The sequence below is a fragment of the Melozone crissalis genome, unplaced genomic scaffold (genome assembly GCF_028551555.1).
Source record: "Melozone crissalis strain CALT ecotype California unplaced genomic scaffold, PUWL_Pcris_2 ptg000123l_1, whole genome shotgun sequence".
Taxonomy (NCBI): Eukaryota; Metazoa; Chordata; class Aves; order Passeriformes; family Passerellidae; genus Melozone; species Melozone crissalis.
The window spans coordinates 1,007,086-1,079,174 of NW_026535899.1; the positions used below are offsets into that span (position 1 = coordinate 1,007,086).

The 72,089-nt window shown below is 41.2% G+C and overlaps 1 protein-coding gene and 1 long non-coding RNA gene across 2 annotated transcripts; one reads left to right on the top strand and one right to left on the bottom strand.

Annotated features, from left to right (window-relative positions):
- The first annotated feature begins 11,159 nt into the window (after window positions 1–11,159).
- Window positions 11,160–24,452, top strand: LOC128948357 (kinetochore protein NDC80 homolog). The gene is made up of 16 exons (XM_054293038.1): window positions 11,160–11,260; window positions 11,749–11,835; window positions 12,592–12,715; window positions 12,843–13,015; window positions 14,209–14,311; window positions 15,131–15,220; window positions 16,490–16,583; window positions 17,704–17,810; window positions 18,625–18,769; window positions 19,067–19,272; window positions 20,459–20,611; window positions 20,884–20,973; window positions 21,766–21,858; window positions 23,352–23,482; window positions 23,858–23,960; window positions 24,315–24,452. Exons 1-16 carry the CDS (start codon window positions 11,160–11,162, stop codon window positions 24,450–24,452), a joined length of 1,938 nt encoding a protein of 645 aa, XP_054149013.1.
- Window positions 24,453–38,865: 14,413 nt separating this feature from the next.
- On the bottom strand, window positions 38,866–40,719 carry LOC128948349 (uncharacterized). The gene is made up of 3 exons (XR_008484116.1): window positions 40,650–40,719; window positions 39,105–39,219; window positions 38,866–38,952 (listed from the first exon to the last, which is right to left on the bottom strand). It is a non-coding gene; the product is annotated as an uncharacterized LOC128948349 (long non-coding RNA).
- Between the last annotated feature and the right edge of the window lie 31,370 nt (window positions 40,720–72,089).

A 72,089-nucleotide genomic window follows, 5' to 3' on the forward strand; every position in this document is an offset into this window, starting at 1 on the left:
CCGTGCTGCCAGCTCAGCAGTGCAGCACAGCACAGGCTGACGCTCCCCATTGCTCCCACAGGTGCAGCTGGAACCACAGCACGTGTTCCTGATGCCCAGAAGGGCCTTGGAAGGGGTTTCTGTCAGGGAACAGGCTGCTGGCTGGGGTTCCTGGCAGGCCTGCTTGTTTTGGAGCTCATCTTCATCTTATGCTGTGTCCGAATTTGGACTTGCTGGAAGAGAAAAGGGTGAGTGTTTAGTTCACCTTTCCCTCAAACAGCTTCTTTTGAAAGTCTACTGTACATAGGAAACATTCCCAGTGAGGCTGCAGGGTAGGTGTGGCCAGTCCTTGATTGTCCAAAGAACTCTGCTGAGGGTTCTGCTGCTGCCCAGAGCTTTCACTGGCCTCCTAATTGCTGGGCCTTGTCCTGGGGGGCCCGCTGGGGCTGCAGCCAGTGCTGGCTCCCACTGAGGCTGCCTGGCCAGGAGCAGCCCCAGGGGCACAGGGCGGAGGCAAAGCACGGTGGGGAGGAGAAAGAGCAGGGATGAGATTGCCCTTGAAGGGGAAGGGAGAATGTCGCTTATCCGAGAGAGCCCCAAAGAGCGGCCGGAAGGGGTGCCGGCTGATCAAGGACCCCCGAGGAGCGGAGGGAGGGCGTATCGGCTGATGGAGTGTCCCGAGGAGCGGCTGAGGAGAGTGTGGGTGTCCGTTGGTGGGGAGGAGCGCCGGAGCGCTTGCGCGATGCGGTGGTGGGGAGGCCGGCGGGGCCTGTCGGAGTAGGCTCAGCCCGGCCGGCGGGTACGGCTAATGCCGCCCGCCCGCAGGACCATGGCGCAGTTCCTGTTCGAGGCGGACCTGCGCGGGCTGCTGAAGCTGGACACGCTGATCCCAAACGCGCCGCATGTGTGATGGCAGCGCAAGGCCAAGGAGAGCGGCCCCAGGCCCAGCCCCGTCGGCGTGTCCCCCGTGAAGCCGGCCAGTCGCTCTCACAGCTCCAGCAAGATGCCGTCCAAGACACCCGGTGAGCGCCGGCCACCAGCGGCAGGGGTTGAGTGCGGGAGCCTCGCCCAGGCTGCTTGTCTGTAGCCATGGGGCTCTGGGCTCCCTGCCACGCTGCCCTACCGGCTGCTGCTCAGGCAGGAGGAGCTGGGCTGTGCTCCTGGCAGCCACCCACCTCCTTGCCAGCATGAGGGGCAGAGCTCTGATCACTGGGGCTGGTGAGCTGCTGTTTGCCCAGCTGAGCCTTGCTGGCACAGCTGTATGCTAGGACGAGTGTGGGCAGGACTGTTAGCTGACAGCTTTACATCCTGTGAGCGTTTTTGTATCTTCCCCTTATCTCTGGACTCTGGAATTGTTGCACTAGACCCAAGTGCACACAGTCCCTAACCAACTTGGTTGCAGGGAGGAAAATATAAGTTAGTTGTGACTGGGTGGCATGAGACCTCAGAGTCCTACTTGTCTGGTGGGTGTGATGTGGAGGAGTGTTGGGTTTGCTCCCATGAAAGCTCTAATACAGGCTGTTAAATAGCTGTAAGACAATATTTTCATATGTGAATGCAGGTAAATCTGGATCCAAAATTCAAAGCACCCCGACAAAGGCTGGGGGGGATCGCTACATTCCCAACCGCAGCACTATGCAGATGGAGATGGCAAATTTCCTCCTAAGCAAAGAGAGGATGACCCTGCTGAGGATTCCCCTACCAAGAAGGTGAGCATGTTGCTAAGTTACAATTACTTCAACAACCGCTACTCCTTCCTGCCCCTTTACAGAGCAGTAAACCATAGGTTCTGTCAAGGGGGCACACGGGACTGACAAGTCCCAGCCATCACTACTTGCAGCTCTGGGCTTCAGGAGCCTAGGATGAGATTGAAGCTGTAGAGACTGCCATGCACTCCAAGCCTATGCTGCTTCTGGTAGCAAAATGTAGATTTTGACTAATGAGGCTTTAAAATGTAGCAGGCAACAAAAATGCAAAGCTGTAAGCCTATGCGAAGTGAAACTGCTGGTGGTAGCTATTCTAGGACAATGTCTCCACAGGCACACTTCTGGCAAGTAGCAGCAATTGACATGTTTGGGCCCCCTTTCAAAGCAAACTAACAAAAACTCAAACAAAACACAGACACACACACACTTGTCTCTGCCGAATTCTAATCACTGGCAGGAATAACAACAAAAACAAAATCCCAAAGTCATAAAAATAACATCATACTGCTGTGTAAGAGCCATGCATACTACAGAAATAATACACATCTACCAGTGGGGCAAGCAAATTTTTTTCCTTCTAATGGCCTGTATTTGCTGTTCAAATATCAAATAATAAAAGGTGAGGCAGTTCTCCATTTCACAGCTGTAATATTCTAAGTAGATATCTTCAATAAAGCAGCACCCAGAGCTCAAATAACAACCTGAAATGGCACCCTTTAACAAAATACTTCTGTAAAACAATGGCGCTGCTGCTTTTTTAATCAAATTTCATTTCCCAGCAATAATTTTAATAGCTACTTTAAACCCACCCCACTCCCTCAAGGCAATGTTGGGGTCTGATAAAACCAAAGCCATGGACTTGTTTTCTTCTATGAGAGAAAAAGCTTTAGTAGTAGCTATTTCTTTTATGAACACCCTGCTGGTTAGTTTATTAAGTATATGAGATAAGTGAAACCATTATCCCTCACAGATCAGGTCCACAAGCAGGGTTAACCCTCACCTCCCTGAAAGTGCTCAGCAGAGTCTTTTTATCAGCCTCCGGGCCTGACAAAGATATATGTATGTACACACATACAGCATGTATATACACAGGTACTTTAAAAATAGTATACACATATATAAAACCACAAGCACAAAGAAAGGTATTACCTCACACCTCACCCAGTGACACAGCCAAAAGCAAAGGAGCCGCAAGGGGAGGCAGCACGGATGGGCCGTAAAGAACCCCTCACAGTTCTACTCCTCTTAAAACACAAAATTTAACTTTCCTGAGGAAGAGGAGGGAGGAAGCACCCCCCAGCCACACCGCACTCCCAGCCTGCAAAGACCCACCAAGCTACGGAAGCCCCGCCGCACCCTCACAGCCCTGAGCAAAGGGGCTAAAAAGCCTCTAAAAGGGCAGGAACGCCGCCCCCTCACAGCTGCCCGCCCTCAGAAGTCCTCAAAAGAACGAGGAACAGCTGCGCCCCACAACTTCCCACCTTGTTGAGGATTTCTGAGGGAGAGAAGCCGTGAGGGGCGGGCTCGGCTCTTCCTGCTCTCAGAAGCCTGAAAAACGGCGGGAAGCCGTGAGGGGGCAGCGTTCCCGCCCTCAGCTTTGCCTCAGGATCGCCGAACAGGTGGACACGGACCGGCGGAGCTCTCCAGTTGTCTTGTCTGCGCTTGGTAAGTTCATTTTTTGCCGTCTTTTTTGCGCGTTTTCTTTCTGCGTGTTTGGAGTTTTGTTTTGTTTTTAAGTTTGGCCCCCAAAGCCCCCTCAGAACCCTGTGAGGGAAGCCAGGTCCATCTCCTGACTGGGCTGTCAGGGTGAATCAGCCCTTCCATGGGGTGCTTCCCTCAGACCCCAAAGCAAAATAAAACACCCTCAGAAAGCCCCATTTAACACACAAAACAGAATAGACTTTTCAGTGTTCCTAGAATATTTAAGGAGAATCTTTTCCAATGTTCCTCAAATAACAGAACTGTTCCTCAAACGGTAGAAGGCCAATCAGCACAAAAAGTGTTTTAAAACCAGGTTGGCATCATTAGATTCTCAGTCTAAATAAGTTCTGAGGAAATATAAGGAGAGTGATAACAATGATTTTCGTTGCTTGAGGAAAGTCCACTAGAACAATTGTGAATGGATTTCTTTGTTATAAATAATTGCTGAAATGGAAAAGAGAAATACCGTGCAGCATTGGCATGAAACTTAGGAAAGAAATGGATTGATTTATAGAATGTGTGCAGGTGTTTATTCTGAGGGTTTTTTTATAAAGCAAGTTATATTTTTAAAGCATGAATTTTATTTTCAAAACTTGAAGAAATGGGGAAAAGTAGAAACTGACAATCTGCTTTAAATCTAACATAGCATCTCCAACACCAAGTGCTATCTTATGCAATGTTTGCTTTCTTAAGTAATTTAACCAATACATTTTTAAATGTGCCATCTATTATCTATCTCCTGCACGTTTAACGACTGCTACATAGTTAGAAGTTTGGAGGATTCTAGGAAATTTCTTCTACATGGCTTAGAAATCATCTTACTCAAACCACAATTGTTCCCATTTTCAAATCTGAACCACCAGCAGTCTGTGGAAGTCTCATGGCAGAGCTGCTTTGCTGCAGTCTCACAGTATCTCATCTCTAGTAAAAGAAAAGGAATTGTTATGTGTGTCCCGTTTTTCTCTGATAGTGTTGCAAGCAACTCCTTTTTACTTCAGTCTGGCTGCTTTTCACGTATTTAAAAATCTGCTCTTGCTTTTGATTGCTCCTCAAATATCTCTGTTAGTGTTTCACCCATTATATTCTGCATTTGTGATATTTCCCAATTCAGACCCAACTAACTTAACTTTTTAAAGGGGTATTTTTATTCATTATTATTGCCAGCCAGATGTAATTTCCTGACCTAAGCATTCCCCAGCACTTTTTAGATTTCCCAGATATTAATAAAAGTGATATCTCGGTATATAAAATTCACACTAATTTCTAGCAGCTGAGGTATTAATGATAGATGGAGTAGATTCTTTTACCCCAAGGTGTTGCTCTAATTCCAGATAAATGTACACTGGGGGTTTTTTTGTGCTGTCTCTTCACTTTTGCACTGAGCTCCTGGTCTAGGTCAGGAGAATGAGCTGCAGTGCTACCCTGACAGATCGTTGTGTCTGACAGCAGATACAAAGAAGCTTTTATTAAGTCTAAAGCTTCCCTGTCGTTCAGGGCATCGTTTTTCCTTGTATGTGTCACAAACATGGGAAACACAGCTGGAAATACCATTGTAGGAACATGGGAAGCTTCTACCCAGCCATTTAACCAGTTTAGTTTGGCTCTGTGCTGATGGAACTGTGAGATGTGTTCTTTTTGCATTCCTAATGAGCACAGAACAGATGGGAAGGCTGCTAGTTTAAAGCAAAAAGCCCATAATATGATATGAGGATATGGCTCATCTTCTGTCTTTTCCAGCCCTTCCCTAAGGAGTATAATGGCTACATATGGTTTTGTGAGACTTACTCCTCAGTCCATATGGAGAAACTTCTGAGCATGTGTTTACAAACAAAACCACACTTTCCTCAGGGCTGTGAGGGAGACTTCAGGATAACTGCCTGTCCAGGTCTTACTTCTTTGCCAAAACAGATGTTATCATGGGCATTTCCTGCAGCAGGTTTTCCTTTAAACAGCGTTTCACTCCCTCTCCTAGTGAATGCCTCTGCATTCATTAAATAGAGTTTCAATATCTCAATATCATGTAAAGGTAAAGCAAACAAACAACAAACCTCATGCGTTTTCTCATGGTAGTCTTTGGTTCAGAAAGCAGAGTGGCCCAGGGATTCTGCCAACACCTCCATAGTTCACTGTGCATCCCAGTGATCAAAGGATGCAGCTCTTGTTCTGTCAGTATTACAGGTAAGGGTGGTTTGATTACAATGGATTTGCTTCCAGAAAAAGTGAAAACCCAGTGAAGTACCTCACACAGACTAGATTCATCAGCCTGGGAAGATCTCATTCTGCTTCTTTGCACTGCATAACATTTACCTTACTTTTTACAGTTGAGTGCTATCTAATAGACTCTGTTTAAATGAAAAAAGTGTCAATTATTCAGTATATGAATAGTATTACAATAGTCCATGAGAAATAACCCAAGAATAATTTGTACTGGACAGAACTTGGCAGAAGTTGGCGAAGCCAGTATTTTCCTTGAAAAGCATGAAAGATAAAGCCAATGATAATTTTTACATTATTAACAACTTACTCATGTTTTCTATGAGCACAGTGTAGGTGTATGACGTTAAGACTATTTCTCCTGCATGAAAACCTGGCACTCATATATATTTGCTTTATTATGACTGGAAAAGTGAAAATGAAATGAGGCAAGTAAATGTCCTGCTTGTTTCTCACATCTCCCTGTGCAAACAAGACAAGCCGCAGTTTGCAGCACTTGGTCTCTCTTTCACAGAGCCTTGTCTTTAATTGTGTCTCGTTGAATACAACACTGAACTGGCACCATGCTGCTCCTCTGTAGCTGAACCATCTGGATTTATGGAGGGAGATGAAAAGTTCTGAATGACAAACCTTGCAGAAGATTTGAGTCTGTTACAGTACAAATGTTGCAGCTGTAAAAATGACATATTTTGCCTCTTTTGAAGCAGGCCTGTAAAAGATTTTGGGGTGAATCTAAAGAGTTACAGGAGGATTACTACCTAAGTTATCCAGGCACCATTACAGGTTGCCTAGAAAACTTGTGGCTGCCCCATTCCTGGGAGTGTCCAAGGCCAAGCTGGAGGGGGCTTGGAGCAACCTGGTCCAATGGAAGGTGTCCTGGTCCATGGCAAGGGAGTGCAACAAGATGGTGTTTAAGGTCTCTTCCAACCCTACCCTTTGTTCTGCAATTCAAAGTTATTAGTAAGCAGGTGATTTCTCTCCTTTTGGAAATACATACTTCGCTTTTATTGAGATATGGGAAGAGATGCAGCTTAAAAAGAAGCAAACACATGCATACAAAACCCACCTCTCCTCAATATATGTATCATAGAGAGAAAAGCAGCAGGAGTTCATTTCCCTTTAGAAAAATAGCAGTCTCAAATGAAAGGCATTGAAAGCACAGAACAGCTCTGGAGGTACTTGACCTCTCACTAGATGATGATGGTCCTGTCTTTAACTTACTGGCAGTATTCCAGGGACGTTTTGAAGGTTCTAAGGGCAATACCACAGGAGTATAAAGGTTAACTGTGTGAAACCTAGACAGAATAACCTGGGTTTGAACAGGAGAATCTCAGACCTGTCAGCCACCTGAGGGCAAAACTGGGTCAGAGCTCTAACTCACGGTCCACGAGTGTTAAGGGCATAACAAATCTGTTACGTGCTGAAGGTGTTTATTGCAAATAGCAAGTAAAGCAAGGAATTTTGTATTAGGACTGGTAACTGGGGTACCCTGCATTTCCACCTGGGTCACTGCTGCGGTGTTCTCAGGATTCCTCTTTGCTTATTTTCAATAGACCTATTTGTGTTGATGTAAAACTGCTGTAAGGGTTCTTGTGCTGTGACTGGGAAATCTGGCCCTTAAATCACAGAAGTAAAAGAAATAAGCTAACTTATATTGGTAGAATAGAAATTTGTGTTGCGTATGAGGTTTGTATGGTTCTTTCTTCCTCTCACTGCTTTGGAGACACAAGGAAAGGATGCATCTGTGCTCATATTTCCTTAAAACCAGAGGTATCAAGTCTAATTCTTGCAGCAGTGCACCATCATCTCCTTTGTGGTGCACACATAGTGCATTGCCTTTTATGGTGACATCCTTCACAACATTAGCCAAGAATATAGTGAACTATTTTCAAGTGTTCATTCTGGGATTTTTGGAAGGGTAGGTTTGAACAGAGGTACTTTTGATGAGTAAAATGTCTGCTCATCATTATCATGACTAAATTCCTGGAAGATGAGGCAGACAGGTGTCCATCCATTGCTGCCAGCTATGAAGAAATGCAGTGAGATGCCGTTGAAAGTACGTACCCGCATGTAGCAGGCATCCATTAAATTCTGCATAGTTATATTTAAACGAGTGCCTCAAGAGCAAGTTGAGAAGGAAGAAGTGTAGTTAGGAAGCAGAAGGAAACAGCCTCACCTATTATGGATCCTCTGGATGCCCTTGCTTACCCCTGCATTCTAACAGAACTTTGTTTACCAAGAGAAAAAGGCAGCACAAAGGGGATTCAGCAATGCCCATGAAGCATCCTGGTGAAATAGCCGTGTGTTTGCACAGGCTTTATTGGGTCCATGAGATTGTAAACTCTTTGCCCAAGTAATTTCAGCTCTGGGTTAATGTTGGGCAGATTCTGGGAAGGGGGATGGAACTGAAGGTTGATCTGTGCCTTGGCAGTCTTGAGCAAGGCTTAGGTTGTTTTTCTCCTCTATTCCCAGTTGGCTCTGTGTGCATTCCCACTTGAGTAGCCTGCTTGATTATAGACTTTATGATGAAATGGCTGAGCCTTACTGTGAAGGTTATTTGGCATTTTTGTGGCTGTTTGAACTCGGCAATAGCAAACAGTCTGTCCCCTGCAGGGCGCTGAAGGCTGTAGTGTCATTTGAAATGCCTGAGGACAATTCCTGCAGTGCAATTCCACTGCAGAGAGAGCAGCAAAGCCGTGGAAGCCCCGGGGCACCGCGGCACGGGGGCAGCTCTCCCTCCCTCTGAGCAGAGGGAAATGTCAGCGTGCTGATGCACAGTGCTTTGCCAGGATACGCTTCTGGACTCCTGGGAGTTGTTCCGTGGGCAGTGCTGGAAGTGCTCAAACATCAAATGCCTGCTTTTGTGGGATGTAGCCAAGCCCTGCTCATTGATGGCTCAGTAAGCCTTGGTGTGTAACCAAGTGGCAAATCCATTTCAGCTGGGATCTTTGGGAGGATGGAAACTGGGAGGAATGTAGGGTGGACAAAGAGGGAGGTGAAAAATTGATGTGTTATGTTAGCAAGGAGGCAAGTTGCTGAAATCTGCTGAGATTCCCTTGTGTGTAACTTAAGTATTAGTGAAGTGTTCTGGGTGAAAACCCAAGAGGGATTAAATGGGACAGGAGGACCGGCTGGAATTCTTTCAACAGGGACTGAAAGAAATTGAGGCACCTGAAGTGTTACAGCTGACTCCTCTCTATGGGTGTCCTTAATTGCTCTTCATGGCTGCTCTGTGGAGCTTTAGGTGAGCAGAGACACACATGAAAAAAAGATTCATAATCCAGTTGATTTATTGGATCTTTGAAAGCATTCATTTTAATAATTTCACACTAACAGAAGCACTCTAGCCCACATCTTAAATTGGTTTGATCCTTTCATTTCAGCTCTCTGCTTCCACGTGAACAGCTTACATATCCTTTTTAACCAAACTGTACTGCTGTGCTCTAGCAAAACCCACAGACCAACTCTGTAGATGCTGCTGATTAAGGGTTGTGTTCAGTTCCTGCTCCTGACCAGAGATAACACAAAAATCCCTTTTGAAAGGTGCTCATAACAGGAATCTAGTCACTTGTATCTGTGTGCGTTTTCCTCATTTTGATTCCATCCTTGAGCAGTAATTGGATAGCTTAGGTCCTCTGTGGAGTATCCCTCCCAAAACTATCAGATGAAGTAACAGGAAAGGGATTTTTAAGGTAAGAGTTCTTAAGGTGGAGTTTCAAGTGGGTTCCTATGGATTGAACAGCTGTCAGAACCAGCAAAGGGTGATATGGAAATGGGAAAAACCCTCTGAGAGGAGTGGGGGGACAGGGCAAACTGCAGGGGAGCGTGTAAAACTTATTTCCACTGAGATAATAACAGGAATGTCACAGAAATAATAAGAATAAGATTGTGGCTGATATAAGGGTCAGGCTTCTTTTCATCAGTCCAGAGGTCAGTGTTCTTCCTTGTATGAACCCAGACAAGGATTGAGGACATGGGGGATATACATTGTCACACTGGTGTTATGGCTTTATCTAAATATTGTGTCTTTTGTCTTGCTTCTTTTTAATTACAACATTTTTTTTAAACAAGTGTGTGAATGAAAAATAAAATTCACCAAGAACAAAGTATTTCAACACTTTAACAACAATATTTTTTAAATAGCCCCCCCAAAAAATATAAAAGATGTTTTCAAGTATATTTTGTAAATGGCACACAGGTAACATTTGGAGAAAACACATTGGAGGAACTTAAGTCTGAGCTGTAAGTGATTTTTGGATACTGATAACATCTACCCTTTCACTGTACCATTAAATGTGAAGTATAATTTTTTATTTTAGATATTGCTTATTTTTTCCACCGCTATCTACTGTCTTTTCTCATAGTTTTGACAACACAGATGACATTAAGCATTCCAGCTATCTTTGGTCGGTTACCTGGCTGGCCAAAGCTCAAGTTGAACCTCAAATCCCTGTTCTGGAAATATGGGACCAGTAGCATTGGATTTGTCTCTTTTGATCCAACTATATACAAGCATAGTTTTCTTAATTAAAACTGTAAATATTTAATATAATGGGAGGGTTAACAGGGTAAACAGGTCTTTTCCAACCTAATTGATTCTGTTATTCTAGAAGCTAATTGCTTGCTATGATTGTGAAAATTCATTCTCTCTGTGGTTGGTCCCAGTTAAAGTAATGGAATAATGCAGATTCTTCCCCAGACACAGTGAGAAATGCTGCCCTATGAATTGAGCTTGAGCTAAACTTTTGTGGTTTGTGAGTAATGGAACTGGAAGCAAAATGAAGCAACGGTTTATATTAATAATGTGTTTTGGTAGCATCTGTAATAGAGGGACTTTTTATTAGTTATAATTCAGTCATTTAAGCCCATCCCACAAATAAAGTAGAACCTCTGTAGAGGGCAGAAGCAGGCAATTTTTGTGACAATGTTTTGTGAGATCTGTTTACTTCAAATTCCCCCTTAATGCCACAGTGGGGATAATGGGCTTAATATTCCAGTTTTATTTATATTCTGCATGCAAATTCTGAAGAGAGCCATAATATTATCTCAGAATAGGTTTTCCAGTTATTGTGCTGTAATACTGGGAGATCAGTTGCAGAGGAATGGGCGGGCTCAGAACAAGAAGCTCAGGAGCTGATGTACAGCAGACGTGCTGTAAGCAGTACTTGTGTACTCGTGGTAGTGTGGCCTTTTTCCCAGTGGACTGAAATGAAAAATTTCTCAAGCTCTTTTGCTTTTGGGACCCGTAGGTCTGAAATGACCAAATATAAAGAAAGGCAAAACAGTAGGTTTGGAAGGAACAATAACACTTTTTATCAATAAAATGGTTGATTTAAAGGGCTGTGGCTGCTCTTATGTATTTGTGGAGTCTAACATAATTTTTTTTCTTTCTTCTTTTTTTTGGGTTTTTTTTTTTTTTTTTGGTCCAATGTACAGGTCTACTTGTTTATTCTGAGCCTTTGGAAAATCATTGTGGCATTTAGAAAAGAAAATACCCTTAGGTCCTGGATTTTCTGATACTGCTGGAATACTGAGGGATTGTGGTTTACAGCAGTCACAATGAGTGGAAGCTCGAGTATTGCTGGAAGCAGCAGTCGACAATCTAAGATGGCACTGAGAGTGCAGGACACCAACAAGACGGATCTTCAGACACCTCAGCTGTAAGTCTGGCTGGTCATGTTGCTAAAAATAAGTATATAAAACTAATTCTGAAGAGATTTATCATAGTGTGTTTGAGTGTGAGTAGCAACTGAGGGGAAAAAAACAAGACAGTGAGAAGAAGGCTCCCTACAGCCAAGGGTGTTTGCACATGTGCTCCAGTTTTGCAAAAATACTTCCTTTCTGTGTACTTGTGTCATGTTTCAAATTGTAACACTTTGTTACATGTTTCTGAGGAGATAGCTGGATGCATCAGTTAACCTTTCTAAGATGTTGGGGGATGAAGGCGCTTAGGAATATATGACTGTTTGTATCACTCTTGTATGAGCTATGTATGGTCTATGCTGGGGTCTATTCCTATGTCTATTCCTTTTAAATATTCCTTAAATATTTTAGATTCTATTTACAGTCCTGTACTATAAGAGCTACTTACTATAGCTCTTGTATGAATTGGTAGTAGTAGTCACTTGAATCTTTTTCTGCTCCTCAGGAAGGACAGAAGCACCTTTGAGAAGCTGAGCATGAGCAAACCTACATCTGTAGCTTCAGAAGGAAAAGCCAGCTGTTTGGGGAACAGGTATGGATAGCTTTTGTTGTCTGCACTGTACATTAAAACAAAAATGGTCCTCTAATTTTGGTATTTTTCTTTCTTGACAGATTTTCACTATAGGGAATGATGGATCTGAGGCAAGCAGACCTTCAGGTCTGCCTTCCTCCAGTCCTTGGTCGCTAAACAATAATGCTGTGGAGCAGGAATTGCTTTGGGAGTTGCTTTTTTTTTTTTCTTTTGGGAATGATGTGCACTGCAGACCTTAAGAGTATCTCAATACATTTTCTTGTTTAAGGAAGAAAGACATCTGAAGTATACTCTGCATTAGTTTCCTCTCTCTAAGATACAAACTTTCCAAAACTCTATAATCTTTCTACTTAGCTCATGACTTTCTGTGTTATGGGTATCTTCTTGATAGTACCCCATTGTTGCAGGGGTTATTCCTTTTAAATATTCCTTAAATATTTTTAGAGTTTATTTACAGTCACCAACATTATTTTTTTTCATCTTTGGGGTATTTTTCTGCTCTCTAAAAGTTTATTTATTTCAATAAAATGAAGAAAGTATTCATCTAGGATGCAGTAATCTTTGTTGTACTTATGGCATTGTGACTTCCAGGGTGATGATGTTTTTCCAATGACCTTAAACAAAGAGAAAACTTCAAGTATCACTTTGTATAACAAATGGAAAGAAAACATAAAGCTAGCAGTTGTGCCTTAAACATGAAGAGAGTTCTTCTTTCTATGTATTGTCACAAGACCTGTATTCATTGTCTGTCCCTAGCGCGAGCGGGGCTGGAGGGTCAAGCAGCAGCCTGTACGGTGTGTTTGGGACAAAAAAGATAAAGGATCCCAGGCCCCTTCATGACAAGACATTCATCCAACAATGTATCCAAAAGCTTTATGAGGTAACATATGAACTTGTTCTGCATGTATGTTATGAGGTGTAAAATGTGCTAGGCAAAGTGGTTATTTCCCTTGGTTTCAACTATAAATTTTATTTAGTGACTGGTATTCCGTGTTTCTTTTGCACAGTTCCTTGTTGAGAATGCTTATGCCCACGATGTTTCCGTGAAATCACTACAATCTCCATCAGTTAAGGACTTTTTAAAAATCTTCACCTTTATCTACAAATTCCTCTGCCCTTCTTATGAACTGCCTGACTCAAAATTTGAAGAGGAAATTCCCAAAATTTTCAAAGCCCTTGGGTAAGATGATTATTGTTAGTCTCCTGGGCTGAATAGATATGCTATGGCTAGAAATTTAAAAGCTAAGAATTCTGCATTGATAGTTGGGCGGAATGGATAGGTTTATTTATTCAGATGAGACTCTAAAAGTACAATGTTGTGATTGTTTTGTTTCACTTTTGTTTAACTCTAGGTTTACTCTCTGATTTTCAGCATCTGCTATACATTTTATATTTGAATTTACAGAACTATAAGCTCTGGGAATCTTGCTTTGTCATGTAAAATTTAATTGATTATTTGTATAGAACTTTGGAGGACAAGGCACAATTTTCTTTTACAGGCCTTTCTGTTCATTTTGTTAGAATCTAAGAACTAAAATTTCCAGAATTTTGGATCAAGACAATTTAATTTTAGTTTAAACAAATTTAATTTAGTTTAAAATATGTTTTCCTGCAATTTTTCTCATTCTGCCTTCAAAGCAGAATGTGGAAATAACAAAATTACTGTTGAGGGGAGAAAAACACTAAGTAGCTGAGTGGTTTACTGCTGAATTTGTTCAGTGTTTGAAATCATTAATGCCCCAACATTGTCTTGGAAAGAAAATCCTCTGCCTCTTGATAACAGTGAATTTTCAGTCTCATTTAAAAAAAAAAAACAGGGACTGTATACCCATGATGGTGTCAGAGTGCCAGGGCTCCTTAAATGTAGGTGCAAATCTTTTTTGCACACTTCTCAGCATTTTAATAAAGTTTTGTTTTAATCTATAACATTTGAAACTGCTGATATAGCTTAAAATGTTGAAAAGGATTCCACTCTGCTGCACCAGGGGTGTAATTCTGGATAAAATGACTAATTCTGACAAGTCACTTGAAGTTTTGGGAGCTCAAGGAGCATCTGGATGACACTCTGGATCATATGGTTTAGTTGTAGGCAGTCCTATGAGGAGCAGGGAGTTGGATTTGTAGATCCTTACAGGTCCCTTTCAGGCCATGTTATTCCATGAGTTGCAAAATGAGAAACCCATGATAATTGAATAGAATTGTACTGTCAGAACTCAACTAATTTCCTTTGAAGTACAGTAGAATTGAGTTTGCTCTTCCTTCTGTGCTTTCATCTACATAGAAAAACATGCTGCTTTGTTTTCAAAATGTGCTGGTTTGTTTTCATCACTGTCTGCCACAGCTATTAAAAGTGTATCTTCTTTGGCCGTACAGGTACCCCTTTGCTCTGTCAAAAAACTCCATGTACGCTGTGGGAGCACCACGAACCTGGCCTCAGATTGTGGCAGCTTTGATTTGGTTAATTGATTGTGTCAAGGTAATGTTTGTCTTAAGATAAATATTTTCACTTTCCAGGCTGGAATGTTAGTTTCAATACAGATTCAGTACATATTTTCTACAAATCTTTGTTTAACATATATGTAAACATATATGTTCTTAGCTGTCATCTGGGAGCTGACCCTTGGCCTAATGTTTTGGTAACTTTTAAAGTGAGCTTTTCATGTTATATTATGATAGGGTTTTTTCTTTACATGTATGCACTGGATAAATTAATGTATAAAAGGAGGTGGCAAAATGCTGATCTGTACATACAATAAACGTGAGAAGTTAATGAGTATAATCACCGAATGGAACGTGTATCTCCAGCGCAAATGTTGTGACATCTGCCATTCTCCCCTAAATTTGAAATCTAAGGATGGGATTTTCAATTGAAATGATTCAAATGTTCTGTGATTCTGATACAGAGTGGCAAGTTTTTGGTTTGAGTGGGGTGTTTTTTATTTAATCTTGGTTTTGTTTGGTTTGTTTGGGTTTTTTAGTAGTCCTAACAGTTGTTGCTGCCAACTCAGGACTGAGCAAAATTTGGCATCTGTGACAGAAGTTGACCACTGCTGAATTGAGTGCCCAGGAAAACCCTGTCCTTTTCTGCTCAAAAGACACGAGAGAATTTGGCAGTGTTGACTGTCTAGCTCATGCCTCTTTACCTGTGTGTTTAGTCAGCTCAACACAGGTTCATTCCAACCTGCCTGCTGAAATCCTAATCCAGTGTTACTCTGCTTCTTTTCACGAAAACCAGCATGGAAACTAATGGATGTCTTCATGTTTGCTCTTTGTTGTGTGCACCTCTGCTTTTCAGCTGTACAATGCGATCAGGGAAAATGCACCATCGTTCGATGACACACAGAGCTGGGGAGGAGAGACAGATGATGGAATTGTACATAAAAAGGTACCATAAAAAGGAAATTAGTATCAGAATTGCTTAACTGGATTTTGCCATGTGCTGTAACAACACAATTTAATTACAGTTTAGATTGCTGGGTCATGTATTTATAGATTCTGTTCCCTTTTATATTCACAATGCTTTCTAGGAGGTAGAGTAGCATTGTGTAAAAAACCTGATCAACTATTTCCTGAGCAGGTATGATGATCAGTCTATTGGTGTAGACTGGGTATTAAACAAAATATTCTCTTTATTTTATATTCACCTTATTCTGCAAGTATATACTGTTGTCCTTTGTAGAGAAAGGGCATCATTATGCTGTTTATTTTTTTAGAGTTTCCGAAATATTTTCCTTTAGCTCTCAAGACCTCTGAGGTTAACTGCAGTGCAGTATAAAGACAGTGACTTAATTCTAAATATAGTGACTTGTGCCAATATCTACTCAGTTTACTATGTAAAAATTGGTTGTAAAGTTTTATTTCTGAGCCACAAAATAGGGTGGCAGTATAATTTGAGCTCTTAATCCAACAGCTTGCTTTCTTTTTAATTTATCATGGATTATTAGAACTACTCAGATTTAACTCAGTGTTAAATCACAGCAGGTGTTTGGAGAGGGTTGCATTATAAGCTAAAACATTTAATTAGAAATTGCAAAAATAAAGTAAAATCATAATTTTGGACTAAGGTTACAACATGATGGTTGGCAACTAACAATGCTTTTAAACGAAATACGTTCTTCTACATTGGCACTTCTGCATATATATATAGATACAAAATTCACAATACTGGTGTAATTGCTTCTGAAGCATCTGTGACTTAGTGTCCAGCAAATTCTTTTTGGGTAACCTTTCTTTAATTCTAGATAAGAGTACTTTGAGACCTGCAGATCTGAATTTTAATGGTCATATTTATAGAAAAGGCCTGTTAAACAGAGCTGCAGTTTCCATAAACTAGCCTGAGAGAATCATATGCATCAAGATGAAAAATTCTTAAATATTCTATCTACAATATTTGTTAAATATCTTTTTAAGAAATACAGGATTTCCAGACCTTTCTTAGTGTGAATTATAGTTGTCTCCTTCTGCCTGAATATATAATCTGTTGACATTCTATGTTCAAAGGGAGGAAAAAAAATTAATTTTACAAAAGTACAATCGAAGCATTAAGGATATTTTTGATGTCTGTTTAATTCCACTGATTGAGTAGCTTTAGACTATCCAGATATTTTACAGGTCTTGGAATTGTTGAAATGAAAGATTTTTAAATTGCTTTCAGCTTTTCATGGACTACTGTGTGAAGTGCTATGATCTTTCCATGAAAGGGAGAGATACCTTTGAAGAGTTGGATGCTGAAGTGCAGTCAAAATTAAGTAAGTTTTTAAATTCTAAGTATTCAATTGTGTTACTGGTTTCCTTTCTCCTAGCATCAGTTTGTTCAGTTTATGAGTGAAAGTGATCTAAGGGAGTCTGAAACACCTAAGTATGTTTCGTTACTTCAACTTAATGCTCTCTTTTTTAAGTGTATTTTGAGCAGTACAGATGGGTAGGTCATGATCTGCTATCAGCTGTAGCTGTGTCACCTGATTTTTTAATGTCTTTGTCACAGAAAACCAGTATACAATTCTTCAGATGTGAACTCCATCTATGCAGATGGCTCTTGTTTCTGTCTGGAAAAGCTAACAATTAAAAAAAAGAAAAATATTTTCAGAGGATGCACAGCTGACAAGAAAGTTCAGCTTTTGAAGATCTGAAAGCAGTCTGCAAGAGTTCCAAACTCTGTTGTGAGGGTTCTGTATGTGATTCAGCATGCACCTGTGTTTGTCTTCAGGGAGGTAGAAAATTATTGGGTTTTTTTGACTCGCTCATTTCACCACCTGCAGAAATACAAACACAATGTGAGAAAAGGAAGAAAAACATGTCTTACTTTCTTTGCTCTCCTATGAAAAGCCAGACTAAGGGCCCTTTGTTTGCAAACTGGGGCCATCAATTGGAGAGGAAACAAGATACCACACTGTTACTGGATATTGGGAAAAAATAATCATCCCATTTTTTGGCAAAGCCAAATTAAGTTGGGGAAAAGATGCCTCAAGAAGCAAGGAAGTATATGGATAAGAAAGAGGTTGTTAAGTAAGTTTGATTTGTTCTAGCTTCACAAGGTAGTCCTGACTTGTACACTCTCCTGTGGTGTGGGCTGCATGAGAGTTTGGAAACCCTTACCTCTTGGGAGTGACTTTGGCATGAGAACTCTTTCTGACATGAGGACCGAGAAACCCATTTCTCTTCTTGTTTCTTCTGGGGTTTTTGCCTGGTTACATTTTAATGAAAGGTTTTTCTGGTAAGTTTCTTGGTTGTTTTTAGTTATTTTTTAGTGAAAAATAATTATCTAGATAATGGGTATTTACTGTGCTGAAGCTCAAGTTCAGGTACTCAAAATAGGTGGTGATATTGAGATAAATTTGTAACTCGAGTCTCTCTTCTGCTCTCCCACAGAGGATTTATTTAATGTAGATCCATTCCAGATGGAAAGTTTAGAAGCTGAGAACAAAAGACTTCAAGAAGAGATTGCAAGACTAGAAAAAGAAAAGGAAAGTGAGCAGGTTAGTAAATTGTGTCTGTTTTTATGGAGGAGTTGAATTTTATAATATCGACCATTTCTGAATGAAGATACTTATGATACATAACAAATGGAAAAATTTCAGTGCTTTGAGATTTTAATTAGGCCAGATTTTTACAGACTCTATACTATTAGAGAACAAGGCTTTTTTCTGTGGAATCTTCAGTACCTATTTGTTTGATAATGTGCAGGTATTTACAGGTAATAAGGTCTTATATTGACTGAAATATCAATAAAATACTTGAACCAAATTTTTTAATATAAATGTCAACATTATTTTTTTCAAGTGTGTTGGTATTCAAATATGAGGCATGGGATTCAGTGGTAACAAATATATTTTATGGAAAATACTTTGCTTGAAACTCTGGATTCTGCTTTTAATACATCCTGAGTTTAAAAATGGGTTAGTGGCTGTGCAGGTGGCAAATTGAAATTCCTGCCAACTGTGCAAAATGTGCTGAGTTTATTCCTGGTTTTCCATGCCCCTGTTTCATCTGCCCTCCATGTATTATTAGAGTTAAGTTGTGGACTACCTGTAGTAAGAATTGTCTAAAGCACTGTCTGATGCAAATGAGAGACATAATGCTGAAATGCAAGAATCTTTTCAGCCTTCTTTGCTTTTATTTTAAAGGTGTCCTGACTGGACTTAGCTGTCACAGAGATAAAAAATTATTAAAGTTCTTTATTCTATATTTGTGCTGTTGATGTTGATCAATTACTCTACTGTCTTATCTGGAAAGTGAAGTCATTATTTTATATTTATCTAAGAGTGGTTGTTCTTTTCACCCATTTCCTAGGATCGTATAGCAACGCTACGAAATGTGAAATCGTCCCTTGAAGCAGACGTCCAGAACTACCAGGCTTATTTCGCTAAAATGAAATCTCATATATCCATCCTTGATCAAAAACTGGAAAGTGTTAATGATGAAGTTGAGGCAGCAGGTAAGGAGGACTTGATCACAGTCAGGACAGTGAAGCTAGAAATAGTCTTCAAATAATTGTAGTTCTTAGCTTGAGAGCAGAGCAAGGTACTTGGAGTAGCACGATGCTACAAATAAACTTTCCAGAATGGATTGCTAATAAAAATTTGTTTTTTGTCTGATAGCTCTCTGTACACTGGAGTAATGAAATGGTAATGTTATGTAATAACTGTGTCATTTACTCATACAATACAGAGGTGAGGTTTATGTATATAGGCTGGTATTTTATGTCCATTTCACAAATGTTTTATGTACTTAGAGGCAGAAGTAGAAGCCACGAAGCGGGAGAATGCCCGGCTCCGGCACATCTTAGATAACCAGAAGTACTCAGCTGCAGACATTGAGAGAATAAATCACGAGAGAAATGAGCTGCAGCAAACCATTAACAAGCTGAATAAGGAGCTGCAAGAAGAACGAGAACTGATGTGGAATGAAGAGATGAAATATGCTAGGAAGAGAGACGCGGTATGTGAAAACCCCACAACACTCAGAGGTGGCTGCCAGTTTTCATCATGCAAGCTTAAAATTGGATTCTTGATAATTTCTTTCCTAAATAATCGAACACCACCATACGTGTATCTAACCAGGCAAAACTGACAAGAATGGCCTCTGTTTACAGTATCTCTGAAAAATGTTGCGCTTTTTCCCCTTTTTCTGTTTTGCACTGAGTGGAAATGTACTTTTTTCCTGCATCGTAAGAGATGTGTCTAGAATATGAAGCATGGTAAGCTGTCACTGCTGTAGCATTTAGAGCTTTGATAACATTAGCATGCCATTGCTTTGATAACACAAGAAATTACAGGCTAATGTTAATATTTCAGAGCAAGGAAGTAAGGCAAAACTAGTGAATTTGAATCAATAGTTTTGCATGCATTTAGGGCCTGATTAGTTCTTTGTGTAGCAGTTGTAACATATTTCAAGGGCCAAGTTCAATCCCTTCAAACAGAGTGAAAAGATATAGTCCTGGAAGTGATGGGATTTAAAAGCTTCTGCTTTGCCAATTGGAGAACTAAAGAAAAAATTTCAAATATGTTTGGTAGGGTCACCCTTTATCAAGCACTTTTATCAACTTAAATCCTCAGGTGCAAGTATGAAGCATATAAAACTGGAAAAAAAACCCCTGGGGTCTTTAATGTTTGCACTTAATAGCACTCATTAATTAGAAATTAAAGCATTTAATAAGCTTTGTTTAAAGGCATGCTCAAGTTAGTTTGTTGTTAGCATGTGTGGCTGTGTAGCATTTCCTGTCAAAACTAATGAGAGAAGGCATATTGACCTTATAACTGATCATTTGTTTAGTATTATTTTCCAGCACATTTTTAGTTCCCAATCAGCTAATTCTCAAAAACTTGAGGCAGGAAAAATTATGGCAGATGAATACGGAAAACCACAGGTGAAAGCATTCAGTGTTCTCAGCCATAGACACTAAGAAACCTCAGTGTGCAAACTCTGAACGAACCATAAAACAGTACCTAATGCAGCAAACTGCTGTGCTGGCATTGCATGCAGCTCTTGAATACTGTGGGGTAGCAAGGAATTATGGCTACAGAGAGCAACTCAGGAACTTGTTTAAAGTACTATATGAATACTTCTTGCACATCTTTTCACTTGTATCTCTTCTATGATTTGTGCCCTTTTCTCCTCTGAGCAGATTGGAAAGCAACTGGCAGAGTATCATAAACTGGCTCGAAAGCTGAAATTAATTCCAGTAAGTGCTGAGAATTCCAAAGGCCACGACTTTACCATGCACGTTAATCCTGATTTAGGACCAAATTTCCTAGTCAAATACAGAACTCAGATCATGGTAAGTAGAATCAACACTGAAGGCTTTAGATAGCACTCACAAAAAAAAGGTGTTTCTTTGGGAATGCTGGGAAGGTCTCTCAATCTCACAATGAAATGTCATTGAAAAGCTTGTGTGATGAGTCACCATAATGACATTGCAGTATATGAAAGAGATTTGGTATGGGAGAATACAGTAGCCTAAAAAAAATAAAAGGGAAAGATGTACTGGGGTGCATCTTGGTTCAGATTAGCAAATTGCATTTGTTCAATCTTCTTGTATACGTATTACAGGCTCCCCTCATGGAGATCATCAACGAGACTGAGGAAGAAATTAGTAAAGCCACTCAACGGAAATTTACTCTGGAAGACACTTTGGAACAGGTGAGTTAGTTAAAGAAGATTAACGCTAAGATACCAACCCCAAAACCTTATCTGCCTCTTTCATTCAACTTTTTGCATAGTTAAAGTGTGATGTGTTGGGTTGGTTTCTTGAATTACTTGGGGTTTTTCTGAGGACAAGTAGAGGGGGAGAAACTGTGAGAAAACTGCTTTTATTGTAATGGAACCTAAAAGTTTTTCTAAGAACTGAGGTCTTTGTTGGTTGAAATATCGTGTATTCCCTGAATTAAAGTTTATGTAGCTTACATATACTTGACCATAACCATTGGAAGTATTTGTTTCTAATAAGTTGCCCGTTCCAGTTGATTGTGTGGCTTACCATCACCGACAAATTGTCATCGGGAGGATTTTTAGTACTATTGGATTTGGGACAGATTGAAAGAAGGAGAATTTTATTTCCTCGTTCGTCTACCTGAGCATGGTGTTCTGCGGTATGGAATGTCCTCTTGGCCAGCTGGCCTCGCTATGCACCTTCCCAGTCTCTTGCCTGTCCCTGCCCTGCTCAGTGAGGGGCCCTGGGAAGCACAGAAAGCCTTGGACTGCTGTGCTAGCGCTATTCAGCAGTAGCCAAAACTTGGTGTGTTACCAACACTGTTTTAGCCCCTCATCCAAAACAAAGCATAACATAGGCTGCTATGAAGAAAGATAATGCCATCCCAGCCTAGCCTAGTTTAATGGTTTAACCTGTTTAACCAGGTGTGGTTTGTGATGGCATGGATTTATATGTTGGAATTCTTTTTGAACCATACTTCCTTGGTTATGTTTTCGTCCTAGGTGAATGTAATGCTAAAGGACAAGAAACGCAGTGTGAAAATGCTGACAGAAGAAGCTGAAGAGCTGGATGATCTTTACCAGCAGAAGCTTAAGGTACAACTTCTTACACCTTGATGACAACTTATCCTTAATGATAGCCTTATCCTTAATTTTTGTATTTATCGATAAATTTTTGGGTTGCATTTTTGTTTGGGCTTCTGCCTTTACCTTCTTCCTTCCCTCTTAGAGGATTTTTTCATTCTTTTCAGAAAAGTGATTTGACTGCCACCTTAACTGAATCAATTTTCACTTTCTTGTAAGAGAATCTGGCATCCTACTGTAGCAGATCCTGTAAATCATAAATTCCTGCATCCAGTAATAAAAGCAGCAACAATCATCTGCCCTCACGATGTCTCCGGGCATGTGCTTGAAGGAAATTTTAGGATCAACAGAACCTGTCTTGTCTAATCGATTTGTATATAATAAATACATTTTTACAGTTTTTAGTAAACATGTTTAATCAGCTTCTGTAAAAACGAAGGAAAACATTGACCAAAAGCATGTTAAATTGTTTTAATGATCTCAAACTGTTACTTCCTTTAGCTTCCTTTGCCAGCACAGGAGCAGTCCCTATTCTTTTCCCCACTTGCAGTTCAGCAACAAAACATAACCCTCTCTGTTAACAACTGAGTGGCTATTTTGGTAGCTCCCAACTTCTCTGACAACACTGCTTTAGCGGGGCCGTGGTGCCCTGCAGAAAAATGTTCTTTGAACTACACCAATATTTACCATATGTGCTCCTGTAAATCCAAACTCCTGTGCTATAGCCATGAAACAGGGCTATTTCGCTGCTAATACCTGCTGAGGCAGGTGTATATATAGGTTTATAAAGGCAATTAATTTAGTTTCTATTTTTCAAAACCACATGACATTTACCTTTTGATCTGTGCTCTTGCATATACTTTTCTCTAAAGTTAAGCTCATAAAATACACACTTGCCACCAGACGCTTAGTCATTTAATTCCTCTTCTAATATTTAAAATGCTTTTTGTAAGTCTTAAGTATTAAAATTATTTTTGAAGGATTTTTTCAGTAATCTACCAAAATTGCACGTTGAGTTGACGTCAGAATTTTGTTTGGTTTTGTGGACTGTATAGCATCAACAGTGTCATTCTCCTAGAAGAGATGATTATTTGGAATTATACTCTCTTTCAGACAAAAAAGAAAAGCTATTTTCTTACTCAGATGTGGTTGTATTTTTTAACCTAGAAACAGTTGTTCATAATGTGCCATTTCTAAGCTATTTAGACTATGTAAACAACACTTTGTGAGCTTTAACTCGGAAGGGAAAGTAGCTGCAACACAGGCCTTTAAATGTGGTTAAAGGAATAAAGAGATGGTTAGGCTTATTCTGGGATGGGGATGATACAGAAACTTTAGGTTTGGGAGGGATATCCTTGGGGCTTTTTTCAGTTCTGAACTTGGAACTATTTGCGTGAATTTTGAATTCAAGTATTAGGATATAATCAGGTAACAGAAAGAAAAAAAGATCCGAATTATACTTGAGAGAGGCCATTTTTTTTTCTTCTCCTTCCTTATGACAACAGGAGATAGAAGAAGAAGACAAGAAATATGCAAATGAATGGGAATTGTTTAAGAAGCATAAACAATTACTTGAGAGTGGTGTCTATGATGGGCTCAGTGAAGCTGCAACTGAATTGCATGATATCGAAAGAGAGTAAGGCTCCTAACTTCCATGTCTGCCTTGTTTATTTTGGTTTTTAAGGATAAAGATATTTTCTGGAATGTAACATACAGTTGTTTCATCAGGTATCCATCTCAGTGTGTTAATTTCACAAGTTAACAACTGAAAGATGTTTCTCCTCAACAGTATTTTGCTAAAATATTTGTCTGCTGTATCAGAACTCCTGTTTTCCGCGTAAGGGTTTTTCTTTAAGTTGAGCATTAATATATTGTAACTTGGTTCAAATTAATACTAATGGAAAAAAAAGTATGGCTAAACGTGATGATAAATCAGACTTGAAGTGATTGTTTTAAATGTCAGGAATTCTCCAATTATGGACATGACCTTCTGAGTATCTTTACCTTTTAGATATCAAGTTGTTTTGCAAAGAACAACAGAAGAGAACAAAAAAATTGATGCTAACTTGAGTCGTCTTGTAGAAACAGTTGCTACTCATATAGAATCTATAGTGGTAAGCTAAAATTTGATATTCAGAATTAAATCTCTCTAGAGACATTTTGCAGTTAAACACTTGGAAATTAGAGCTTACTCTTTCTAAGGAAGTATCAGTTATTTAGCTGCTACTAAGCCTGCGGATTCTAGTTAAATTTTCTGACAAAACCTTTGGTGTAAATAATCAGAATTGGTTGTTAAGTGTCAGCAGTAACATCCTGTCAGGTTAAACCTGCTTCTGAGAGGCGTCTTTCAGGAAGGTGTTTAACTGAAATCAGTTAACCTGTGCAATGACTGCTTAAAATGCTTTAGCAGAATCAGTAAAATACAGGCCATGACAGAGCTAATAAAGCTCTCTGTACCTCTTTTCTAGAAATACCTTGAAGAACAGAATGCAAGAATAGAAAGAGACGATGAAGAATTCATGCCTGAAGGTCTATTGTCAAACCTGACCAGCATCCTAGACACTTATAAAAAGAAGGCTGAAAGTGTCTTATCACTAGAAAAATGAAGATAAGATTTTGGTCCCATTCAGTGCCATTTTTTGCCATTTTAGCCCCATTGTAGTGCGTTTTTTTGCTATTTTAGGGTATTTTGGTACCATTTTGTGCCACTGATCGTGCCTTAGGCTGCTGTGGACGCTCTGGGTGTCGGCGCAGTCAGGCTGGCCCAGCCTCAGTGCCCGGCGCAGCGCCCGCCTGGCGCCCTCGAAATCACCCAGGGACAGCAGCACCTTCAGGGAAAACACAGAGAATGAGCAAAAATCCCAGGGAATTCCCCCCAAAAAATGAGAAATGTTCAAAAAATTCCCAGAATTCCCAAAAAAATCCCGTGAAATTCAGAAAAAAATTATAAAAAAAATTCCCAAAATCCCCAAAATCGCTCAATGAACAGTGAGCAAAAATTCCTGGGAATTCCCAAAAAATTTAATGGAGTTCCCAAAAAAATTGGGAAATTCTCAAAAAATTCCCAGAATTCCCCCCAAAAAATCCCGTGAAATTCCCCCCAAAAATTCGATGGAATGATCAAAAAATCCCAAAAACCCCACGGAATTACAAAAAAAAATTTTAAAAAATTGCAAAAATTTCTAGAAAATTTCCTGAAATTCCCGAATTTCCCTGGGTGCCCTCGGCCTCCTGGGGCTCCTCAGGGATTTTGGGGAATTCGGGAATCTCGGGGATTTCGGGAATTTCGGGGCCTTCGGCCATGAAGAGGAAAGTGCGGCCCATGGTGGCCCAGGCGCGCTGCTGCTCCACGGGGTCACTGAGGGAGTATGCCATGGACAGGTGCTGCAGCTGGGGATGAGGGAAAAAACAGGGAAATTGGTTAAAAATGGGGAAAACATTGAATTTCTGGGAGAAATTTGGGGAAAAAACAAAAAAAAATTGGGTGAAATTTGGAGAAAATTTGGGGAAATTGGGAGGAATTTGCTGCTCCACGGGGTCACTGAGGGAGCGGGCCAGGGACAGGTGCTGCAGCTGGTGCTGGGGGAAAAAACAGAAAAATTGGTTAAAAATGGGGAAAATTGGAAAAAAACCAAAAAAAATTGGGGGAAATTTGGAGAAAATTTGGAGAAATTGGGAGGAATTTGCTGCTCTGAGGGGTCCGAGAGGCGCCAGGAGTGCTGGAACTGGGGTGGGAAATATGGGGGGAAAATTGGGAAAAAATGGTGGAAATTGGTTAAAAATGGGAAAAAAGGGAAAAATTGGGAGGAAATGGGAAAAAAATTGGGAAAAATTAGGGGAAAAATTGGTTGAAATTGGGGGAAATTGGGAACAATTTGCAGCTCTGAGGGGGCCGAGAGAGGCCAGGGCAGGAAGAGGGGCTGGAGAGGGGGCTGGGGGGGAAAATGGGGAAAACAAGGGGGAAATTGGTTAAAAATGGGCAAGATTGGTAGGAATTGGGAAAAAATTGAGTAAAAAGTGTGAGAAATTGGGAAAAAATGGAAGAAATTTGGAGAAATTGGGAGAAATTGGGAGCAATTTCCTGCTCCACAGGGTAACTGAGGGAGCGGGCCAGGGACAGGTACTGCAGCTGGTGCTGGGGGAAAAAACAGGGAAATTGGTTAAAAATGGGGAAAATTGGGAATTTTGGGAGAAAATTGGGGGAAAAACCAAAAAAAAATGGGAGAAATTTGGTTAAAATTGTGAGAAATTGTGAGCAATTTGCTGCTCTGAGGGGTCCGAGAGACGCCAGAGCAGCGAGAGGGGCTGGAGATGGAGCTGGGAAAATAGGGAGAAAATGGTGAAAAAAGGGGGAAATTGGTTAAAAATGGGGAAAAGTGGGGAAAAATTGGGAAAAAAAATTGGGGAAAATTGGGAGAAATTGGGGAAAAAAGAGAAGAAATTGGGGGAAATTTGCTGCTCTGAGGGGTCCCCCTGGGAGCGGCCCAGGGAGAGGTGCTGCAGCTGGGGCTGGGAAAATGGGGAAAAAATTGGGAGAAATTGGGGGGAAAAGGGAAAAATTGGTAAAAATAGGAAAAAGTGAGAAAAAAATGGAAAAAATTGTTAAAATTGGGAGAAATTGAGAGGAATTTGCTGCTCTGAGGGGTCCGAGAGACACCAGGGCAGGGAGAGGGGCTGGGGATGGGGCTGGGAATTTGGGATTGGAATTTTGGGATCTGGGAATGGAATTTTGGGAATTCTGGGATCGGAATTTTGGATTCCCAAATTCCCACCCAAACTCCTCTCCAAAACTCCCCAAATCCATCCCTAGAATCCCCAAATCCCCCAAATCCACTTCCAAATTCCCAAAATTCCAATCCCAGTCTCCTCAAATCCCTTCCCAATCCCCTTCAAACCCCTTCCCAACATTCCCAAAATTCCCATAGCCCTGATCCTACAAACCCCATAGCCCTGATATCCCACAACCCCGAGCCCTGCGGGAGCTGCAGCTCCTCACGGTGCTGGGCCAGGGCCTCGTGGAACAGACCTGGGATGGGAATGATCCCATAAACCCTGACTGTATAAATCCCATAATCCTGATCCCAGCAAAAATCCAATTTCCCATTTCCATTCCCATTCCCAGCTTCCCATTCCCAGTTTCCCCAGCTCCATTCCCAATTTCCCAGTTTGAATTCCCACTTTTCCCAGTCCCAGTCCCAGTTTCCCAGTTGGGAATTCCCATTTTTCCCTGGAATTCTCTCTCACCATGAGCAGCCAGGATCTCTCCAGCCCCATTCCCAGTTCCACTCCCAGTGTCTCAGCCCCATTCCCAATTTCCCATTCCCAGTTTCCCATTCCCAGTTCATTTCTCAGTTTCCTTTTCCGAGTTTCCCAGTTTGAATTCCCATTCCCCATTTCCCATTCCCAATTCCATTCCCAGTTTCCCATTCTCAGTTCCAGTTCCCCCAGTTCCACTCCCAGTCCCATTCCCAGTTTCCCATTTCCATTTCCAGGTCCATTCCCTCTTTTCCCAATTTCCCACTCCAGTTTCCCAGTTCCATTCCCACTTTTCTCAGCTCACAGTTCCCAGTTTCCCAGTTCAGAATTTCCACTTTTCCCAGTTCTCCCAGCTCACAATTCCTATTTTTCCCTGGAATTCTCTCTCCCCATTTGCAGCCAGGATCTCTCCAGCCCCAATCCCAGTTCCATTTCCAGTTTCAATTCCCAATTTCCCATCCCACAATTCCCATTTTTCCCTGGAATTCCCTCTCACCATTTGCAGCCAGGATCTCTCCAGCCCCAATCCCAGTTCCGTTTCCAGTTTGAATTCCCAATTTCCCATCCCACAATTCCCATTTTTCCCTGGAATTCCCTCTCACCATTTGCAGCCAGGATCTCTCCAGCCCCATTCCCAGTTTGAATTCTCACAATTCCCATTTATCCCAGTTCAGAATTCCCATTTTTCCCTGGAATTTTCACCATTTGCAGCCAGGATCTCTCCAGCCCCATTCCCAGTTTGAATTCTCACAATTCCCAGTTCTCCCAGTTTGTAATTCCCATTTTTCCCAGGAATTCTCCCTCACCATTTGCAGCCAGGTGGACTAAAACAGCTGGACTAAACTAACGTGTTGGAGGGAGGAAAAAAGCTTTGCAATTTATTAATGTATTCAAAAGACTGTTACAAAGTTTACAATTTAATTATTGGAAGATTATAGAACTGCTTCACTGCTTCTGTACTGTGTTAAATAAACTGTATGTGCAAGGAGTAATAAATGAAATTGTTAATTTCAGTGCATCCTTAGGGAATAGTAAGAGGGAGAGTTTACATTATTTAGAGCTCCAAATGGATTTGAGTTTATATACAGTAATAAATCTTAACTACATTGTTAATTAACCCTGCCTCAAGCCCCTTTTTGCCTTAGGAGTTGAAAGACACGGTGTCTGTTAGCATAACTCACCATTCATGCGCTTAAAGATGTTTAGGACTGGGAGAATTTGCCGATAATAGGGCACCAAGGCCTCCCCCACCACTTCAGCTGACACCACCAACCAGGTGCTGGATGACTTTCAGCGTGGTGCAGAGGACCTGTCGGTTACGAAGGTTCAGTGCATCTGCGATGCAAAAAGAACAACAGGCAGAAAGCAGAATTAATTTCTAAAATGTAAAGGGAGGGGGAGGAGTCCTCTAATGGACAAATTTAATTAAACTATACTCTGTTGGGAATTGTAAGTGGGCCTTCATTAGCCCAGCTTAGAAAGATCCCAAAGATGGATCTGTCAAATGTACTCCTGAACAGGCCAAAGTCTGCCCTCTGTAAGTCTAAGGCTGCAGGTCTGCTGACCTATCTCCTTCCTTCTCTGATAATTGAAAAGTCTATCATTACATGAACACTGTGCCCAAAAGGTCTGCAGCCACCACATCACCACATAGCAGCCAACCAGCTCCTGGCTTGATTATATTAGGCACTTTATAAACATTCAATTAGAGGCAGTCCCTGCCCCAAAGATACACCACTTTCAAATACCTGTTTATATTCTTAAAATCTGGTAATGATTTTACGTGTACTACCATCACTACAATCCATTCTCCCACAAGAATAAAAGGAAGGAAGGAAATATTAATGCAGTATATGAAAAAAGTATATTCCAATACATGGGAAAATATCAGTGGCATCTAGAGGTTAACATAAATTGAAGAAAGTATCCTTACACAGGATTAAAGCAGACCATTTAGGAATCTTGGTACACTACAGCTACATAGCCCAAATGAAGGGAAGACGCATAATATTCAAAGTATTCAATTTTAGAAAGCATTCTAGGCTGTTGCCTCTTGGCCTAGAAGTCTGCTGGATCTGTTATTGTGAAGACATGGATCTTCACAATAACTGCAAAGTGCACAACTGGTTTGCTTCTCAGTTAAAGATACCTTTCTGCTCCCTGAAGGATTTTGAGAGGACTTTCCTCCCTCATCGGTACATCTTTTTCTTTGGTCCTTTAACTACTGTAACATTCTCTTAAGCAGCAAAAAACTCCAACCCAATAAATTCACTCTGTTGCTTGGTAGTTTTGATGTTTTCTACTTTAATGGTATGAACTAAAGATTTTGCTTCTGATTTAGGATATACTTTTCCAAGAAATCCTCCAGCTTAAATAATAGCTCAATTGAAGTATATAATGAAGTATTTTTCATTCAAACATACGTTATTTCGTACTGCCATAGCTTTTCCAAACAAATATTTTCTGAAGTTCATAATAACTTTCTTAATTAAAGAAAATTTTACAATGATATCAGCTTAATATCTGATTTAAAAGCTGAGTTTGTGCTATTTCTACCATTCAAAGCCAAAGTAAGAGATAGTTATGAAATTTGAAAGCATATTCAAAACACCATGGTGCTGTTTATTAAAGCTTGTTGCCAATGAGACAACATAAGATACCAATTCATTGACTTCAGCGAAGACTTTAATGTTGTCTAGCCTCTCTTCTAGGTCAGCCTTCACAAGGCATCAATGTTAATTCACTATATTTTTAATTTCAGACAAATTTTATTGATAATTCATGTAAACTGATGTAAATTTAGTGTTTCTTTTGTTAATTTCCATTAAGAGCAAAAGCTTTCCTTAAGATACATGCCACTTGTTTGCTTATCCATTTAGCTAGATGTTTACATATAAAGCAATAGAAATAATTATTTTAAAACATTCAAATCTTTTTCTTGAGTAACTCCTTACCTCTCAAAGACCTAGGAATTATATAAGTTGATATCTTTTATTTTTATGTGGCAGTTTGGAAAATCCTATCTCAGTCCCAGACATTGTCTATAATAGAAGCCACAGTTCTCGTCTGACAGATAAAATGGATAGATTCTATAGGTCAGGAAACATGACAGCATTTCTCCCAATGCACAGTGGATCTTTATCATGACACAATGTAGTTCCACTGAAGAGAACAGAGCAAATCACAACATTTTCTCCCAGATAGCACATTGATATCCTGAGCTTTACAGAATCGAATCAGTTTGCCTAAACTTCTGTCTCTTCTCAACTACTAACTCTAGATTTTGGTCGTTATGTTAAAAGTTATGTTGATAATGTAATTCTTCTCTTCAACTTCTTTTTCAAATACCATGTGAATCTATGCTTAGAAGTGCACCAACATTTCCGTTTTCCATTTAGGTCTTGCAAGCAAACATTAAAACCAATTTATTTTGCATTCATATCTCTCACTCAATTGGTAAATGAGGCAACAGTTTAGGACAACTCTTTGCCTGAAGCAGAACAAGATACCGTCCTGTGAGGTAAAAAGCACTCAGGATGAAAATGCTTGACTGTTGTGATCTACTTAATCCTGTTAACTAAGGTGCTATTTTAAATTCACAGAGTTAGGTTCAAAGAAGTCCTAACATCAGATGTTCTCAAAATGCAATTGACTAAAGTGATACATACGTTTAGAAAATTTTGTTCAAAATCTTCAAAGTGCATAATACTTAACTAACTGTACTTACAGAATAGTATTATGCTAAACTTAGAGAACAGTAATGAAGACTGTTACAAAACACAGCATTTCAATCAAGAGTGAATAAAAACCAGAATAAGAACCTTGTGGTCTGTACCTTTTAGAAGTCCAGAAAGAGCCTGATCCAAATAATGCAGATGTACAAAAATTTCTTTCTGTACAACTGAAAGAATGATGTGTTACAGTGAAACCATGGGAAGGATAAATAGGGGGTAAGACATGAAAACTTTATGCCAGTTTTGTCATCAAAGACCTTTTTTTGTAAAGCCAATCTAAGGCACAGAAAATGCTAAGATACATAGCGAAACACTGATGCTTTCAAAAAACATGATATAGCAAAATATGGAAGGAAAAGTAATACACGGAAAATCAGAACACAACACGGAAAATCAGAACACAACACGGAAAATCAGAACACAACACAGAAAATCAGAATTCAACACGGAAAATCAGAACACAACACGGAAAATCAGAATTCAACACGGAAAATCAGAACACAACACGGAAAATCAGAACACAACACGGAAAATCAGAATTCAACACAGAAAATCAGAATACAACACCGAAAATCAGAACACAACACAGAAAATCAGAATTCAACACGAGCTGCGGGGTGGTGAAATGAGGAGGGGATTAACCCCAGGATGGAGCAAATAATGAGGGAATTAACCCCAAAATGTTCTTCACGCACAGCACCCTGTGAAAAATGTGTATTTTATGATTGGCTTTTCGCAAATATTCAAATGAATATTAGATGCGTTGTGTTAGAAAGTGATGCTGGATTCATTCTCTTAAGTAGTGTGGTAAATAGAGTGTGGTTAATATTGTGTGTTGTGTTCATTCAAATCATTCAAATTAATATTGTGTGTGTTAATATTGTGTGTGTTGTGTTAATTCAAATTAATTTTATGTGTGTTAATATTAGATGCGTTGTGTTAGAAAGTGATGCTGGATTCATTCTCTTAAGTAGGGTGGTAAATAGAGTTTGAGGTTATAAAAAATGTTAAAATAGAAACTATACTATATAGGAATTTTTTTTTTTTAAAGAAAGGACTCTGAGATAGCAGCCCCAGGACATCTGAATCTTTCAGAGCAAAATGAATTTATTCTGATTAATTTATCAGAAGAAATGAACTTCTTCCCACCTCTGTTAAGATTCAGAGGAAGAAGCTGAGGATGACCAGACAGAATCCTGTGTTTGAATGGAATTTGTGCATCATGGATGAGGTGTATGAATATGCAATAGGTTATTGTTTTATTTTAATTTACTTTTTTTTTAATAACTATTAAAATACTGGCACCTTTTTCTACTAAAAACAGTCATTGTCATCATCATCATTTAATCCTTGTTTAAAAAAAAAAAAAAAGATAGTCTCCTGAATATATTTCCTTAAAAAATTAGTGTAATATCAAAACCCATAGCAATCTTAATGAAGTACTATTGTTATTATATTCAGCACAGTAGCAATGCACATTATATCAAGCTCATTACATACAATATAAATTTTTTTTCGTGTTTTAGAAATAGCAAGCAGAAAAAATAAGGAAGGTAAAGAAAAATTCTAAATGGAAGTTAAATATTACCAAATTAGAAATTTTAAAATTTTGAGTGTTACTTTTTCCTTTGTTTCAACTGATGTTCTTCTAGTATCATGAAATCTTGTCCCAATTAACTCAATATTTGTTTTGTCAAAAAAAAAAGGCACAAGGAATTTTAAAACCCCCAGCATTTAAAAACTCACAACTGAGTAAAACAAATTTTAAACTAAAGACTTCAGACTATATGTTGTCCTTCGCAGTATTTCGATACTATAATCTCTTGAATCTGTATCTCTTGAAATCTCTTGAATCAACTGCTCATATTTTATTTCTTTGTTGGAGCAAAGATGCAATCAAGAAAGTGCAAAGTTTCAACTGGAGTACATGCCATAAGAGTTTATAATTTGGAATCAGATGGTGGTATGCCAAAGATCAAGTTTACAGGAATGAGTTTCCACAACGGAAAATTCACATCTGTTCATTCAAAAGAATGTGAACTTTTCTGTTCTGTCACAACCTAAATCAGGTAATATGGTAATATTTACACTTCAACCTAAAGTTGTTCTGGTTTTTATTTCATTAAAATATTTAGAGTAGTAGGACTGTCTATGATAGGACTGACAAGCAGCAAAACATTTCACTTACTTGATGGAAAACACGGATCATCAGGGTATGTTTCTTTATCATAAAGGAAGGGATGGTATCGGATGATGCCTTCAACTATACCTTCTTCTTCAATATGTGCCTCGAACTCAAAACTATCTGCTGCAGTGTTTATATACAATGTCTGCATGTCATCTTTGATCTCCCTCAGATTGACAATCTTTGGTACTTTTCCCTTTTCAAACATTGAAATCTGGAAAAAAGAAAAATAAGTTGATTTTCCTTAGAGGAAAACACTTACAGTAATAAGCACTTTGACAACTGACTGTTAGCAAAGGAGTTAGTTCCTACACTGCAATGCTAAACAGAATTACCTCAAAAAATTAAACTACATACACATCTTGAATGCCATATTTTAAAATGCATGATTACAGAGAAACAGGCACAATATAAAATAAGTTGGCATCAAAGAGGACTTTTGACTAACATGTATAAAATCTCTTACCTGAATATTGATGTTGTTGAAAGGGCTTGTTTCTTTTGTTACAGCATTAGCTTCATTTCCTTTTGGTCCATGGATATAATAGCGATAGATATGCCTGAAATACATTTCAGAAAAAAAACCAAAACAGCAAGTGAAATTTAAAAATTGCACGTTATAATTTAAAAAATCTAAATAAGCTTTTATTTTTATTAAAATATAACTGGTTTGTTGCACTATAATAAATCAACTCCTTGACAACATATATCTGGTACAAAAGGTTTACTAAAGGGAGTGACTCCTTTTCATTCTTCTCATCTCTGTCATGCACAATCACACTAGGACCAATTTTTGGGTAAAATAATTGGAAACAAATTTGAAAAAAAATGAATAAGTGAAAAAAATATACAATTGTTACATGGCTACAGATCCTTTACATCAAAGGGTTAACTAAAAAAAAACTACTGTAAATTGTTCTGCAGTCTGGAAATAAGAATTAGAGTCACAAATCTTTCCACACTTTGTCTCTGCTATCAGTTTTATATCAATCATCTAATAGTAACAGAAATATGTAACAAACAATCACTATCTTTACATTATTTACATAAATTTGAATAGAGGTAGGAGTCATGGACGTGATCTGCATAATAGAAATAGTTTTTCAGTTGTAAACATTGCTTTCTCATTGGCATTTTTCCTCATTTAACAAATTTCAAAAAATATATGTGGTTAAATAGATTAAATAATTTCATAAAGAAATTCAATTTGAGAAAACTGAGGAACTCAACTCCATTTACTTCAACTTTTCAGCTAGCTAATTCTTTCAACTTCAAAGACTGAATCCTTAAAGCTCTGGGGGATGGTCTGGAGAAAAATGAGATTGTACTAGTCAAGGGGACTGAATGCACGACTTAAGTCAAATGCACCTGCAAGTTTATAGCTGCTTGCCTTTGACCTCCACTGCACTAGATGTTCCCCAAAGAGAAATCCTGCTTCCCAGAAGAAGGCTCTTCCTGGTCTCATTGCTCAGGATTTTATAGTATGTCCAAATTGCTTAGTATTTTGTGTGCATTTCTTCCAGACTTCAAAAGGCAGTCTCCTGGCCTTAAGACATTGTTATTTTAGGGGTTCATCTCCACTTCAAAGCATCCAAAATAATGAGGGCTTGTGCTGCAGCGCATGAAAGCGGAACCAAACTGGTATCCTGCATGTGTGGCAAAAGGCATGGCAGAAGGAAATGGGGAAGTGTTCGGGGGGAAAGGGCCATTACAGCTGAAACAGTGACACAGGACTGTGCAGCACTGGAAGGCTAAATGAGTGGTTTTACTGTAACAGCTACAGGGCATATATCTGAATAATTGCACCTGGGTTCCATCTCAAACAGAGGCAGCTCTTTCACTTCAAGAGATGGTTGGAAAGAACTAACACACAGTAAAGTGTGTGTGTTCACTGCATGAGCACCCAGAAGCTAATGAGGGATGTAAATTATCCTCTGCAAGTCATGTACCCTATATTTTCATGAGGTTAAAAATGGCTTCAGTAACAAGTTTTTATGTGCAACACTGAATGATATTTCACATAGTAAGATATTACCTAATTCTTATATTAATCCTCTTTTTAAGTACATCTATTATTATCAGATTATAGGCATCAAAAAAATGAAATCATAGTTTGAAAACAAAGTTGTGTAGTTTGCCAGATTTCAAAACTGGTCTAGGCCTTTGTATTTCAGTTTACATTCACAGATGGATCATCATAACAGGTAAGCCCAAACTATTCTCTGGTATCTCCAGGTTCTGCAGGCCCACTGATGACATTATTACAGTACAGAGCAGATAGTGTCATATATCCTTCTCCCTCTTAAACTGGGATGAAGAGCAGTACCTTCTTTTGTTGTTGTTTAAAAAGTCAACCAACCAAAAGATCCCCTAAAAGTGTAAATTAGGAGCAAGTCTGTGAGCAAGGTTAGGAGCATGGCTGTGAGCAAAGTAACTGATGAAGTTCTTAGTAATTAGATAAACAATTTTTTACATTAGTAATACACCATTAAATTAATCGGCTACTAAAAATTACAGTGGATATGTATGCAAAAATTACAGTGGATTATGTATTAATCATCAAGTCACATCTTTGGTTGGGGGTGCCTCATTCAGTTGTGTTCATTACTGTAAAATTGGTTAGATAGGGAGGCTAATTGAAGTATCAACGGCCTTAAAAAGAATAAGGCCAATGTCAAAGCACAAAAAAGAAGCAGTTCATAATTACTTGACTTTGTTAGTAGCCCACTTTTAAATGAAATCTTTTAAATCACCAACTTACGCCAGCTGCCTTGTCCAAAGATGAAAGTAGTTTTTCAAGTACTGCATGTGATCTGGTTGTACACCTGTAATGACAACTGCTGTGAAACTCTCTTTATCCCTTTCTTCTAATATTAGATTATGAAGAAATCTTTCATCATCACTTGTGACGTGAGTAGAATCAGATGGCTACAAAAAAAGTAAAATAATAAGAGCAGGGATGAAAATTGAATTTCCAAACTCCCATCAACTTGAAAGGGATTAAAAAACATAAGAGAAAAGTAATACAGAACACATGATGCTAAGTATCACAAAGGATTAAAGCTTAAAATAAAGGTTTCCAAATTAAAGTCAACAAGCTGAGGATGTGACATCACTAATCCAGTTAATTTTCAACTCACTTTCATCACAGCACCTAAAGTGTGCCGTCTAAAAATGCATTTAATCACACTGAATGTAGCACTGTGTAATATTCATGTTCTCATCCATCAAGTGGAAGCATTAAGAGGGCAAGACATTAAGGCCTCTTTAAGAAAACAAAGCCAAAAAAAGTTATTGGCTTTTAAAGGGATAGGCTACTTTCTATAGCAGAAACTCTATAAGAAGAAGAAACAGTTTTGTTGTAAAAGAAAAAAAGGTGAATCCTCAATTCCAGATGAAATGTCAAGTAGCCTAACAGAAAGAGAGATTCCCCATTCCAGAAACTACTGACTGTCTTTTCCTGAATGGATGCACTTTGCTCTTTTGACAGTTTTCTAAAGTGCAGGAAGACACAGTGGTTGATGCCATGCTTCACACTGGACCAGTGAGTAATGCCTTACATTTGGTACATCCAGAAAAAACCCCTATTTTTAAGACAAAGATTAAGATCTTTCTAGTGAATGCAAACAATTGCTACAACTGAGAAGATATGTTGTAGTAAATGCAGCTACTGCATTTCCTGCCTTATTTTGCAGGAAAGCAGACAAACCCCACATCACTAAGGCATGAAAGGAGACATGTCCTACCCAATCAGTTAGGTGAAATAGTTAAGGGTGTTCTATCAAGACTTACTTTCCCCAGGGAATCAAAGAGCTCTCCTTAGCTAAAATGATAATTAAACAATTTTTGAGACTTTTTGTCAAAGAAGACTACATCTCTTTTTCCCGCCCACAGCATAGCCTGGACTATTCTATGCTAGTGATGGGATTGGCAATAATGAAGAAAAGCCAGAGCTGCTTGGTCCTCATCCCCATGTGATCTGACAAACCTAGAAGCTGCACACTTATGCTGAACAAGTGCCACTTTGTACATCATGGAAGAAATTTAGAGACCAAAAGAGCCTCCAAAATATCACTGCCAAATTATCTGGCTGCCTTCCCACTACAGATTACAAACTACCATGGCACCTTCCCCTACATTCCTAGCATCTATCTCAACTAGAAAATAACTATTTACTTATTTGCAATATTCAATGGTCCAGAGAAATGACTGCAGTGAAGAGAGGTGACTACTACCCATCAAGCAAAGATGACCAGCAGGGATACCATTAATATCGCTTCTCTTTAGTGTTATGGCCTTGTTCTAAAGTTCTTTTTGCTTCACATTAATTACACCTTAATTTCTTTGCAAAAGTAACTTCCTTCACCAACTGAATGGCTCAAAGGCTCAATTATTCTTCTCACACTAGTAATCCATTTACAATTTCTACTTCTGCCACAGTATTCTCTTGCTGATGTATGTGCAGTGCAGATCATTTTTCAAGTCTTTAGCGAGATGCATTCACACATTTTATTTCACACCAATATAATGAACTGGCCTAGGTATTTCAATGATTTGCAAAAAATATTCCTAAATCTGGGTTTTAGGAATCTTTTAGGGAAACCTCTATTATCTTCATACCTCACTTCTATTACTTTTCACATCATCTCCTCCCTCTTGGATAGTTACAAGTTATCTTTTTAACTCTAAATAGAATTTTACTTGCATTTTAACACTGTCAATTTAACTGTTAATTTAATATAAAATATGATTTTATATTATTACCACAACATTTCAAACAGTTGATTGCGCCAGCTTCTTGAACTCTTTAGCAGTACCTATGCATCTCATTCAGCTACTTTCTTCCGACTTAGGCGTGCCTTAGTTTGTCTTCTACTTTGTATCATCCAACCTTGCTCTTTAGTATCAAGCAGGGAGGGAAAGCATTTGTACCCTTTACAATGAAGCAGATTTTGTAAGCTTTTATTTTCAGTTTCTATTTTTTGAGTCTGATATTGTAGAGAGAATAAAACCAAAACTGGCAATTCATTTTTTTTTGCAACTCACTGACCCAGAACTGGCACAATAAAAACCTTATTTACCTACTGTTCCTTTCTCATCCATATGAAACACCAAGAAGACTGATATAACCCACAAGATATGGGCTCAAGGTCTGACTACCTTGTCATACGCACCACCATTTTCCCTCCCATCTGCACCCTTAGCTACATCTTGGCCTCTCCCTCCTTGCCCAAAAATGTCCAAAATCCAGTTCTTTTCAATCTTCCTCCTTATCTTACAGATTTTTTACTTAGGCTCTTTTTCTTCATGAAAAGCATCAGGACTGTTGAGTTTAGCTTTCAGCTAAACAGTTCATTTATTTTACAACATGTATGAATACTTATAAAATCAATCGGTTTTGTTGGTCTGGCTGGACTTCTTTCCCGTATACAGGTCAGTCATACATATTTCTAAACAAGTACAATTTGGTTCCCTAATTCATTCCTTACTGCTTCAGAGAAAATTCATTTTTGTTTCATACACAACAAAAAAAATTGCTGTGCTTAGAAAAGTATTTTAAAGTATTTTTCTTAACCTGACATGCAAAACTGTAAAGCATTTCTGTCATTTAACCTTAACTGAAAAGAGGAAAAAGCATCACATAAAAAATAAGGCATAAAATGTCTTTCCTTTTACAACACTACAGGGTGCAAATGATTCACTAAGGAGAAGATATCTCCAGATAAGTATTACAGGAATATTACACAGTTAAATCACATTAACCTGGGAAAGGCTTTCAATTATAAATGTGAGAATCTTAAGGCTATTTACCTTTCTGTTTTGAATGAATCCAGTATATATTGCTTCTTTGTTTTTCTCCTTCTTTTCAAAATCCTCTTTAGAAAGGACAAGTTCATGAACATCCTGAGATGCTGCAGGTTTGCTTATCATCTGATTTTATTAAAGAAACAGCATTTAAAATCAAAATAAGACTTAAAATTAACATAATAAAATACTTTAATGCTGTGATTAAAAATTAGGAAGTAACAATCTGATTGTGTGCCAACATTCTAAAATAAAATTAAAGTCAGACATTGACTTACTCTGGCAGACTGTCCCACGAAGAACACTGCTTGCTTGCCTCCAACTCCAAAATACGAGATATCACTATTTAAACTACGAGGCACTGGCAGAGGGCGTACATATCCTGAGTGATCACTGAGAATAAGAGTGTCTTTAATAAATTTTTTCAAGACAAAAGTAATTAAAAAAACCCAAAGATACTTTTGATCTAAAGCTTCTACTAAATTCTTCCTCCTGGCATTTTGGTAAAAAATTCTTCACTTTATACATTTTAAAACTGCAAGCTTAAAACATATGTGCCTGAAATTCTTGATGTACTCTTTTTAAAAGGATAATGACAGAGTAAGTATTTTCCCAACTCATCTTATAAAACATTTCTGCCCCCTTCTCACAAACCAAATCTTACTAAATAAAAATGGCTTAAAAAGCAAGCCTCATTTTTCTGACAGCATCCTTTCATAAAAATACTTTTGAGTCAAAGTGGAAAATAATGCCAACCAACTATTAAATGGAGACTTGGAGAGATAACATATGCTATCAGTAGTGAAATTCCATGCCTTCTAAGTCACCTTGAACAGCCTTATCTAGTTTAGGAAAATGTTTATTTTTAAATCACAGCAGTCCCAAATGAAAATAAGGTGTAGATAATTTAGACCTCTGTTTCAATTAAGTGGTAGTAATCTACAGTTTAAATCTGCATTTTAGGAATACTAAATTTACTAAAGTTGCCTGCAGCAATTTCAAAAACATTGAGTTTCTTTACAAGTGACCCAGAATCACTTTTTATGCACTTATCTCCAAATGCTTAAAAGACATTCACTTTCTATTTGGAGATGTTTTCAATTCCCCCAGCTATATTATCACTTCCCACAGCTGTATTACTTTTTACACTATCTGCTCATATGACAAATTAGTTATGACTGAGACTGTAATTATCATCTTCACATTTACAATCCTAGGCTTAAGGTATTAAAATGTGACCAAAGCTCAAAAACTGTACATAACTGATTTTGTGGAATTTTATACACTAGGATTAAGCCTGGCACCACACAACCTCCACTTTCTTCTTTAAATGCAAAACATGAATTTTGTGTAGCCTGCATCAAAAAATAGACATCTCCAGGTATAATTTATAATACATTATACAGAATTAAAATTTAAACTAAAAAAAGAAAATTTGAACTAAAACCACCTGTTTTGCAGTAGCTTAAATATTGAATGTATCCTTTAATGCACCACTGAAAGGTTTTCAGGTAAGAGATGAACATGGTACAAAAACCCCTTGCAGGACATAGCACGTCCCAAACTGTATGCAGGCAAGCAAAAGACAGTTTAGAAAAGGTCCCAAAACCAAAAAAGTATTCAGTGTGTCACAAGAATAGAAGACCAGTTTTGTGTCATAACGCTTCTCTATTGCCTACTTTAAAAAAGTATGGGTCTATTTAGGTAATCATAAAATGACAGGGTTTAGCTGAGTGTTGGTATACAGCTATGCCTTAAGAACATATTTTATGGACCTTTGCAGAGCTTGCTAATTGTTGTAGAAATATATAGAACTTGCTAACCTTTCAGAGTCACCTTGTCTTGTAAACTTTGACAATCTATATACAGCCCAGTTGTTAAGCTGTTTAGAAGCCATTCCACTTCCATTATCAATCACAGCAACAGCTGGTTTTCCTTGGGAATCATCAAACAGCTGTTGGGAGAAAAACACACAGCACAAATCAACAAGGAGCAACAGGGAAAAGAAAGGATAATGCAAACTATGTCTGAAAACACTGAAGTATTTTTATCTTACCAATTTTATCTGTATACTCCGAATGCCAGTATTTTGACAGGTAGCTGATAGAGAATTGTCAATCAATTCAGCAAGGGCAAATGCTAAAAAAATTGACAAAAAAACCCTATTAGTGCTCAGGAAACAGACACCCACTTATAGTAGTTTCTTTCAACAATTAGGAAAACACATTGCCTAAACACAGACAAGACCTAAGCACAGTCAGAACAATCAAAATCACATAACATCTTGTTTAAAAAAATTAAACAGCTTTTCTACATGTACTTTATGATTTGTTTTATCACTAAGTCTCTCATATCTCTTAATGGCAATATCACAATTATTAGAAAGAACAATGATAAACTAACCATCTCCTTAACAAAAGACAGATTTGTCCCTTTCATGATTAGAAATCAATTTTTATGATGCATATGTGAGTCAAAAGTACATAAAAATAGACTCTGACTTGTTAAAATATTGAAGGAAGAATGAATTAACTGAAGAAAATTGAATTGAAATTTTGTGAAACATTTAAAACTGCAGTGTTAATTTTTTATAGAAAACAAAGAAAATTGTAGAAATGGTTGAAGGATTTCAGTGAATGGTAAATACAACCAAATTTCTGTCAGATCCATATTGCAATACACTGCAGAAATAGTCAGGCAAACTGTTTGCAGAGATTTGTTGTTTCTAACCATTAATGTTTGGAGCACTTACCTAATTAAAGTAAAACTACCTATGTTTACTGGAAAATTGCATTTAATCTGAAAAAAATACATCAAATTCAGATTAACTCAATCTGACTGACCAGCTTTAGTGAACAGACATTTCCAGTCGGTCTCTTTAAAAAGGAAACCTTATTGCCTACAATTTGCAGAGTTCTTCAGAATGCTACAGTGCAATTTACACTGGCCCCACACTTCAGACATGTAAAAGAAAGCCCTTGAGTATCAGTGCAACACAGCAACACTGAAGCACATGGCATTTTCCCTCAAGGGGTTATCGAAATACAAAAACCGTTCTGCACTTTTTTGCAACTTTCTTCATTGCAGAATAGTTGTGCATCTGTTATGTGATCCATATTTACTATTCCATAGCAAAGAACAATGGCCCTTCATCAACATTCAGAATTGGTTAGGTATTGGTTTAGTACTTCAGTCTTCCCCATGTCAGCTGCCCCTAGACCTCCTCACCTCACATTTCATTTATTTAGGGTGCAACTTTTTTTGTCATCCTTTTCTAATGTATCTGTAAAACCCATATCATCCCTCCTCCCATCCCTTGCCAAATTTGCTCCAGCTGTGCCTTAGGGTTCCTGATCTCATCTGTATATTCCCAGGCAACAGCCCTGTATTATCCTCTAGCTTGCTTGCTAGCTATTATTGCTACATTATTGTCTAGCTTGCTATTATTCTATCGCTTGCTTCCACCAGCTGTGCAATTCTCTCTTGTGTTTCAGTTTGACCAGGAGGTCTTTACTCTGCCATGCTATTCTCCTGCCTTCTACACCCGATTTCTTCCACATAGAAATCAATAGTTCTTGTGCTCTGAAAAGTCATTTAAGCAACTGCAAGCACTCTTCTTTATCACCAAGGGTGCTCCCCGGTGTCCCATGAACTGCACCCTTTAACATCCTTTAACAACTGAAAGGTCTTTTCTTAAGGTTTAGAGTCCTTACAATACTTTACACTTTCCTATTTAATCAAATTCCACCAGGGTGTGGTTGCTACAGATGAGGCCCAGCTTGGCCTTTCCAGTTTCTCCGTATTGGAAAGCCACAGGTCCACTACTGGCTGCTGGCAGGAATAAAGTGCAATCACAGATCTCCACAGAATGTCTGCTCTCAGTGGGCTTACACAGCAATTCCTGTGCACAGGGATGGATGTACCACTGACTCAACAGTACCACCAAACCCGAACCAAAATAGTGCCTTTGCTGGGGCATGGAACAAATGATGTGCACAGAGAGGAAAGGGGAAAGACTGGTCCTTAAAAATAACAGCTGCTATTTATAAACATTTTTTCATTGTTTTAAAACAACAGGAATGGTATCATGCTTGAGTCTTGATATTTTTTGAATTTTTTTCTGTGAAATTTTGAACCTGCCGTACCTGTGAACTACATAGTACTTAGAAGGTAAACACAGCCACAGACAGAATTTTCAAAGAAGCCATGAACAGAAAGTAATTTATTCAATAAAACAATACAAAATGGCGATTACATATTTCATGCACCACTTAAAAAAAAACTGATTAAAGCAGCATCTTTTTAAAGAAATACTTGCTCTTTTTGGTAAATTAAGCCCTGTAGCACCCCAGATGGGAGGGCACAAAACATTCTATAGTAGCTCACACAAAAACTGTTCATTAAATTCAAACACAAAGTCTACAGTTTAGTACAGGAGACAAAAACTTGATAACACAAATGCTGACCTGTCTGAATGACATGCACAAGATTATTCTGAAGAGCACTGCATCAGGCAACTTCTGCTCTCAAAACAAGTACGGGGTTAGCCCCAGGTAATCTGTGTATTGTCCTAAGCGTTGCCTGTTCAGCATTTAACAACAACATTTAAATTAATATCTTTTCACATTTCCAAGCTTTAGAATGCAAGTTTTCTCAAGTGACAGCTATATATATATATATATATATAATTTTTTCCTATCATTTACAGACTTTGTGACAGAAGATACTTAGTATAACTGTTATCATACAAACTCATCAAAATCATGTTTGTGAAACTGAATTTGAAACAATTCTTGGCAGACTATTACAGGATTTGTACTTTCAGTTAATTACTGTACATCATAGAGCACAAACAGTTATCATGTGACCTTTATGATCAATATAAGAAATAACTGTAATTATTTTGTCATCTAAGATACTTACTGAAGTTATCTTCTGTGATTTCCTTCCTATTTGTTGTGGTGATAACAAAGGTTTCATCAGAAGGTATGCCAAATGCCTACAAAAATTGAAGGTTATTTAGTTATGATAACTAAGTAGTCCAAAAACTATTCAGATACATTAAAACAAAAAAAGGCAAAGTCCATTTACTTTGTCACAAGCTATTGATGAGTAATCACATAATCTCTTAGAACACAGTGGAATTTAGGATCGTTTGTTTTCTCAATTTAACCAAACCTGTTCATACTAGGGTATGCTCTTTTAACTGCATAAAATAAAAATATGCTCTAGTGAGCAACAGGAATTTTAAGGAGGAAGAACTGTCTTATAGATAACCCACTTGAGGGCAGAGGAACAAGACTGTGAAATTACAACAACAGTTTTGATCTAGATGGTGTCCCATATTTGACTGCACTCCTGAGACACCAAACCAACCTAATATTTCTTAACATTGGATATTAAAGTCTTTGTTCTTCAATTATATCATACATCTAAAAAAATAAATTTCTTTCAGAAAAAATTCTTTACTGTTAAAACACTGAAGTTTATTTTTCTGAACCTAAACAATCTTTGCCACTTTGATGCCTTCTTCTGAATGTGTTTACTGTAGCTTTAGACTTTTTATCCTGCTTTCTACATGCATTTAAATGTTCTGCTTTTACTTTCATTTTTACATCCTGATGATCAACACTAATCTCTCCCAAAATAATAAAATAAATATCTGTACCTTCTCCTGCCTTTCCAATGTTTGAAACTCAAGTAAAATCAACCCTGGTCTCATCAAACTCCATCAACCCAGTCAGTCTTGCAGTGACAATTCAGACAAGTACTTTATGCACTTCCAGCCAGATTCTGCCCTGAAGGAAGCTCCAGCATTCTCTGCAGCAGCTTGCCCTCATCATTTCCCACATCTCTCTTTCCATCCCTATTACTCAGACTCATGAAAATACTTTTAAACCCTACTTATGGTTTCATTAAGAGCCTACTTTCCATATTTCAGTTACTTTCTCCCTGTGACCACATTAAAGTTACAGTTATTATCCATCAGCAAAATTAGAAAAAAATGGTGAACTTCTCACAGTACTTGGTGCAAGTGAAACTAATGCAGATGACAGAGACTGATATTCAGACTTAAGAACCTGGAGTAATACTTTTTAACTCCTCTGAATTCAGATCACTTCAATTTTACCTCTCACATTACACAAATTTCCACACAGCAAATCTGTACAGGAAAAACTATAAAACTGCTCAGAGCAAGAAAACTAAGCATTAAAATATATGGATTTTAGAAAGCTAACATTCTACAGTGCCATTTGAGGTCAGTGGTTAATACAGAGTAACTGCTGAGTTTTACATTTGAAAGCACAAACAAGCTCCAGCTATAACTACAGCTTCCTTGTTTTCTCACTCTCCCAAAGGCTATTCTGCTCTCACACCCTTATGAAGAGTGCAATATTTACTTTAAGGCAGCAAGAAGTTAGGATCAGCTAGTGCAGGTACAAGGCAGCAGCCTGCTATGGAAGCAGGGGCAGCCTCATCCTTCTGGTCCTCCCCCCATTCCACGGGAGAGCCTCAGTTAAACCAACCCAAACAGCCTGGCAGGCTATGCTTTAATTTCCTGGGTGAACCCAGCATTTCAGCGTCCACTGGCAGCAGGTCCTTTCCACTTCACAAACTACTAGGTAGGCAGGTACACACACCAAGTTTGGCAGTCTGGACTGCAGATTACTGTTTTTCTTGTCCATGCCACAGTTTGTCAGGCCATATCCTTTGTAAACTTTGGGGATTACTCAGTTTGAATGCTTCACTTTTGTATCAGACTTACTTGTTTTACTCCCTCCCTCCCTCTCTCCTACATTCTTGGTTATCCTAGTCCCTGTCTCTTCCCACTATGCCAGGTAGCAGTGAAGCAGCTGCACTGCTGTGCCAGTATGTGGACCTGATTTCCAGAACGAGAAGCTGCTGGTGATTCCTGAATTCAAGTGAACCTACTGGGCAATTTACTTGTACAGTTGGCAATTTTCATTCAGTTCTAACAGACAGCGTTTGGTCAAATGTTTAATTTCTCAGTAAGATTTGTGCATGTAAGAGATAACATGGTATCTTCTGTTGAAGTAAGAAGTTCAGGTTTCACTGCCATGTCTTTTTCAGCCCAGCATGGTGCCCTTTTCCAAGAAAGTACTGAAGATGTACACAACTCAATTTGATAACATTCATGAGACAACCCAGAAACACATTCATATGATAAATCTGTGAGTTATTCTATGATAATCCAGACACACAACCATGATGAAGCTTTCACTGTCACCAAAATCTTCAAGAGTACAATCACTATGCTCAGAAATGCCTCTGCACATTCACAGTGAAAGCATGTTTGGAAGTTAATGTGTTCAAACAACTAAGTGAAAGCTTTTATCTTTTTGTATAGAAAAGAAGAGATGTAGGGGAAAAAACAGATACAAACTTCAAAAAAATCCACAAGCTAGAAAAGGCAGACATGTGAAAAGGCAAGGATCCCTAAACTGTTGGTTACATATTATCACTACATGCAAATGCAAGAGTTAAAATAGTACAAAGATGAACTGTTACGTGCATAGAGAAGAGAAAAATTACACCAAAAGCCTAAAAAGTATAGATTATGTCAACAACCCAAAATTTTAATATTCTGGGAAAACAACCATAGCTGTTGACTGAAAACCAAATGAGTTGCTAAAGCACACTTGGAAGCGCGCTGAGCGTACGCTGCCGGGCTTTGATGTCGGAGAGCTGCAGGGGTGACCAGTGTGAGAAGAGACAATCAATTGCTCTGAGACAGCCACAGCCAGTCGCAGATAGCTCTCAAATCCATGGAAATAACTCACTCCTCCCCCAGATTGCCACCAGAAGGGCACATGGTGCTTCTGCTCTAACTTGTCAGGGAAGACATAGAAGAGACAAAAGAGAAGCAACAGAGGAGATGCATCAGGAGACATTGCCCAGGACAGACCCACTGAAAGGATGTTCTCTATACCAGAGCAGGGAGGGTCCCAAAGGTGCTGAGGCCCATGGAGGACCCCACATCAGGGCACAGAATCTCCTCTCTCTGTCCTCCTACTCCCATGGAGCTGAGACCTATGGCAATTCATCATAGCAGGAAAACAGCACGAGCAGCAGAATAAAGTCCTGCACATGCCCTGATGTCTCACACCACCTGTTGCCTAAAGGAATTGGGATTGACCATGAGATGTGCGTTGGGAAAACAAGGATAAATTAAACTAGGAATGGGAAAAGAATGGTGTATGACAGAAGATGAGTTTGGAAAACGGGAAGGAAATGCATCACTTCTCTAAGTGATTAATTTCCCCCACAATCAATCATCAGAAGTTTGTATTAACAGGCAATAAGTTAAATTAAGAAAAACAAAACCCCTGAGTTTAGCCTGTTTTGCACACAGCAGGATATCAATCCTTAAACCCATGGAATGATACAGATGCAAAAAAAGCTGCCTGTACAAACAAGAAAAATGCCCTCCTTGTAAGTGGAGGATCAGTCTGGAGCACCACCTATGTTTAATGATAAATAAAGTTAATAGCTCTCAATCTGCTGGTAGATGTTTATGACATGAGATTTATATATGCTAAAGGAGTTTGAGACAATGTCACATGCCCAAGAAGCTTTCAGCAGAGCACTTTACAGGTATGACACATGAAAGCATGAATGAACTGTGGTATCTTTAACCTTTAAGTCTGAATCAAGAAGCATGGTTCAGTTTATGCACCAGCTCCAGTCACAGGTTTTCTTCATAAACCAAAAAAACCCCAACAAACCTCAAAACAAAAACAAACCTCAAAGCATAGATAACTCCTCAGCAGCTTACATTTCAAACAGGTCTCTGTTTCTTTTCTCTTTCACATATGAGCACAAAAGCTCAAAAGTTTTACTGCTACTTGATCTACACACAGAGCAAGTCTTACCTGCCTACTGAGCCAACTAAAACACTCAACGTGAAGTCAACATAGATTTTGCCTCTGGATTTACTATCTGCCTTAGAAAAGGTGTTCAAAGAGTAAATATTTAACTTAGTATGCGCACCACCACAGCTAGCAGTCACATGAAGAGGCCTGAGGCGGTAAGTGAAGGAGAAATAACGTGCTGTAAGGACAGAGTCATTGGCCTGATTCCTCTGGTCCTCCTGGTGGTGACTTTTAAAACTGAAGGAATAGAACACTCTCCAACATGACAAAGGTAGAACAGTGAAGCCAAGACTACAGTATCTTCAGAAAAGACATTTAACCTCTTGGAATCCAAACCTTTCCAACACAAACAGTTGTTCCCTACAATATGCAACTTCTGTACCCTTAAAATTCTGCATCCTCTGACCATAACCAATCCAAGCAGACAGCACATGAGAATAATGAGAATAAATGGCTGCAGGCCTTAGTGATGCAGCCAAAGGATAACAGAGACATAACATCCATGGAGTCACCTTCCACATCCAAGAAGTATTTTTTCTGACTACTACAACTGTACTGCCAATGCAAACCTCTAAAGGAGAGCCTGAACTGTATTAGTTAAACATAAAGAAATTTGATAATGTGATTTTCAGTGTTCTCCTTCATAGTTATACACTTAGCTACCCAACATGGCAAAAGGCAAGGCAATATAGCTTTTAAAGTATTTCAAATTGATCCAGCAGCTGCTTTACAAAAACTTGTCCAGGAATCTGAAAAAATGAAGCTAAGAGCCACACCCAAACACTGAGAAGGCTGTAGCCTTCTCTAATTTTGCACAGATTAACTGAATATCCCATGCTATTTACCAAATTATCATCTGAAAGACATGCATTTATCAGTTAATTAGCCCACTTAATGAAGATTTATCAGTCCAAATTGAGAGAAATCTCTTACATCAACAAATGGATGAAATGACAGTACTCATTTAAGGGAAACGATTTCATTCTCAAATCCCAGATTTTCAAGCCAAGAACTGTCTTTTGTATCATCTCTCTCAACTATTCATACAACTACGTAATATTAAGGTAATTAATAGAAGTAGCAGATATGAAAACTAAAATATAAAAGGATTAAGTGGAGACCTTGCCAGAAGGATATAAGAGTAATTGTACGTACCTCATAAGAATGCTAATCAAATAAACTTTTCCAATCCACTGTCAGGACAGTTCTCAACACAATGACAGCTTGCATGTAAGAGATAACATGGTATCTTCTGTTGGTAAGAAGTTCAGGTTTCACTGCCATGTCTTTTTCAGCCCAGCATGGTGCCCTTTTCCAAGAAAGTACTGAAGATGTACACAACTCAATTTGATAACATTCATGAGACAACCCAGAAACACATTCAAGGATGTGTTAGTGAGGATGTCTTAGTGAGGACCTGGGACTAAGCACTCATGGTAGCAGGGCAGGATGAGAACAGTCATCTCTAATCATAATCTCATAAGCTTCCCTAATGTCACAACACAAACATATATAATATATTTGGACACCAACAAAGAGGAATCCAAAAGTCTCTAGAAAAGCAGCTGAAATTAAAAATAAAGGTAGAAATTATTTCTAAGCATTTCTTAGAGTTAAAATCAAAAAATTGTATATTTCAGAAATACACAGGAGCCCATATCTTCTGGTCAAATGGTTTTTAGAGACTATCTGCAGACAAAAACTCACAATGAACACTAACGCTCTAAAAATATTTTCCAACCATCCTTTATTGACAGCACCATCTCCATCTAAAGAACAAATTACCGAGGATATCATTTGCAGAACTTCAACGTCCTTGTCCTCTGTCATACTTAAAAGCTTCACATTAGTTCAGTTGATACACTTCTAAATATTTACAAAAAGTAATCAATAAAAGATGTTAAGAAGTTAAGAACTAAGAGTTTAACAGAAACACCTAGAACATTGCTATGTATCACAAGATCCAGTAATAGAATAGGTTTCTGAGACGCCTTAAAGCTTTATCACAATTTTGGTGGAAAAAGAGGAAAAACAGAAAAGAGGCAAATGGTATGACACATCATCTCTACAGAAGTCACAAGTGTATTTGTCCAGAATGATGCATTAACTCACACATCTTTTCAAGATTTGCAACTTTTAGCAAGCAGAAAGAAGCTTGGGACCCCAGAATTTCTACAACGAGCATGTTACTAGACTGTTTAGACAGTAACTTCCACAAGACCTTCACAAACTACCATATCTAAAATCACAATCACAAATATTCAGTGCAGCTATCAGCCAAAATTTGAACATTAACTTCATGCCAGCCTCTCCTACCAAAATACTTTGTATGGCACCACTTGTTAAAGGAACAAGAATTCAGAAACCACTCTTCAAAACCAGAATATATTTAGTCACATCTAACAACTGCACCTGGATAACTAATCCTAAAGACTGCAGGTACTCTTCATCTGACTGTGTTGCCAACACTTGAATTTGACCAGGAACCTACAAGCCACTCAGCTTTCCAAATCAACTGATACACATAAGGCTGTACCTAAGTGCACAAAGGTAGGCAAACTGCATCCTTCTTCCCATCAAAACACCAGTAACAATTTCAGTGATGTCTGAAATACAGTGTGACAGTGTTGGAAAAAAAATTACAGCATTGCTGCATCTTACAGTATTTCCAGCAGTGTCTTTAAAAATCAATGAGAAACTTGCTTTGCGTATGCATAGCATGTTTAAAATACACCTATTCTTAGTTTCTGGTTACACAGAATTGCTAAAATTGCTAAACAAACATAGGGTTTAAAATACAAAAATACAATTATTGCAAGATGGACTGATTTTATCATTAATGGAAGTATCTCTATTAAGCATTTATCAGAATGATGTTTTGGTGATACAAACTTGCAGAAGTTCCTAATATTTTTTCTTTGATTGCAAATAATTTGATTATACTTATTTATTATGCATTGTAAGCAAATATTCACCAAAATTTTCACTTATTTCTTGTCTTGATTTGATATTACACTTATGCTTATTTTCCATATACCATCTTGATGAATATCCTTTTCTGCTTCATGGCTCACTGAGACATTGGAATTTATTTGGGTGGATTGGCAAAATCTATTTAAATATCTATTTAAATAGTAAGTAGGTTAGTATACAACGGGAAGCTTGACAAAAGACTAAAAGCAAAAAAAATTGTTTTATTGTAATACTTGTTGAGTATTTAATGACAGATATTTACTTTTTACACAGATTACAGATCTATGCTTCCTTTTTTTCACACAAGGAGATCACAACAATGAGGAGAAGCTTCAGAAGAATTAAGGAAGCATTGACCAATGACTTTGGATCCTGTACAAGCAGTAACCCTAACCTCAGTACCATTAACTGTCCTCAGACGGGTAGTTCACCTCAAAGCCTCTTAAAAATCCCTCCACACGTGGCAAAACTTCTGTGCAGTTTTCAGCACAGACCCTTTCTGCTATCAAAGGAGCATGACCTCTCTAAGTGACTGAAGGATTTCTGCCATCTCAGCAACAAACGGAAGTGTTCCAGTTCCACTGCGCACCTGGATAAGGTGAGCAAGGAATCTCAGATTAGCTGCCAACAGTTTAGCTACATTTTGCTTACTGCTACTAAGTGTTTTTGAATTAATACTCTAAACATCAGGACAAGCAGTAGGGTACAGACCTAACAGAAGACAACAATAAGGAGCACAAGAAACAGCACTGCCAAGAAGAAGCAACACACAGCACTTAACACCCTTATGCACCTTAAAACTTTATGATTCTGTAGACTGAAATTATATGACTGCTCCACATGGGCACAAACGGAATACTCAAGCTAGTATTATTCTTAATTAAGAGCTTTCTGCTTTAGGATTGATCACTACAAGGATGAAGAACAAAGACCATATAAGCTCCACCCTCTTATAAGATTTTTTTCCCTAAATCTTCCCTCCTGCAACACTGAGAATGAAAGGCTAATTTATCATTATATAAAGCCACTTCCAACTACACAGACATACATTAACTACTTAGGGGATAGCAAAAACCCAAAAATTTGCTTAAAACCCCCTCCCAAAATGTTAAAATTTAATTAAGAATATTTTAGTAATAACAGAGGAATATTTTATATGACAACAGACACAACATGCATAAGCTCCTAAATCAGCCTCTGAAGTGGCTGAATCAATTCTGCTCCACAAACAAGAAAATACCTTCTCTCTGCATTATGAAAAAACATCCCTAAGTCACAGAAGTAGCAGCCTAAGACCATGCCTTCAGGCACTTAAGTATTTTCAACTCAGGATCCTCGCATATCACAATCAGGTTTAATTTCATAATTTTTTGTAGGATTTGACTCCTATCCATCCAGATCTACCCAGAAAAATCCTCTTGTGCCATAGGAAGATGTTCACAACATAAACAGTTCCAACACCTTAATATTTCTGGCATCCTTGTCAGCCATGACCACATGGGAGCACATTTGCTGCTACACTCACATCATTCAGTTGCGTGACAAATTGCCAAAGTCCATTGAAAGCTGAGCCTGTACTGAGGCTGAGCCACCAGACAGGAGACCGTGGAAACAACATTGCTGCATACTTGGTATCTGCCCAATCAAGCAGTCTGACAGTACCTAACAGCTTTAATTGTCTAAAAGTGACTACAACATTCCACTTCAATTTAGTTTGAACTAACTCAAAATCCGCTTAACAAAAGAATCATTCTTCCTCAGCTTTCATTACTTCCCTGCTGTTTTCAGCACCAGGAACCTAGGAAAGTCTGTCCCAAGCCAGTGAACCCATTCATCACTTTCTCCTAAAAGTAATTAGCTGCAACTTTCAAGATGCCAGAAATGGAGAACTTTGGAGTGCAACACTCAGAGAAACATAATTTACAAAGCTCCTGGAGCACTGAGATGCTAAAATGTTCTTCCAGAAGTCCTAGAACTTGTATATTGTTGGTGTGGGAGACATGAGGTAGCAAACATCCCAACCCTCTGCCTGTCCAGTTTTCACTGTACCAACATTTAGAGGTCATGCCAATCCACCTGTCTCAGCATTTTGTCAGAGTCAGATGCCCCACATATCAGATGATGACAGTTCCAAAGTGCAAGGAGTCATTACACTGAAAGTAGCAGTGACAGAGGCATCTCTGACCACACTCACTGATGGCAAATGTTATAGGTAAAAGTTAAGTTACGTTAAATTAGGGTATAGTTCAATTATATTAATTATGTTATATTAATTGGATTATGTTAAGGGGGGCGGCTGATTAGAATATTCTAGGACAAGGGTCGAGGGCTTGGTGGAAGGGCGATCTGGTGGGGTAAGGCGAGGTTGAAGAGGGATTGGATGGAAGATCTGACCAATCATTTGAAGCCCTGCAGAAACGATTGGTCCAGAATGAAGGCATTAAAGACCAATGAGAAGCCTGGAAATGGACCAATCACCATGCGGATCCAAAATGGACCAATCCTGGACTCAAAGGGGCCTATAAATGGGGGGAGTTCGATAGGGTCGGGGGTTCTTCTTTTTGGAGACTTGTTTTGTGGGGACGACTCAGTGCACTTGGGGTTAGCGCACTGTTCTGGTTTTGGCTTGCTGTGTGGGTGCCTGGGCTTATCCTGGGCACGCCGTTCCTTGTAGCTATTTTAATAAACGAGAACCTCTTTCTCCAGAGAAAGTTTGGCCTCGTTCATATTCATAACAGTAAACACATTATTGGAGAAGGTGTTTCTCTAAGAGAATAATCAGCTGAGGTTCTTGCTGCATAAGTTTGTAAGAGCACAGACTCTATTATCCTTAAGACGCAAAACAGCCACCAGGACTGGTAACAAGGCTTGTAATATTAAACATAGTAAAAAAACTACACTTGAAAATTTTACTTTCACAGGCAGCACATTCAAACTCAGCAAGGTCTGCTTTGCAGCATCAGGCTTCTCACACGCTTGGCTGCCCATGCAAGAAGTCTGCCTAACAGCATTAAGGTACCAACTTCAAAACATCAAAACGTTTCTCTGGTAAAAAAATCCCTAAAGCTGTTTGTACCCGAGATCTGTCACAGCTGGTGATAATGGCTTAGTTCTTAATAAAACTGCAAATATGCCAAAAGCTCCGTGAACTGAACACCATGTGGACGTATGGAAACATTAAGTCACTGGAGTGTGCAGTATATGTAAAAAAACCCAGAAAAGACAGACTCCGTTCTAGAACAAATTGTAAATTAGTGTTAAACTCAGCTCGTCGATAAAGTGCAAAATTAAGAGAAAGAGGGGTGGGTTCATCAGGTACATATTTGCCTCAATAGAAACTAAAATTAAATTTTTTATCAGACTAAATTAGTACAGAAATTAAGAGCTGATTTTCCTGCTCATTTCACATGGCAAAACATGCAGGTAGCTAAGAGGTTTATGGCATTCACCACTCGCTCAGAAAACGAAACCATGACAGAAACGGGCGATGCCTACTGGCAGCGCCAGCAAACTACTGAGAACAGCCCGTACGCGGAAAACAATCTCCACCTTCCCGAGCTGTGAAGACGGAGTAAGTTTCGTTTCGCGTTACGACAGAGAAAAAGAACCAAAAGGACACGCGACAGAGCAAAGGCGCCGCCAGACACGGTATTTAAATGGCAGCCACGGCTGCAGACGGGAAACGGCGCTCATCGCCAACACTCTGGACAACAGAAACAGAGCCACAGAACCATCTCGGTTGGAAGCGACCTGTGAGACCCCCGAGCCGGCGCCGTGACCGAGCACCAAGCACCGCGTCAGCTACAAACGCCCTCCGGAGCGCGGCACCGCGCCCGCCGCCGCCGCTCCCCGCGCGGGGGCGCTGGGGGGCCGCCCGCTGCCTTCCCGCCCTCCGCCAGGGGCTGCTCCCACCGCCGCCCCGCACCGGCCTCTCGGGCTGCGGGAGAAAGGCGACAGCGACGGGGCGGCCGCGGGCTCTCCGCCATTGCCGCCCACCTATCCCGGCAACAAAGCTGGCGGGCAGGCGGCGGGCGCGGTGGCCCCCGAGCAGGCTGTGACACCCCCGCCCCTCCCCGGCCGCCCCCCAGCCCCAGCGCCTCACGGACGGCCGCTCACTCGTGAAACAACGCCACCGACGTGCCCGCCCTGCCGCGTACCTGGCAGATGGCGCTACGGAAAGCGCGGTAGTTGTCCTTGCCGTAGCTGAGCACTTTCTCATCTGGGTCCGCCTGCTCCCGGCGCCGGTCGAAGAGGAACGGATCCCTGTTGCCCCTAGGGGTCAGCAGCGCCGGCCTGCGAGGTGCGTGGCTGCCTCCCGCCGCTGCTGCCATGTTGGGGAGCTGAGGAGACTGAAAGCGTCCTGCAACGATGGCGGCAGCGACGGCTGCTGCTGCCGCGCCCACCAGCGCCCCCGCCCGGCAAAATACATCCCGGCAGGGGAAGGAGGAGGCGGAGCTGGCCCGGAAGCCGGCGAAGGAAGCACCATGGAGGACTGAAAGGAGAGGGTGGGAGTTAGGGAAGGAGAGGGACGGCGGTGACTGAGCTGCCGGCCGTGCGGAGTGGTGCCAGGGGGCGCGGGGCAGGGGGGTGGGAAAGGCCTGGCAACAAAAGCGCCACTTCGGCGGTGTGATCTCGGAATGAGTTAGCGCCCTCCGCCTCGTTCCACTTCCGCCGCCGGGTGGAGCAGGAGTGGGATCGGGATCGTCATCGTCATCGGGATCTTCATCTTCGCCGTAGAAAGCACAGGCGGGGTGGGCTGTGGCAGTGCGTGCTGCTCCCGCGTTCGCTGCCCGCCGGCCGTTGCGCGCAGTGCAAGCAGGACCAGCGGGAGCGCTCCCGTCTCCGGCGAGCGCGCTCTCGTCACCCGGCAGCGGCCAGGGAGGGACCAGAGGTGTGAAGTCCCGCTTCGTCTACCGTAAAATAAAGCGGCCAGTCTGGATCCCAACGGTGTTGTTTTACACAATCACAGAATCTCAGAACGGTCAAGTTGGACGGGACCAGAGTGGGTCACCTGGTCAAATCTGTGCTCAAAGAGAGTCATCCCAGAGCAAAGAATTGTGCCCAGGTGGTTCTTGAGTGTCTCCAGTGGGGCAGACTCCACAACCTCTCTGGACAATCTGTTCCAGTGTGCAGTCACTTGCACAGTAAAGCTCTTCCTCATGTTCAGGTGGAGCTTCCTGTGCATCAGTTTCTGCCAGTTGCCTCTTGCCCTACTGCTTAGAACGACGGAGGAGAGCCTGGCTCCATCCTCTTGGCACCACCCTTTAGATATGTGCACACATTGGTGGGGTTGTCTCTTACTTGTCTCTTCCTGAGGCTGAACAGGCCCAAATCTGTCCTTGTAAGAGAAGTACTCCAGTCCCTCAATTGCCTTTGTTGCCTTCCGCTATATTCACTGCAGGAGATCCATGTATTCTACTGAGGAGCCCAGAACTGGACATGGAACACCAATTGTGGCCCCATTGGGGTTGAATAGAGGAGTAGGATCACCTTCCTTGACCTGTTAGTGATGCTCCCTTCCTAGTGTATCCCAGGATCCCTTTCTTGGCCACAAGGGGACTGCTGGCTCATGGACAGCTTGTTGTCCACCAGGACCACCAGGTCCTTCTTTGCAGAGCTGCTTTGCAGCAGGTCAACCCCCAGTTTGTGCTGGTACAGGGTGTTATTCTTCCCATGCCAGAACCTGTGTGTACCTTGGTTAAACTTCAGAAGGTTCTTTGTCCATTTCTCCACCCTGTTGAGGTCCTTCTGAAGGATGGCACAGCCCTCTGGGGTATCAGCCACTCCTCCTAGCTTTGTGTTACCAGTTAACTCGCTGAGGAGGCCTCTGTCCCTTCATCCAAGTCATTGATGGACAAATTAAACAGTACTGGACCCAGTATTGAGTTTTGGGGGACAACACTAATGACAGGCCTCCAAATATACCCTGTGCCACTGATCATGACCTTCTGGGATCTGCCAGTCACCTAGTTTTCAATCTACCCCACTGTCCACTCATCCAACCCTCACAAAAGTGTAGCTGCTTCTGTTCCAAGGAGTCTTGGTTTTGAGGAAAGGATTGTGATGGCATGTAGGGGAGGTTTGTAAATCAGTAGAGGTGACAAATGAGTAACAAAAATTCTTGTCTTTTGAACACTTCTAAGGTCTTCTGATGTCCAACCTCAACCTCTCCTGGCACAGCTTGAATCTATATCCTCTTGTCCTGCCACTTGTGCTTTGGGAGAAGAGACTTACCACCACATGGCTACAGCCTCCCTTCAGGTGGTTGTAGAGAGAGATAAGGCCTCCCCTGAGCCTCCTTTTCTCTAGGCTAAACAACCCCAGCACCCTCAGCTTTTTCTCATAAGACTTGTGTGTCAGATCCTTCACCAGCTTCATTGCCCTTCTCTGGACACACTCCAGCCCCTCAATGTCCTTGTGTAGTGAGGGGCCCAAACAGAGCACAGGATCTGAGGTGTGGCCTCACCAGTGCCCAGTACAGGGTAGACTGTCCTGCTGGCCACGCTGTTGCTGATCCAGGCCAGGATGCCATTGGCCTTCTTGGCCACTTGGGCACACCCTGGCTCATGTTCAGCTGCTGCCAACTAGCACCCCCAGGTCCTTTTCCACTGGGCAGCTTTCCAGTGACTCTTCCCCAAGCCTCTAGCACTGCCTGGGTTGTTGTGGCACAAGGGCAGGATCCAGCACTGGGCCTTGTTGAACCTCAGACCATTGACCTGATCCCAGTGATCCAGCCTGTTCAGATCTCTCTGCAGAGTCTTCTTCCCCTCCAGCAGATCAACAGTTCTGCATACCTTGGTGCAAAGTGACTGAGGGTTCACATGATCACCCGGTTTGTCAGTGAAGATACTGAACAGGACAGGCCCCAGAGCCGAGCCCTGCAGAGCACCGCTTGTGACTGGCCATCATCTGGACGTAACTCCACCATTCTCTGGGCCCAGTTACACTACAAGAAAGCAAATTGCATAGTGGAACTGAGCAGTGTGGAGTTTTGTGAGAATGAAGAGCATTTGTGCTGAGCAGTTAGGAGAGGAAGGGTCTCTTGAGAGTTTTTATATAGGCTGTGACTCTGAACCCCTCTAAATGATGGCTTGATAAAATTTGGAAGAGTGTGTCAAACCTTGTTACTTTATGAATTCATAAAACAAAATTTAGTTTTATAGTGTACTTGTGTGGAGAGTTTTGTTAACAGTTGGTTAGCTGAGAAAGGCCATGTCGACATAATGCCGCTGGTCAAGCTTGAAAGGGAAGTCAGCAGTCAGTGACCAATGACAGGCAAGGACATGATGCCCTTGCCACAACATGAGGATAGGGAAGTGAGATTCTTGCTGAAAATATGCAGAAAGTATCAAAAGAATAACCACAAAAATGCAGAAGTAGGCGTAGTTGCTGATATGTAACTAACCAATCCTGAGCTCAGCTTTTGCAATATGTATGAAGCTTATTATGAACTGTAATTAACCCGCTGTATCGATCAATAAATCGGACTTGTGATGAACCAATTGGTGTCCGGGTCTCCTTCCATCGACAAAATGGTGACCCTGAATGTTGGCCCTCTCGGATTATAAAGAAAAAGGGGGGAACGCGCCACGGTCGAGGAAGTTGGGTTTGGGTCCTTGCAGCCGGGACGGTGCCGGAATTTGAAGTACCCTCGAGGTTCACAACGGTGACTCGGGCCAATACATGCTGCCGAAAGCCTGGAGAGCTGCAACAGCGCGCGCTGACGAATAGGTATGGATAGGCAAGCAGCATATGATCTTTTTGCCGTGTATTTAGAACGACGAGGAGTAAAAGGGATAGATTTAAAAAAGGAATTACCAGGATTATTGGCTTACGGCCATGCTAAAGGGATTTTCGCTAACCCACATACAGTTCATGAGCTAGCAGAATGGAAGAAGTTTGGGGATATCTTATGGGATACAGTGTTAGACGATGATAAGTCAGCAAAGAAATTAGGCAAGTTATGGCAGGTGGTGTATAACACGTTGCTTCAGCATGTCTCTGAGAGAAAGGCAGCAGAAAGGGCGACAGAAGCTCATAAGAGGAATATAGGGTATGGTCGTGAGGATGATCCCCTGGCACCTTCTGTAACTAAGATACTTATGCCTAAGAGTCCCCAGCAGAGTGGTGTGCAGGATTTTCCTATAGACACAGTGGAACCGTCTGCACCCTTCCTGTCAGAGGGGGAGGGCGAGTTGGATGGTGGAGGTAAGAGCAAGCCAGCTTTGCCTCCGCCGCCAGCTTCAGGCGGGTCGGATGGTGGGGGTGGGAGCAAGCCAGCTGCGCCTCCGCCGCCGCCTTTGCCTCTGCCGCTTCCCCCGAGCGGGCCGCCTCCGGTGGGGGGGCCGCTTCCCCTGCGCGAGCCGGCCTCAGCGGGGGGGGCCGCTTTCCCCGCGCGAGTCGGCTCCTGCTCCACCGCCTTCCCCGTGCGAGAACTCGGTCTCGGTACCGAGGTGCCAGCAGCATAGCACCCTTAAAGAGCCAGATCCCATCCCAGGGGCACACCGTGATCTATGGGGGGAGATGGCTAAACAGAGGAGGGAAGCTTGGGCTGCTATGGCAAAAGAAGTAATGCAAATGGGGGATGGCGAGGCGGTGGAAATAGTTTCTAATCTTGCATGTCCGGTTACATACACACCACAGTATGAGGCACAGGGGAACCTTACACATAATATAGCGGAATATAATCCCTTAGATTGGAAGATGTTAGCTCAATTACGTTCTATGGTTAGTTTGGAGTAAAAAGTGAACCTGTTAGGCAAATGCAAGAGTGTTAGCTACTTTAGGGGCAAATTGGACTATTGAGGAAGCTTTAGAGCGAATGGCATTAATGCCAACAGCTTCACAGGCATTTATAGCAGAAACTTTAAAGGAATTAGGATTAGGGTTACAAAAGCAAGCAGAGTCTACTCAAAATCAGGTGTTAGCTGCTCAGAATCAGGTGTTAGCTGCTCTTGCTCCTCTCCGAAGCGGCTCACTGGCCCTGCTGGGAAGGAAGGTGCCATCCAGCACACGAGGGGCAGGGCATGGAATGGTAGACACTGCTTTCTGTCCCTGTGGGAATTAGCACAGTGCCTGTCTTTCAAAGGCAGGGGCCTATGTGAGTCATTGGAGTTTCCTGAAAGAAGAAAACCCAGGGACAGATAGCGCCATTTCTAGAGCACTGGCAGGGCAAAAATCCCAGCATGATGAAGACATCACAATAAACAGATGAGTGGGATTCTGGGCCAGGTTTGCCTGTGATGGCAAGGTCTTGCACATTGGGGATGACTGGGGAGCAGATGGTCCCATTGCTCCTCTTTCTGGGTCTTTCCAGGAACTTGATGTATCCTGATTGAGTCCCTGAAGCAATGAGCTTGGAAAGTAATGGTTCACTATTCTTTGTTGTATTTTTTTTTCCGGTGGACAGCACCCATTTTTAACTTCAGCCAAGCCACCATTCATCCTGGAACAACTCATCAACTCAGTGAAGAAGACGAATAACCCTAACCCTAAACCCTAACCCTAAATCCTAACCCTAACCTTAAATGCTAACTCAAACCCAAACCCTAACCCTAACCCTATCCCTAACCCTATCCCTATCCCTAACCCTTACCCTAAGCCTAAGCCTAAGCCTAAACCAAAGCCTAAGCCTAAGCCTAAGCCGAACCCTAACCCTAGGAGACGAGAACATAGCAATCATGTCAAGATGTAATCTCTGTTACCAATTTAAAGTAGGATTGTAGAGTAGGGTTGCTGAAGAGATTTGTAGCATAGAATTATAGATTAGAGTTGTAATTACTGAAGTTTCTGAAACATCAATTCATTTGGAAGATTCTCCTCCTTCTGACCCCTTCAGAAAATTCAACATTTCCTTCTGAATTACCAATTGTTTTTTATTGGTGCTAAGTCACACATATGGCTTCTTTTGTATGGTTTCATAAGCAAGGAGGTCTCTTCTTCATTCATCCTCTCCAGACCACACTACCTTTGGAATATGACCCACTGGCTGGTTATGGCACAGCTGTGGTATTTCTAGTTGAGGCAGAAAGGGCAATGGCATTTGAAGGCAAAACCAAAGGAAGAATGAGGCAGCCCAAACACCCTGTGCAGATGCAGGCCTTCAGCTGTGACTGGAGAGCATTGGGGTTCCTGCCACTTGGATTTGTATCCCTAAATGCAATAATCTCTTTGGCTGGAGGAGATTGGCCGTCTGGAGTGTGCCCAGGAGCAGAGAAAGGCCAAGGGCAGCCGAGGGCCGCTGGGCTGGCTGAGGATTCCTCCTCTTCTGCCGTCTGCCCTTCAACTCCTGGCAAAGGCCAGCAGTGTGTGCAGCACTCTGGGCACCGGGGCAGGGAGCTGGGCTGCTCGGCAGGCTGGAGCACAGGGCAGCCTCCTTCAGGCCCGGCACTTGTGCCAGGGGAAGCGAGGCCAGCGTGAGGCAGGGACAGCTTGGCAGGGCACATCTGCAGGATCCAGTGCCTCATGCAGCTCTGGGAGGAAGTGCCTGCAATCCTGCAGTTCTGCACTGAGCCTGAGCAAAGGTGTGAGATGCTGAGTGTTTGGCAGAAATATTCAGGCCCACCAGGCCAGCCTGCTTTGTGCTCTCTGGCGCACATCAAGCCCTGTGCAATGCAGCTCTGAGCTGCTGGGAGAGAGGGAATTGGGGATGTGCCTGAGGCTTGTGCTTGAGGAGTGAACTGATTTGGAAGGGGGCAGAAGGGTTTCAGTAGAGAATCTGTGTTTTCTTCATTAATTTCTGAAACAAAGTCATAATGCGTTGCACACAGGTAGGCGGATTAGGAAAGGAAGGCCTTATAAAATCAGGCCTTGCTATGGTAAATTCCCAGCTAGCCTGTTACCTCTTCTACGTGCAGCCAGCTAACTTCCCATAGGAATAGGGATGAGTGCAGTTAGCACAACAGGCTATTGTGCTAAGAAAACTGTTTGCATTTCTAATAAACAAGAAATCTGTCCCATGAGCGTCCACGAAAGAAAAATGTAATCACCTGAGTAAGAGTGATTCTTAAAAAGAGTGAATCTTTGCATATTACACACTAATACACCTTCTAAGCAATAAATTGTGTGGCAAGGAAACTACCAGCCAGTGGGAGTTGAACACGAGGTCTGTGAAAACAGTATAAAAATGAGTCATGTGAATAAAGAATTGGTTTTTCCTGCATGAAGAAACTGAGTCCCAGCTGCTTTACTGACACAGCAATGTGGCTTCACTCAGCAAGGGCACCTGCAGGGTGTATTGATGAAACGCTTGTGTTTGATTCCCGGAATAGGAAGGAGAGGCATGTAACAAACAGGGCTTAGTCTTGTGAATTCCTTTAGCTTTAACAGGAGTGCTGAAGCCTGTATTCCCCCACTGCAGTGCTTACTGTGTGCAAGTGGCTATCTTGGCCTTGTGAATAAGGAGAGTGCTCCTGCTAAGAAGGTAGCTGGAATGCATTCAAAGGGAAGAAAGTGTTTTTAGTAGGCTCTTGACCACCAAAGGAGAATTTGAGGAATGGGAATATTTCCCAAATGACTGTGTCAGGAACCAGAGTTGTGCCTGAAGCCCTGCCATATTTGATCCATGTTTGAGCAGGTTGACAAGACAGTGAAGGAAAGTGTCTTGTTTAACAGGTGGGACCTTGACCCTTGAAAGAGAAACAATGTATTGGTCAATTGGTGGGTAGTTAAGCTTTGAAAGTGGAACGATGCATAATGGAGCCCTCGGTGGCAGGGAGTCATGGAGTCATCCTGAGCCATCATCTCACAGCCAGCTATGTGTGAGCTGATGCTGTAACTGGGAAAATTCCACTCCTGAGCAGGAGATACAAGGCCTGGTTCTGAGCTGGAAGGGTGAGAAGGATGAGATGCACAGCGTTTTGATCCAGGGGATGTCCTGAAAGTGCACTGCCTACCTGCCCCTGCTGCCGAGAACCACGCTCCATCTCCTTCTCCTGCTCAGCGGATTTTTAGGAATCCAGGGGTTGGTATGTATTATTTGCTACTGCAACTAATGGCATAAATGTGCAAGCCTAGTTGTGTCTTAGGTTCTTTTGTGCATGGATCTCCTCTTGAACCTGTGTCAACGACCAGCAGGGACCTACAGAACACTCCTATTCTGATGTCAGTAAATTCTGAGAAGTGATTGAAATATGTCAATAAATTTGAGGTAATGTTTAGCCTATGAGTTTCAGCAAAGTATTGAATATGTCTTAGTTCCCTGGATACAAACTGGTAGGTGAGATTCCTGGGTGTGCAGGGCTTAGGGAAGTGATTCCCTATGCACCCAGCACTGAGATAAAGTAATGCCTCCTTTGTAACCCAGAGCTGGCAGGAGGGATCAGGTCCTGCTTTGTAACTTTCATTTTAGCAGCTTCTGTTAGCAGGTAAGAAAGGTCAAAATGAAACATTTTCCAGCTGGCTTATCCTTTTAGGCACCAAAGCTCTGTGCCACGGGTGGCCTGGGTGTATGCAGAGCAATGCAGCCCCCACAAAGCCCTTGGTTTCCCCACAAGTTGCCAGTTTGACTTCTTCCAAAGGGAAAGAAAGGCAGAGATGTACATTCACAGGAGTCCTGGCCATGTCCAATAAATGTGCAAATATGTGGGGAGATTTGTTAGGAAGGATTTCAGCTGTTATGCCAACAGTGCCTTCTCTCTTGGTTCTGTGCATTATAGGTGAGTAATGTAATAGTTGGTTCTCACAATTAAGAGATAGCTATTATGTGGATAGATATTATGTTCAAATGTAAAGTGCTGTTATTGTAATATGTCCTCCCATAGTCCTCTTTCTCGTCCCTCTTTTAATAGCCTTGGTAGTCAGGGCATTTGGGGAGGGCTGGCTTGTGACCAGCAGGCAGGGTGTAACAACACCTGACCTCCAGTCAAGATGCAAGAAAGTAATCTCCACCAATGGACAGCGAAGAAAGAGTTGACTGACAAAACATTGGGAGGGGCTAAGGGTATAAAAGGCAGAGAATCCCTTTTGTAGATGAGCATGTGGCTGCTAGTCATGGAGACTCCCAGTGTTGCAATCTTTCCTTATTCAGTCCTTTCTAAGGGTTTACTAAATCTTTAAGATGTTAAAGGGTGGGTCATTTCTCAGGTGGGCAATGCTTTTGGCCATTTTCTTGGTCTGGTTTCCTTTGCTTTTGTCCCATCTGAGTGCTCAGCTGGGGTACAGGCTGTAGGTGCTTGGGGCACTCCTGGAGTTACTCTTGGATCCCTTGAAAAACAGGGTTTGGCCCATGAGGGGAATTTGTGCTACTTGTGACAGAGAAGAACTTCCCAGGCTCTTTTGTGTTTGCTGTAGGGAAGGTTGGTTATTGCTGTGCATAAATTCACAGACCAACATGGAGTGTTTGCTTTGTGATGTCAGGGCATGGTTGCCACCCTGTCGTAGTGACATCAGAAGATTGCCTTTGTGCATGGAAGGCCTGAGTGACAGAGCAGCCCTAGGCCTTGCTCAGTGCAGGAGGATCCTCGAGCTTGAGACATTTTTCGGTGGGTAGCTGCACACTTACAAAGGCCTTGTTTTTTCCGGTGTTGCAGCACAGCCTGCAAACTTGCAGAGCAGTGCTACAATGATTCACCATCTTGCTCCTGCGCTTTTTGCTGTATATGGTGTTTCCTTCTCAATCTACTATTTGACTCCTTTTGCACATAGGTAGAGATTGGAGTCACATAGAATGCCATTGTTAACAATGTTGATGAACTCTCCTTAGAAGATGTGGCTGTAGATGTGAGGAGAAATGGGGTTCTAAGCACTAGGTAACAGCCTGTCCCCCTATGATTCTCTCTTGCCACAGGCGACAAGAGCAAGAGCCGTCTTTCCCCTGGTTCTCTCTGCTATTGCAGAAGAAGCCAGGGAGGAGGAAAACGAGAAAGACGACCACCGCCTTTGTCCAGCCATGGTCGCACCATGGCCGCTCATCATTCCAAGAGAGTAAATGCCCGTTGTGGGGGGTGCTGTCTTTAGTGCAAGGCAGAGGTGCAAGTTTCTGAGCAGCCAGCACTTGCTGTGTCTGGCCGAGGATGCTGAGTATGAGATCTTTCTGTCTATCTATCTATCTATCTATCTATCTATCTATCTATCTATCTATTCATCAATCCATGTAACATTTACATAATTGAACATTCCTGGCTCGGGTCCAAGGCAGCTGGCAGTGCAAAGGTCACCTAAAGCATCCCTTTCAGGAGAGGATTAGAGACATGCTCCCTCGACTAATTCTGAGCAGGTGGAGATGTTTTCCCCTCCAGATATGGTGGGGTTTTTTCCCCTCAGAGTTGTTTTCCTCCTCCGGCCTCTTCTGCCCTCAAGTCCCCAGTTAATTCTATAAATTTCTGCCTGTCCTAGAGAGGTGCAACAATTCCATATTTAGGTGGTGTTTGGTGACTCTGGTCACGCATGCATTATGTGACACATGGTTTCCTTCACTGGCATCCCCAGGGCTGTGTAAGTGCATTTGTTCACGGGGCCTTAGGAGAGTCTTCTCTTTCCCTCAGCAGCAGCAGCAGCAGCAGCAGCAGCAGCAGCAGGGAGCGGTGGCAGGGCCAGGAGAGGAGGAGGTGCCTGCCCTGGCCCTTTGCTCCCGGGCCCCAGGCCAGGAGGGCTCTGGCTGCAGCAGGGCGCTCTTCGGGCAGCCCCTGGCAGCCTCTGCACGGAGCACGGCACGCTGCCCCGTCCTGCTGGTGCCACTTTTCTTCAGCAATACCCTAGCTCCTCCTCACAAGGAAAAAACTCCAGCAATCTAAAAAGAGATCATTCAAGTACAGTTCTACCTGCCTTTGCATTGTAGTTCAGGGCATGTGTTTTTTTATCTATAATTTCATGATTTTTATGAAAACATGCATTCATATCTGCACATTTTTGTGGTTTTAATTATTCATATATCTAAACACTGCATTTTAAACTCTTGATTTATTGCAGTTGGTAATTTTCAGGTAGTATATTCTAAAGTGTCACAAAACAACACCTTTTGGGTAGTTTTTCTCACTCTTAAAAAGACCCCCATAAGCCATTTTAGTTTCTGTCTCTCCAAGTTGGTTCATATCGGCCTATTTTAAATCAGGGCTACAATATCTTTATAGGATTTAGAGAGGTCCAATGAAATGCACACCAGTGATTCCTCTTGTGGAACATCACGGCCCTACCATAAAGCCTCTATTTACTTGTTTTTTTCTCTCATTAGCTCAACTGCAAACACATGTTTAGTTGCAAACTCACACAAGATGAGCAAAATCAAAATGATGTGATGGGCCTTTGGGAGCTCCTTGCTGATCTTTCTGCTTCTTCAGCTGAGCAAGGCTCTGATCCAAATAAAGAGATTGCACTCAGTGCTACCCAACCATTTGGCTGGAACTCTGCTGATTTCTAGGAACAGCTGGAGGCCTCTATCTCCCCAGGATGTTTTGGCTGAGCCAAGCTTTACTGGGTTTTGGCTGCAAATACCATTGCCCTTGCTTTCTTATATCCACAAGTACCATGGCTGGGCAAAAACTGCCATGTGGGCCATCTTCCAAAGGCACTTTGGTCTGGAGTTTGTGAATGAACGAGAGCTTCCTCCACTTCCAAACCACATGAAAAAAATAATGAAAGAGAACTTCCCATCCTTAACAAACAACTGACAATTCACAAGTGGATCTAGAGCTTCTTTATGGAATGAAAAGGAAGGCAATCTTCCAATGGAGTTGTGCTTTCGCGAGTTTTTCTTCTGACTCCCACTCCCAGCTGGCACTGGAAAAAGTCACGTCTCTGCAAGTGTCAGTGTCTTCTGTCTGCCATCAGTTTTTTTGCTGCAACAATCAGAACAGGCATCAGCCTGGAGAGAGGCTCAGCTGATGCTAGCAACAGGAGCTGCCCCAAGGAGAAAAAAGACATGAACTTTTACCTCCCAAACCCATCTCCCCAGAGGCTCAAGCAGGATTCCTCTGGTTCCCAGAAATACAAAGAAATAGGGCTGAGAAGACCCTTTGCAGCTATGTGCTCATGCCCAAGACTTTGCTGATGCCATTTTGGTTTTGCATTTTTACTTTTCTATCTTTTCTGTATTCATTGCATATCAATTTAGAGCTCTACAGGCGACTCGATTTGTGACTACTTTTTCAAGTCCTTTTCCATGGCCTTTGCCTAAGCAGAAAGAGAAACTTCCAGAGCTCCAAGTGCCAGGGAGTAGAAGGCCCCAGTGTTATCTTGATTCTTCCTGGGACAGACCCCTCCAGGGAGCTGGTGGACCCACCATCCCTGCAAGCCTTTGAAAGAAGACTGGAAGTGGCACTCGGTGCCGTGCTTTAGTTGAGGTATTAGGCCATAGGTTGGACTCGATCATCTTGAAAGTTTCCTCCAAGCCAGTGATTCTGTGATTCTGTGACTGAGGCAGCTTTTCCTGCAGCCCTGGAAAGGGCTGCGGGGGCCCTTGGCCAAGGACGGGGATCAGGGCTCGTGGAAAAGAAGCAAAGGGCTCAAGGCAAAGGCTGAGAGGGCAGAGCTGCCCCAGAGCGAGCCTCATGTCCTCCTACTCCACCTGCGCCCTGGACACAGGGCGCCTGAGGCTCTGGGCGCTCCGAGTCCGCCCAACCCCGAATCCCAGCCATGAGGGGCTTGGCGTCCCAATGCATCCCCTGGGGACAGCAGAGTCGGCCACTGAGCTCAGCCCATGGTGACAACCACCAAGTGACCAATGGAAAATTCACCAAATCCTTATCAGAGACAAGGGAAAACTCCCATGGTGCCTGACAGCCGGAAGGAGCTGCCTTTCCAGATCATTCCATCCATATAGGAAAAGAGACTTTTGCATTAAAGTAGAAAAGAGTTATCGAAAAGGAGGGCAGGAACAAACAGCAAAGTTTTTTGGACTCATGCTTCTTGTGTCTGTTAAAAAAGCCAAGAAAATCCGAGTGAAGGAAGCAGAGGAGGCTCTTCTGTGGTGCAAAGTGCAGCAATTTCATCAGGACAGGCAGGGGGAAGGTTCACAGCAGAGAATTCCCAAAAAGAAGAGATGTTCAGAGAACCCCCAGCCGCCCTGTGCAGGGGTTTTTAAAATCTTTCAAGCCAGGGGTGGACACCATAAAGTAACCAATAAGCGACTCTTGGGGTGTGGTTTTGAGGGCTACAACAAATCAGAACAAGGGGAAGAGAGAGCGTTGTGATAGGGATTGGATCTTAGGGTGAGGGACAGGGAACTTTCTGGAACAAAGGGTAGGGTTTGGGCTGATGGATGGGGCAAAGGGGCTGGGTTGTCTTGACAGACAGGGAAAAATCTGGTGAGGAGGGAGGGCATTCCTTGAGGGACACTCGGGTAGGAGGGCATAACATAGGGGAGAAGCTAACTGTAATAACTCGGGGAGCACTTGAGCATACCACTATATAACCGAACATTTGACTCAATAAACTAACTCACTGCAACACAGAAATTCAGGCTTTCGGCAGCTGAGAGGTGGCACTATTAGAACCCGCAGCAGCTGGTGAAAGCTATCTCTGTCCTTCAGGTTCTTGCTGTGTGGGAAGGTGCTGCGAGTTGTGGTGGCTGCACTCCCCCTTTGCTGGGAGGATGATCTGTACCAGGGCAGAGCAGAAAGCTGCCATGGTGAGCAGAACATGCTCAGAGCATTGCAGTTCAGAGAATGGCACTGCCCCTGAAGGGCAAAAAGCTTGAAAGCATAGAATTCTGTGCAGAACCGTTGCACAAATTTTCTCTTCTAGAACATGCCCATTTTTGCATACTGTAGATGAATACTCTGGGTTTTATAGAATACATGGGGGTTTTTTTCTTAAGGTTTTTGGGAGAACTCTCAAGTTTATTTCTTTTTGTATTTTACATCCAGCATGCATACAAGGTTTTTTTTTATTACTTATTTTTCCTTAGTAAATACTTAGGGAAAAAATACCTAAGCATTTTTTAATTCTTTGGGATATTGTGATTAATATTCTTAGAAAGAAAACCTTGTTGAACAAGTCTGAAAACACAGAGAGAGGGAAAATAGTATAAAAGTCTTTTAGAACAGGGTGTGTAATAAGGACTGCAGAACTGAGTAATTCCTCCAAGGGCAGAATTAGCAAGATATATCACCAAGAACACCTGCCAAGATACTTCCTTAAATCAAGGGAAATGTAACCTGCAGCCTTACGAAGTACAGCCAAAGCAAATGAAAACCTTTGGAAAACAGGGAATTTTGCCAGTGGCATCAGTCTGTCTGCATAACTGAGGGATGCCCATCAATATTGCACTACATTCCTCAATATTTGCAATGTCTTTTCTCCCAATTTCTGTGAAATGAATAAGCTGCAGTTGTTTACCATTAACTTAAGCTCTTAGGGGAATTACCAAGCACCATGTATGTTTTTCTGTAGCTGAGCAGGTCCTGAGTTTCCCAAATCTTCTGCAAAGCAGAAGGGAATCACACAGTTACTTGTGCTAATGTTAATGAAGGGTTTCATGAAAGCAGGTGAATGAGAGCATTGCATTGTAAAACTTCCACGTACAAGAAAACAGGAGACCACTTAGAATAAAACATAGAAGGCTAGCATAACATCAGAACAGGATAAAATGAAATTGCTAGACAGGAACTGATGCATCAGAAATTAGGTGTATCATTTCTGATACATCTGCATGCATTTGCAAGCTAAAACAGAAAAAGAAGGGCAGAGATAATAAGGAACGAAGATTTTAAAATTGCACTGTGCAGAAGAGACACACGAACCACCAGTGTGAACACAGCTGGGAGATTCAGCTTGGAGATGGATTAGAGTGGAATCCATTCACTGAAGGTCTCTGGTGAACAAGTGACAAGGACTGAAGAAAAAAGGAAAATGTTGAATTCCTGAAAGCTATTTAGATTCCTGGAAACATTGTCTAGAGATCTAAAAATCTAAAGCCTCACAGAATCTGAACCTAAACCATCCCCAAATGGATTGATAAGGAGATGTGCACATCTCTGCTGTTTTCAGAGTCAATGAAATTGTCAATGAGTGACTGGAAATTAGGAATGCCCACCCAGATTTTATCTCCATTACTTTAAGAACACCTTAATAAGGCACTTCAGGAGCTGAACAGTGACATTCTCACCCTGCTCTATTTACTTTACATTTGAATACAGGCTGGTAGAAGGAGAAATCGCACTTTAATTTCTCCCCAAATTACCTGTTGCACTTTCAGGTTAGGAGTAGATGTAAAATTCAGCTAATCACTCTCTCTATCCATAGATATTCCACTAGTGAACTGACATACAGAACATCCTTTTTCTCTTTTGTACCTTCCTAAATGGTGCCCAATGAACAGGACTTGCATAAATCTCACAGAAAATCACCAAAATGGCTGAAATTAACGCTCAATTCCATGGTAAAAGCTTCTGAGAAAAGGCTTGAGAGGATCACTGAACAAACTGCAACTTGGAAGAGAAACACGCATTTCTGCACTGATCAAGGGGAAAGAAAAAGAAATGCTGTAAAAATTCCAGGTGGAAGTTAAGGAGAAACACAGGAAGCACAGAAAGAACAAGGCCCTGTCAGATGACCTGTGCAAGGTAACTTTGTGCCCCAGCACCGTTAGAGGACATTCCCTGTCATTGGTGCAAGCAGCTGGAGACATAAATGCTGATTGATTTGGGGGCCACAGTCTTGATAAGTGCAGAGGTGGTTCAATAACCTGACATGAGGGAGTTCCCTCAGAGCAACTGGGATGCCAGAAAGAAGTGAACAGCTCACCACAGCCCGGCCCGCTCGGCTGCTTTTCCTTCTGACCCTCCTGGGGAGGCTCTGACATTTCCTCTTCCCTGATGGAAGCGCAGCCACTGCCAAGGGAAACGTCCCCACACTCACTCAGTGTTCCCTTTGCTTGCCAGATGTCCCATCTGCTGTCCCTGTCCAGGAGAGCTGCTCTGCTTGGGAGGAGGAGCCCAAGCGAGAGCCTGGGAACATCGGCGGCTGCAATCCCTCCTGATCTAGCGCTGTTTATGGATGTGTAGTTAGATTTGGATAGTTACAAGTATAGGGATATTTACATACACGGGCTGATATTTGTATAGGGATATTATGTATGTATATTGTTATATTGATGCGTGTATATTCATCTGTTTACATACTTGTACAGCTCTGTAGCTGTGCATTTCTATTGCTGGGGATGTATAGAATATTCTATTGGTCCATTGATATTTGTGTACTTATAGACAGGTTTGTTATTTTTGTATTATATTGTCATGTTATATGTCATGAAATATGCAATGCATGTTTACATCTCTATATTGTTATGCCTATATATGTATTTACTTCTATTTATTATGTATGGAGTTGTATAGTTCTAAAATTCTATTTATTTAGTTCTGGATCTGAGATTCTTTAGAGAGGGATATTGATGTTTCTGTATTTGTATATGGGCTGTACAGTTGTAGTAATATGTAATAAATTTAATTGTTGAACTTCAATTCAGTAACTTTAATATTTGTGTACAGTGAGTTGTTGCAGAGGGTTGCAATAAAGTAATTTTTTTTTTCATTGAAGTTGATATCTCTATATATTTACATAGCACAATTCTGAAAATAAATTAGATTTTAATCATAAATTGATGTTTCTGTGTTTCTATATTGGTAACACAGGTGTTGCAATTTAAAATAAATTTCATTTTTAAACATAAGTTAATGTTTGTGTATTTGTACATTAGTAGTGCGGATGTAACTATCTGCAATAAATGCAATGTTTCAACTGAAGTAAGCATAGATTTGTGCTACCCAAAGCCATGGGCAGATGTAAATGCTGGAGGATTTTGGCCATGCCAATCTCCGGCCATGCCCAGCACATGCCCCCCTGCACTCAGGCTGGGCAAGGGAAGCGCAGATTTGGGCTGGCAGCAGAGCCCCACGGTGGCTCAGAACTCGCTGCAGAGGCTGCTGAGAAAACTCCGGGGCTCCATGAGCACAGAATCCAAGCAGGAGCCACCCGAGGACGACAAACCCCTCATCCCACAGGCAGCTCTTTAGGAAAGTGCTCCAAGTGTCCTCCTGAAGCTCATCCCAGAGAGCAGAAGCCAGCAGGGATCCTGAGCCAGCTCTGCTGCCTTTGGCAGCACTTTGGCAAATGAGCTGCAGCAAGGGGGAGGCAGCAGCGACTGTGACTGCTGCAGGCTGGGGATGAAGGAAGGGCCATGGACACAAGTGCTGAGATGCCCCCAAATCCAGAAGGAGGCTGGAGAGCTGGGAATCAACTTGGCATTTCAGTGCCAAGCTCTCACAGGCACTGAAATGATGGAATCCCTTTGTGTGAAGTGACCTGGAAGAACTGACAGGGAGTTGCTGCTAGGATCAGCAGTAGCAGAAACTGAAATGTACAAACACTAGGAGATCATCTAATATCCCCCACAAGCAATGGCTTCAAAACTGATCTCATATATTTATTATATTATATTATATTATATTATATTATATTATA

What these genes read in the sequence shown, in the direction of transcription:
- LOC128948357 (XM_054293038.1), top strand. Translation starts at nt 11,160, where the DNA reads ATGAGTGGAAGCTCGAGTATTGCTGGAAGCAGCAGTCGACAATCTAAG. An exon ending in ATGCTAGGAAGAGAGACGCG is followed by an intron (nt 19,273 to 20,458) that starts GTATGTGAAAAC and finishes TCCTCTGAGCAG; the next exon opens with ATTGGAAAGCAACTGGCAGA. An exon ending in CTCATATAGAATCTATAGTG is followed by an intron (nt 23,961 to 24,314) that starts GTAAGCTAAAAT and finishes CCTCTTTTCTAG; the next exon opens with AAATACCTTGAAGAACAGAA.